General features: G+C 36.1%; 1 protein-coding gene and 2 long non-coding RNA genes across 8 annotated transcripts; all 3 read left to right on the plus strand.

Annotated features, from left to right (window-relative positions):
- The first annotated feature begins 4,680 nt into the window (after positions 1–4,680).
- On the plus strand, positions 4,681–9,586 carry LOC114296963 (uncharacterized). Of its 6 annotated transcripts, none has more exons than XR_014360432.1 (8): positions 4,681–4,835; positions 4,970–4,995; positions 5,190–5,253; positions 5,773–5,938; positions 6,041–6,061; positions 6,125–6,191; positions 6,628–6,706; positions 9,414–9,586. It is a non-coding gene; the product is annotated as an uncharacterized LOC114296963 (long non-coding RNA). The 6 variants fall into 6 exon arrangements; XR_014360431.1 differs by adding an exon at positions 8,813–8,902 and having other exon boundaries at positions 6,041–6,171; positions 9,414–9,570; XR_014360433.1 differs by adding an exon at positions 8,813–8,902 and having other exon boundaries at positions 6,041–6,191; positions 9,414–9,517.
- Positions 9,587–9,771: 185 nt separating this feature from the next.
- On the plus strand, positions 9,772–13,079 carry LOC145819660 (uncharacterized). Its single transcript, XR_014360437.1, has 3 exons — positions 9,772–10,514; positions 10,626–10,930; positions 12,754–13,079. It is a non-coding gene; the product is annotated as an uncharacterized LOC145819660 (long non-coding RNA).
- A 24,428-nt stretch (positions 13,080–37,507) lies between these two features.
- On the plus strand, positions 37,508–37,900 carry LOC145818685 (uncharacterized). Its single transcript, XM_082912916.1, has one exon. It carries the CDS (start codon positions 37,508–37,510, stop codon positions 37,898–37,900), a length of 393 nt encoding a protein of 130 aa, XP_082769042.1.
- Positions 37,901–72,089: the final 34,189 nt, after the last annotated feature.

Raw genomic sequence — 72,089 nt, forward strand, 5'->3', positions numbered from 1 at the left:
TCTGTTTTTGGGCCCTCTAAATAGTTTGTTTAGAGTGTTTTGTGGTTTGGAGGTGTTTGACCCCTCTTAAGCCTTGAGGGGCTCCATTTTGTGCCATTTTGAGTGAGCTCCGGGACTTTGGTGTTTGGGCCTCCTCACCACTAAAATCTTGAGGGATTTCAGTGGTAAGGATGGTGCTTTGAAGTCCCAAGAAGGAGAGGGTCCCCCTCTCCTTGTTGTCCTTGAAAAGGGCCATTTTTGCCTCTTTAATGAGCACCTAGCTAAGCCTCATGTTGACCATGCCTTGGCTGTTATTTATGCTTATTTTTCCATGAAATAGCATTGTTGTATGTTGGTTTTGGTACACCATGCTTGCTTAGCATACATGCCTTGTAATGCCACTTTGTTGCCTTAACATGCCTTAGGTTGTAAACCATTGTTCTAGCATGTTTTAGGCTTGGCTTTGTGAAGCTTTTGTGTTTATTTTGCCATGTTTGAGGTCTGTCCTTAGTCATTTTGGTCGGCCATGACATGTTTAGTATAACCCCTTTGCATTTTGGCTTGTTGGCCTTAAGTGTGTGAATGTGTAGCATGCATTACTTGCTTTATTTTAATGGTTTGGCACCATTTATAGCATCATTTCAGTCCCCTTAGCATGCTTGTATGCTTGCCTCGGATGCCTCTTTGATGCCTTATGAGCTTGTGTGGTATGCTCCTTGAAAGTGCATTTGTGCATGCTTTTGAATTCAAGCCATTTAGATGCCATCTAAGTGGTCTTTTGGGCTTTGTTTTATGTGCTAAAACTCTGTTTTTGGTCATTAAATTCATGCCATGTTTGGTCTTGCTAAGTGTGGTCAAATACCCCTTTAGCTTGCCTTGAATCTTGGACCATTGTTACATGCTTAGCCTATCTTGTTTGCTTGGTTTGGCACCATGTTCTTGCATGATTTTCAGAGCTTAATGCATGTCATTTGTCCATGTTCGCATCCTCTTTAGTGTGCTTGAGAACTGCTTTTAAATGCTTGAAGTGTTGGACACCCTTTGCATGCATGCGCGCGTGTGTGTTAGTCCTTCATTTTGGGCACATTGGCCACTGTTTTGGACCTAACTTAGAGCTGTCCAATTAGTGTAAGTCCATCCCTCGCATGCCATTCAAGTGTTGTTACATTATCCCATGTTTGCATGCTTTGGTTGCATGTGTTACATGCTTGAAATCACTCACATTTGGCATGCATTCCCTTGGTCAAGTTGCTAGCATGTCGCATGATTAGATTGCATCTTGCATGCTTTAGTAGTTTGCATAGTTATGGTATGCTTGTTTGCTTGTTTGCTTAGTTTGTGTACCTGGTGTACATCACTTGCTTGTATGCTCATGTTGCATGCTAGCTCACATGATTAGGATTACATTGCATTGGCATGCATGCTCTACCTCTTGACCAAGTCATGATAGAGGTTGAGTCCCATTGGTTTGTTCATGTGCATTGCATTCCATATCAAAAATGCACACTTGATTCTTTGGGCCATCACGCATTGAAATGCGCGATTGGTGGTCCGAGAACCAAGGACCATGTCCCTTTGAGTCATATACATGATGAGGGATAAGATTGGTGCATACATTGCTTGAATTGCATTGCCATGCTATGCCTTGCCCTTTGCTGCTGTCAATTGCAGGTTCTGCAGACATTATTTGCCGACCGGCAGTGTTTAGTGCTGACCGGCAATCCATTGGTGGCCGATAGCTTCACCAACAGCCGATGATCATATACCACTGCCGGTGGCTATTCTACTCAGCCGGTGGTGTCTCCCACTGTCCAGGGAAGCTATTCTGAGACTTTGGCAGTCTTCAAAGAGGCAGAGTAGGGAAAACAGAGGCGGCCTATGCATGGCAGTGCACTTCCGAGCAAGACCCGAGCACGCGCATATCGGATCCTCTTCCCGAACCCCCCTTTTATTGCTTTCCTTATGCTTAGTTAATTTGTTAATTAATTAGGTGATTTGTAATAATTAATTAGCTTGCGAGTTAGTTAATTTGTATTATTATTTCGGTCCCTCCGAGCGAGGGCGAATTTGTAATAAGTGTGGGTGAGTGTGTGCATGTCTTCCAACCCCCACTTCTTTCTCCCTTTTACTTACTTGCTTTGATGGTTAGTAATAGGTCATGTTTAAATTAGCATATCTTATGCTATGCATGCGTGCATCCATGCATTTGTCTCGCACGCACCGGGCTCGGTACATCATGCTAACTACATTTGTACTTCAATTCCAAATTGAATACGTGCATCAATTGATTGCATTTCACATGCCATGTTTAGGTTAGCCGAGCCTACTCTAATTGCATCCTGTATGCGTTGCATTAGACATTCAAACATGGATTTGGATCATGCATTGATTGCTAACTAGTTTATTGTTTTGGCACGGAGTACGATGTAAGTATTTTCATGCTTTAGCATATCGCATGCTTACCATGTGGCTAGATGCTTATGTGATATAAACTGCTTGAATGCCTGTGGGTGAAGGTTGGATTGCCTGAGTTGGAATAGCTCATTGAAATCCGTGTTTTAGCCTACTTGCGAGTAGAAAATTCCAAAACATTTTTCAAAACAAACGGATATGCAATGCTTATTCCCAAATTAGGCAATCTAGTCTATACTTGTTTGCTGTGCACATAACATAGTAATTCTAGGCTAATAACCAGAATAAGAACACATAACGTTTTCAAAAATGGATATCACGGTTAGTAGAGGCCGATCTTCGGATCGGGCGAGAGGGGGTGCTCATAGCTGACCTTCCCCAATCGTACCCAAGTTCCCGAGCCGAGGCAACTTTGGTGATGACGGACACGTGGCCTTTGGCACCGAGTCAGGGTTTCCTAAATTCTCCCATTTTAAAATATTTAGGTGGCAACTCTGTATCTGGCAAAGCAGTCCATGTTTGGCACTTCTTTTCAAAAATCTGTTTCTCAAAACGATTTGCCCGATTTGGACTCTTTGGTTCAGATTAAGAACCGTGACACAAATCGAGTCCGAACTGTAGCGAGGGCCCCACGCGGGCACGTCTACAGAAGGTATTGATTATAAAGGGACTTTCTCTACGGTTTTATTGAAAGACTCATTTAGGATTGTTATGGCACTTATGGCTCATTATGATCTAGAGCTTCGTTAAATGGATGTAAAGATTATTTTTCTTAACAACAACGTTGAAGAAACCATATATATGGTGCAAACACAAGGTTTTGAGAGTAAGGGATCAAAACATTTGGTTTGCAAACTAAAGAAATTCATCTATGGTTTAAAGAAGACATATCGTTAATGGTATTTAAAGTTTGACCAAGTGATTTCCTCTTTTGGATTTAAGAAAAACATTGTGGATCAATGTGTCTATCATAAGATCTGTGGAAGTAAATTTATTTTTCTAGTGCTAAATGTTGATTACATCTTACTGGCTAGTAGTGACACAAGCCTATTGCTTAAAACTAAGAGATTTCTTTTAAAATTTTTTGAGATGAAAGATCTTAGTGATGCATCTTTTGTGATAGGCATTCAAATTCATCGTGATAGATCACGTGGTATAATTGGCTTATCATCGAAGGCGTATGTCGAAAGGGTGCTCAGTAGATTTGGTATGCAAAATTTTGTGCACTAGGTGATAAATTGAGTTTGCTCCAATACCCAAATAACAATATAAATGAGAAATAAATGGAGGATATCCCTTATGCTTTAGCAGTAGGGAGCCTCATGTATTCTCAAGTTTGTATGCATCCCGATATCGTGTATGCAGTTGGAATACTTGGCAAATATTTATGCATTTTTGGACTTCAAGTTGTAAATTACATTGAGAAGTCGCTAAGGATTTATTGTAATAATAAAGTTACTAAACTTTATTCTAAAAATGAGAAGAGCTCGTCAAAATCAAAACATATTGACACAAACACTACAAGAAATTGCACTTTTGACGACTACTTTTGGCGACGACGTCAATTTTCCATCGCCAAAAGTATATTTTTGGCGACACAGTGATCAATTTCGTTGGTAAAAGTATACCTTTACCAACGCAATTTGCTACCGTCGCTAAAAAAACATAACATTCACTAAGCGCCAAAATTTTTAGTTAGCGCCAAAATTTCAAAACTTTTAGCTACGGGACTTATATTTTAGCAACACAATAAGCGTTGCTATTAGTGTGCTTACTTTTGGCGACGACAAATTGGCGTGGGCAAAGAGTTAACCATTTAGCGACGATAACACTATTCGTCGGTAAAAGTTTTGCTAGTGAAATAAAATAATTTAGTGATTGTGTTTTTATTATAACTTTTCAAAGAGTTTTAAATATTCTAATTACTGAATTATAAAATTAAAGTGATTATTGAATTAGATCACAAAATAAACCCATTAAGCCCAAACACATTTTTAAGTTGAGATGACTAATTGGAGATAATTTAAACTTTTTTCAAAGAATGTGGTTAGATTATTAATTTCAATATGTTGGATTTTATTTTCAGAATCTAGCTTCAATTTTCTTTTTCTAAAAAACAAAAAACAATTGGGTGAAAAAATAAAAAAAATACTTATTATTTTTGTATAATTTTATCTTTTAAGTCATAAATACTTTTTAAAATTTTAAAAATATAGTTTTAATTTTTATTGCTCTCAAATTAATTTTAATTTTTCCAAAAAAAATAAAAAAACCTAAAAATTGTGTTGAATCGTTTTTCATAGCCAACTCTACTGACTTTCTGCGTGAGATTCATCTCCTTCCTTAGTTCTCCCCACCTTCGCGCAACTCATCTCCTCTCTCCTTCCGTCACCACCGCCGGTGAGCATGGCTTCTTGTCGTCACCGGCCTCTCCATAATAACTGGTATGTATATCCTCCTATTTCTCTCTCTCGGTAAACCCTAACATTTATATTTTTTCCCCCTTTTCCTTATATTTGCCCTAGCCCCTTCATAAACACTAATCGGTCTCTTCGCTCTCCCTATCTCTCTCTCACAGTAATATGACTGACATGAATCTTGAAGGTACTCTCTTCAATTTCTTCTTTTGAATTTTAACCCCTGTTCTCTAATCAATTTCTAGCTTTATTTATTATTTTTTTGAATTTTTCTCTGTATCAGTTTTTATTAATTGATGCAATCTGTTCCTTCTTTATTTTTTCAGAATTCATGTTCAATTTGATGTGTTGTTAAATTATATATATATTTTTTATGTTTAGCTGTTTGTTTCGTTGGATTTTGCGGGGGTTCTAGTCCGGGATCTGTAGTGATTGAGCTCTGAGAGTAAGTTGATTAATCACTTTTTTATAGCTTTGATTTTCTGAAATAGCTTGACTTCGAAACTTAAATTAAAGCTCTATAAAATTCCCAACAAGAGACAGGCCTAGTTAGGTATTAGAGTTGTTCAATCTATTGTCTTGGAACTAAGAAATAGTTATATGTGACTGAATTGATTAGAGTTGTCATTGGAGAGCATCTAGTCTGTTGATCTTTGGAAATCTTAGAGGTTTTTTGTAAAAGCAGCAAGTTGAGAAGAATCTCAAGTGCTAGTAATCTTTTTCAGCGAAGTGTTGTTATTACATTAAGTTTTGTTTATATGTATTACCAGAGGCATTAAATATATGTTATTTGAGAACTAGATGTGCTTCTTTTTGGCTTTTTGAATTTGATGTTCCTGTCATGTATTGGATATTTGTCCTCTAATATATATGACTTAATCTAATTAATTACCCTTAATTACGTTACACAGGGAAACTGAAATGTGTCATCTAATTAATTTTTTCCTTAATTACATTCATGCAGGGAAAAGGAAAGTTGAGTAGATCCTCAATGATGTTCCCTCCTGCCCAAACAATGGATACCCTTAATGATTTACTTGCTGCAAGTGACCTTATTTCTCTTCACTGTGCTTTGACAAACGAAACAATTCAAATTATTAATGCAGATTGTTTGCAGCATATAAAGTCTGGTACTTTCCAGGGTTTCTTCCGTTTAGTACATTTATTTTATAAAGAAAAATACTGGGATTCCTATAACTTGCGCTTACAGGGGAGTGCCTTGATCTATGCAGGGGCATTTCTTGTGAATACAGGTAGCAACCAGCTATTGGATGATTGTGCAGTAAAGTAGTTTCTGATTGATGGTACCCTTGCAGGCTGTGCTCTGGATGGTGCTGAAGGACCATAATGGATGGAAGCATGGGTATGATGAGTAGCCTTAGGGTATGAATTACAAGATGATAAAATGTTTGTTAAGAGTATGTATGTTATCTTCTAGGCAGGACTTTCTGACATGATTTATATGGTTGTGTGTGATTGCTTGGCTGATGTTGGTAAAATTAAACCCTTTTTCATTGTGCATTGTTAGGGGTTAAAATAAGGCATATTTATGAAGACGGTCATGTTATTTGATGATGGCACAGTTTTGGTTGTGTTTTTTTACAATGCTTCACACATGTTTGCATAAATTCCCCACTCAAACTACATATTATTTTTCTACTTCCGTTTATTTTGGTTAACTTCACTCACTATCTTCTTCGACTATTTTAGTACCAATAAAATGGAAAAAGAGATGTGATTGTTTAGATTGTTATTTGTAATGTTTCCTATGGAGTTCCTTTTGAATTGACCATGTAATTTGGTTGTATTATTAATGCAGGAGCCCCTCAAAGTTTCTAGACTTTCCAAGGAAATTATTAAAGTTTCTTCTAGTTATCATCACTCCTATGCCATTACAGGTTCATATTTCTTGCTAGATACTTCATTTATCATGGTTTCATGGGGCCCAAGAATATTTACATGTTTTTCAATCTATATTCACAATTCATGCTACTTTATAGAATATTATAGTTGGGGGTTGTTTCGGGTGTCCTAAATAAGTGTACTTTTTGTCTTTTTGACTAAAAAGTTGGGGGAAAAAATATGAATGTTTGGGTTAACTTTTTGACTTTTTATGGAAAAATGTGTATTAAAAATTTGTATAAATTAGTGTATAGGGGAAAATTAGGATTGGGAATTGTGCAGTCATACTTTTTGACTTTTGGTGAATAGTGATAACTTTTTAACTTTTTGAGTAACTTTTTGACTTTTTAACTTTTTTTTAACTTGCCAAACTTGGCCTTAATATCTAATCAGTGTTTTAAGCTTTTGTCCTTTTAATATTATTTTGAACTCCCTTTCCTTCCTTACATTATGTGAAATGCTACATATGAAAATTAAATCCATTTTCTAGTTTCAGTTTTTGACTTCTCATTTATTCAAGTGTACTTTAACACTTAACAGCTATCCATCTTTGATTATTAAATTATTGTGCATATTTAATTAGTTAATGCTATTCATTTGTTGTTGTGTGTAAAGTTTTGATTTTAATAAAATCAAAAGCATCTATCCTTGTAAGTGTAGATTTACAAATTTGAACATACTAAATTCTAAATATAGAATTATTGTTTGACTACAATAATAGTGATTGCGTTGAAATTCAATTTTTGTTACCAAAAGAAAGAAAACATGGCTTCATCTTTACTGCTTCCACTCGGTAACACACTACAATAGTGATTACGTTGTTGCTTAGATGTTCTTCATCTTTAATTCTGCTGGCTGCTGCTACTGCAACGTTGCTGTGAGGCGTGCATGCTGCCAATCTATCTGATGAAAAACTTGCTGAATCAGCACTTGTGATACGTGAAAATTCTGCAACATCCACTAAAGATGCTGACCAAGGTTTTTCTGATTGACTATGCTGCAGGAGAGGTAATCTAGCTTAACATGGATACTAGTTACCAAAGCTACCTGCTGATTATAATCTATTTATGGAATTGATATGAATTTATTTGTTAATGACCTATATATATATGCTTGAAAAAGTATGAGTATCTAAAAGCTCCTGATAGTGTATCATGAGCAGAGCTTCAAGGCATCCACAATGTTACTCTCTACACATACAGGAGTTTCGGTTCCTCTATAACTCCCCACCCCATTATTGTCACATCTCTTAAATTTCAAACTAAACCCAAATCTTTAAGGCTTCATGCCTCCTCCTCACTCTTCAATTTCCCTATCGCAAGCAGGATCATGGTTAAAAGTATGTTTTCATCTTCCTTTTCTGCTTTATATATGTAATTTATGTTGATATATATCTATAACATATATAAAAAGTGTGTAAGAGTGGTATACCGATGCTGCCTCCAGTGATATAACGCTCCTGTTTGCTTGGTTTCTAACTCTTTGCTTGCAGATTTTGGGTACGTGGGCTTCAAATCATCCACATACATAATAGAAGAAGACAAATTTCATCACTTTTCCTAGAAATTTCCAAGACCGACCGGTGCTCCTGTTACTTGCCTATTTTCCAGAGCTTATCTATTACAACTCACCCATGCTAATCCTTTATTACAACTCATGAAGAGGTCTCTCATATTGAGAGCTTGGACTATGAGTAAAAACATCTTACTCTGTTCTTGCATTCTAATGTTCCTTTTTCTTGATTGGATATAAACTCCATGCTAGAGCTCAACCAATCATGGCATGGAGACAAAAAAAATCTTCCATTTTCTTTATTGGTTAGTGGTAACTACTAACAAAATGATGTACAAAAGAGATCTCACATTATTGCACACCAATGAGTGAGTGAGTGGTTGTGTGTGAGTGTGAAAGAGATAATATAAAAAGAAAAAGAAAAAGAAAAATAGAGAACAATATATAAGTTCAAAGGTTATCTGTTACTCCCATTTTATGTGACATGGAGTTTTACTTGGGAATACTTTATTGTGCATTGGGAATTTCTTTTGATGGAGGAAATCTAACCTTTATAAATGTCCTTTGAACTCGCTCCAATGGCGTTTCAGAGTGTAATTGGGTTCGTTGGCTTGGACCAACTGAGCTTGCAATTGGCCTCCTCACTCCTTCGCTCTGGCTATGCCGTACAAGCCTTTGAGGTCTGTCTTCATTTCCCATCTCTCTGTTTGTTCATTGAATTTGTTCACGATTGAATTCAGGGCATTTCGCGATTGAATTTTTTATTCCAAAAGCAATGAATTTTGCTATGTGTTTGAATGACTTTGAATTTTTTATTCCAAAAGCAATGACTTTGACTTTGATTCCAAAAGCACTCTGATTGTAATTAATAAACTTTGATTGGTATGAAGGGAGATAAGGGGTTAAATGACTTTGATTGGTAAAAGGAATATAAGGGTTCAAAATGACTTCGAATAGTATATTTAGCTACCTAAAGAAACACCTAAAAACTTAGAAGGCACCAAAAACTCAGTACATTTAGCTACCTAAAGAAACACCTAAAAACAATGATATATATATATATATATATACTTTTGGATCATAGTTGATTGAATATGTTCTTGTATTTTCTCTATAAATTGTGACCTTATTTTTTTGAAGAGCTAAAAATTGACTTTCTGATGCTTCCTTCTCTCATTTCTTTGCATGCAGATGTTGTAGCTTTGGTTGTATTGATATCTCATGCAGATCAAATAAATGACCTACTTTTTGGTCATGAGAGTGCTTTAAAAGGTTTTGTGGAGATCCTTAATGTTTTCTGAATTTATAATTAGTCTGCTTGGTTGATGTTCAGAATATACTATTTTCTGGTTTTGCAGGGTTACACAAAGATGCTATCATCATTCTCCATTCAACCATACTACCTGCTCATATACAGAAGGTCGAGAAGCGACTCACAGGCAATTTATTTTCTCTAGATAAAAAAAATATTTGTATAGAATTTTCTTTTATACTCTTGGTTAACTTTTCTGTTCTGTCTGGTTTGTTGGTGGATGTCGTTGTAGTTTTGTGCTATTTAGTTTTAGATTTATCGGCAGCTCAACAGTGTGTTATGATACTCTTTCTTTTCTTTTTTTTCTGTTTCATCATTTTTACTCAAGATTTATCATAGACGGCCATAGTTGTTCTTATCTTTATTTTTCCATTAATGAGATTATAGAGCTTTAGCAACTTTTTAACTCTGCCTAGTGGATCATGCCCTCCATTATTGATATGAAGGTTAATGAGGGCAGGGGAGGTGAGTTGAAATGAAAGGACAAGGGAGAAAGTTCATAGTTAAATCATTTTATTTTTTCTTTTTTTGTTTATCTTTTGGGGAAGGTTTAATGTCTATCTTTCTTTTTTTGTTTTGTTTTTTGTTCTTCTGTCTGCAAATCTCTAATGTACAGGGGTGATGACCCTTTGTGTTCTATGAATCTATACTTTATTTACTTATCAAAAAAAGCAAAAAAGAAAAAAAGAAAAGAAAAGAGAAGAGAGTAGAACATTCAATAATAATGTGTTCTTTACTGTTATACCAAATTTATGCCTTAGAAATCTACTGGTTACTGGTTACATCTAACTTAATGGAAAAGCAAAAGAAAGAATTTGGTGTTTGCTCAGCTTGTGCTAAAATTACATCTGCATTGAACATTTTCTAACTCCTCTAATCATTAATCTGTTTCTACTCTAGCAGAGGATTTGGAGAGAGTTTTTGTAGTTGATATATATGTCTCTAAGGGAATGTCAGAGGTTTTGAATGGCAAAATAATGGTAAGATTATATATCTCATATCCTATTTCTTCCTCACATAAGTAGAGGATCATTTTGCTTTTGTTTTGCTATTTTATAGCTAGCTGAAGCTGATATTTCTATAATACGCAGATTATTTCATCAGGACAGTAAATTTGTTTGTGCTAGGTGTTTAACCCAATTTAACAGGGATTGGCACAGGGGAATGGCCCTTCTTCTTTGTTTATTTATGTTAGGTGTTCTAATATCATATTAGATGATGTTATTGTTAATGTCTACTTTTCTTTTTTAAATTGCAGCAAAATTAAAATGGTAATAGAGCTGCTTGAGGGAATTCATTTTGTTTCTTTTGTGGAGGCCATTTCTCTTGGTGCCCAAGCTGGTATTCATCCATGGATAATTTATGACATTATTTCTAATGCTGCTGGAAATTCATGGTAAATTATTGTTCACAATTCTTTACTGAGGACTATGTTGTGTGTTTAAAATTTAAATATTTCTAGTCCTGAAGCATTCCTTATAAGCATTCTGATCTGAAATTGCCAATTCTAGATCAGGCACAACCTTGATAGATGAGACTGCTAATAATCTGATTTGCACCATGGGCACCAGTTGAGACCATGGCACTGATTGGCACGTTCTGTTTCTGACAATGAACTGATTTTGTAGAACCCATGCCTTTAAAGAAATTAGCTGCAAAATTTATTGAACACTGAAAGCCCTTCTTGTTATGTGCTTACATGTATACACATACATGGGAACATCTGTTTACTTTCAAAGATCTGTGCATTTTTATACTAACTCAATAGGTATTCAAGGTTTTTGTGGTTGGTGTTAGTATATGTGAATGCCGTTGTTAGTTTTTTTTTTCATGACATTCCTGGAATTTGCTAGCGTTTTCTTAAGCAGATACTGTGTTACCTTGCTACTAGACATCCTTCCGTTGGATTCAATTTTACAGGGTTTTCAAGAATCATGTTCCCCAGTTGCTAAGGGATAATCAAACCAAACATCTCCTGAATACTTTTGTTCAAAATTTGGGAAGTCTTCTCATGTTGTAAGTTTCTTAGTGTTGTTCAAGTGTATTATGAGTAATTTCTTTTCTTCTTGACTTTGAAGTTAAGTTCAATGGGGGTTTTGGGTGAATTAAATGCTAACTGCAGTTTTATAATTCCATTCAAATTATGCTTCCTTTCTTGTGGTGGATTTAGCATTTAGGACATTTACTTGAGGACCATCTGCTAAATGCATACTAAAATTTTAGACTTGAACACCACTCGGTAATCATTTCTTCATCAATGACTTTGGACACATTGAGACTTTCAATAATGATTTTTAAAAGCTCTACAACATAAGAAAACAGATTTAAGTTCTGAGGTCTAATTTTGTAGAAAAATCTTACGTAAATGTCTCAGGAGCTAAAACTGCCTTCCTATTATTTAACTCTCATGCCTCAAAACTGTTTCCAGTGTTGAGTTCGTCTTGCTTGACCACGTTGCTAGTAACAAATTTTTCCATCTTGTTCTCACAATTGATTTTCAGTGTAATATAGTTGAAATCTCAGTTCTTTCATTGAAAACATAAGCCCCAATTATTCACTTGAATGTGTGACATTGTGATGCAGAAGCAGTAAGTAGAAGAGGACAAATCCCAAGCAAATAATGTCAAGTTTGTCTAGTTAGTATGAAGTTTGTTTATTTATGAGTCTTCATTTTATTCTTGATTAGAATTTGTTAGTCCCCTATTAGGAGCTTCAGAATGTTCTGGATGTATTTTATTTTTAGGGATTTCTTTGCTATAGTTTGTGTGTTGGTTAGTAGACTTCTCTTGGGCTATAATCCAGCCAATTACTTGTTTAGAATTACTTATTTTGGTAGATTTTGAATATTTTACAGTCTCTAAATGGGGTAATTTTTAGAAAGTTTATTTCTCATTATGGTTTACTAGTGTCCACATAAAGAGGCCCCTGCTTGATTATGAATTTAGAGTTGGAATTAAAGAGCCAGTGTGGAAATTCCCTGTTGACTTGTGTGTGTATCTCAAGCCACCCTTGTGGAGTAGGCTACTCCTTTCATGCTTTTGTTTTCCTATTTGCTGAATTTATGTCTAATTCAAATCTGTCTAACAAGTAACCAGACCTTAATGCAAGAAGCACTAACACTTCTACTCATATGACACTTCTACTCATGTGACACTTTTACTCATTACACTGCCGAGTTGAAATGGTTTTCTGAACTGGTGATGATCTGTGTTGAATCAGTTTGCTGATCTGCTATTCTTCTGGTGCTGCTGTGATGTTGCTGCTGTTGCTGAGATGCTGTGGTGATGCTGCTGTGATGGTGTTTGTTACGATGAGGTGCTGCTATGTTGTTGTTGGATGTTTGCTGGTGTTGTTGATGTTTGGAAGGGTGCAGGACGTTTTGTCCAATCTGTAATAGATCAGGTTTTCATTAATGGGGGTTGTCATTAGGTGTAAGTTCGGGCAACTGCTGGTGTTTTGGCTGGAAGGGTATGGAGGGGGTATGGAGGGGGTATTTTGTGTGATTTCATATCCATGTTATTAGTTTGTTATAGTGGTGCCTGAGGGATGCCTCTTGTAAACCTGTAAATCTTTTAAAAAATTATAAATGAGTTTCAATTATTTTTCCCGTTGCAAATTTGTCGTTGTTAAAAAGTGAAGCTTTCTCGACAAATAACTTGTCGGTAAATGTGTAGCTAAAAGTTTATTTTTGCCTACTCATATTGTGTTGCTAAAAGTGTATTTTTTGCCAATGCCAATTTGTCGTTGCCAAAACTAAAGCTTTATCGACAACCAAATCGTTGGCAAATGGCAACATTTACCGACGTAAATGTGTCACTAAAAGTTACTTTTCCCCACTCATATTGTGTTGGTAGAAGTGTATTTTTTGCCAATGCCAATTTGTCGTTGCCAAAAGTAAAGCTTTAGCGACAAACAAATCGTTGGCAAATGGCAACATTTACCGACGTAAATGTGTTGCCAAAAGTTTACTTTTGCCGACGCATATGTTGTTGCTAAAAGTATATTTTTTGCCCATGCAAATTTGTGTCGCGAAAAGTGCCACACAATCATCATATTTGAATGACTTTTACCAACGCAAGGTAAATTGCCGACGATGGATGGAGGCTTTTAGCAACGACTATGTTCGTCGCTAAAGGCATTACTTTTACCAACGCAATCATAATTTCGTCGGCAATAACTTTTGCCAACTCACTTTTGCCTACGGGTTGCCAACGTAACTTTGTGTGTCGGCAAAACTCTTTGCCAACAAATTTTCCCTTTTAGCAACATATTTTGTTGCGTTGCGAAAAATGCAATTTCTTGTAGTGAAAGTTTCTTGTTGTAAAGAAAATAGTTTGGAATCATCATGGGTCAATTGAGTATATTAGGACAAACTTCATGATTATGGATCTGCTTACTAAGGGCTTACCATATAAAATGTTCAAGGAACATGTAGCTCATATGGGAGTGGTTAGTTCTAGTGATGTGCTTTGATAGCGGGAGTCTATATTACTCTTTGTTTAGTTAATTGACACATGTAGTGATCACTTTTGGGTTTTTAGATGATTCTAAAATAAAGATATATTTTTTCTATTGTGGTTACACATAAAGTTTGAAAAAATAATACAGGAACTCTATTGAGTCATAAAGTTGGACCAGTTAGAAATAGACATGATGAGGGATCGCTTGACATGAAATTTCCATGCTACACATCCATACTTGATTTATGTCACTGATAATATTGGTGTTTGTGACCATGGATGGGTCTTGTTGTGATAAATGTGACAAAGGCCGCTATGATCCTATATTGATCTTTTGTAGTGGACCAGATTGTTTCAGAGATGACACTCATAATTTTTAACAGTAAAAGTTTGAACTCATAAAGTTAACAATGTTTAATATCAAGTTGAACTATGTGGCTCAAGTGGGAGATTGTAAGAAATTTTCTGTAGGTGGTGTAGACACCCCATTTTTGACCATCCTCAAGACTTGGACGTCACCATTGGAACACTTGGTGATTACCCTTGTTTGTGTTCGTCTTGAGTTCCCGGAGGTCTCGGTTGCGCGCCTTGCCTCAGGATCTCTCAACTCGACCGTGTTATGTCTGGTTTTGCACCAAACACTTGTGTTTTGCCTTGGAGGGGCAGGGAATGCCTTGTGAGGCATCCCCACACATCACCGGCCATGGCTTGAGGCCACCGGCCAGTGGTTTTATGCCATCGGCAATGTATATTGCCGGTCGGCACTCTTTGTTGCCGGTCGGCCATTTGTTTTGCCAAAATGGCAATTTTGAATGGCCGATCACTGTTCATCTACTTTTGGTAGATATTTTGTGCCAGCTGTGATAGCTGGCACCCACTCTGTTCCCCTCCATACACGTGTATGGAGGGATTTTCCTCTTGGATGGCTTGTTTTGGAAGCCTTACAAGAGGGAGTTTCCTATAAGAAGAGGGCTCCTCTCTTGGCATTAGGGTTACAAAAAATTTCAGAGGAGGCTTTGGATTAGGGTTAGGGTTGATACATATTTCCCTCTCTCTCCTCCCTTGTGTGTGTTTTCTTGGCCTTAAAGTGCATTTTGACCTTACTTTTGCACTAATACACACACCATTACACCTTGCTCCGAGATTGAGAGGCATTGAGGGTTGTTTTTTGAGATTTTGGACTGATTTTGCTCAGTAGAGTGTGGCTGGAGGTAAGACTTTCACTTTATTATCCCCAATCTTGCATTGGCTTTTGACCTATCTTGCATACTGATTTGAGCTTTGTGTATAACTAAACAAAGTCTTATATTTTCATGCTTAAGAACTGTCATTAAGAGTGTTTTGGCATTGGGGGTCGAAATCCCCCTCTTAGGTCTCTTTTGGCCCCTTTTGGTGTCTTTTCCTTTAAGCCTTATTTGCTTTGTTGTATTAACCTTCTCACCACTGAAATCCAGTGGATTTTCAGTGGTGAAGAAGATGGTTTGAAGTCTTGTATAGGGGAGGGACACCTTTCACCCTTTGTGTCTCGTTTGTGCATGTTTTGGACTCATAAGGGTAGCATATATGCTTGGTTGTTTTTGGCTCCATATCAGATGTTTTTGGTGCTATTTAGGTCACATATTATCTCTGTTTTTGGTCGGATTGGTGGCCCTTTGCATGCTTAACATACTTGCTTTGTATTCCCTTGCTTGTGCCTAGAAATACATCATGACTTTTGACTACCATGCTCTCATGTTTTGGTTTCACTTTGTGAAGTTCTTGACCATATTTTTCCATGTATGAGGTCTGTTGGCCACTGATTTGGTCTTGTTTAGCATGCTTGATATAGTTGCTTCGCATTTTCGATCATGAGCCTTAAGGGTATGTGTCATGAACATGCATTGGTTAGGCTATTTCGGTGATTTGGAATCACTTAGCATATTATTTCAGTCCCTAAACCATGCTTGTATACTTGCATTCATCGCTCCTCTCATGCTTTGAAGTTGTACCCTCTTATGCCTTGAAACGTGCATTGTGTATGCCTAGGTGTTTGTTTCATTTGGGATGCCATATGTGTGGGTTTTGGAGCTCTTTTTGCATGCTAAAATTCTGTTTTGGTTGTATAGTTCATGCCATGTTGGTTTGGGTTAGTGGTGGTAGAATGCCCTTTGTTATGCCTTAGCTTTGGTCCCCCTTTTGGCTTGCATGTTTGTAGTGCATTTTGTCCATCACTTGATGCACTTTTAGCCACTGTTTTGGGGGGTGTTTGAGGCCTCCCATTTCAGTCTAAGTCCCTTTTTAGACATGGTTGTATGCGTGACTTGTTGCCTCTAATCGCATGCTTGCATTGTACCATATTAGCATTGCGTGATGAGTTGCATTGTAGCATTGCATGTTAGGAACATTGCATGCTTGCCATGATATGTTGCATTGCATTTGGCATGCTTTGCATTTTAGTGATATGTTGCATTTTCGGGCCATGTTTGCATAACATGCATTGCATTGCTTGGTTTGGGGTGTCAAACCAAGTGTGAGGGGGGGGGAAGTGTTCATACTACAAGTGATGTAACGCGTCTCGACCCTCGGTCACCGAGGCCCTTGACTTCGGCATGATAGGGTTTTGGTATTCATTTATTTGTTGCATGCATTTTCATTGAATTGTAACCTTAGCTCCTTAGGCCAACACGCATCAAAGTGCATGATTGATGGCCCGAGGGTCGAGGGTCATGCTCCCTTGAGTCCCTTGCATGATAGGGAGTGTGCCCGCGCATACATTTGCTTGAAATTCCATGCCATACACTGTCTGTCCTTGTTGCTGTCAAAAACCAATTTCTGCAGGAAGTTTTTGCCGACCGGCACTGTAGAGAGCCGACTGGCCATGGATTGGTGGTTGATAATATGAAACCCCAGTCGATGGATAAGGCCCATGGCCGGTGGGTATTCCCTTCAGCCGATGGTGTCCTACAGGGTTCAGGGAACCTGTCCCAGGATTTTGGTAGCTTTCAGAGAAGCAGGGCAGTGTAAACAGAGGCAGCAGTGGTATGGCACGGGCTTTCGGGGCAAGATAAATCTGAGCATGCATCATTCATGCATCCCGAGGCGAGGGCTGCGGCCATCCTCTCTTTGCATTTAATTTGTTAATTAAATTAGAAATTTAGTATTATTTATTCGGACTGTAATATTTATTTGGACCCTCCGAGTGAGGGCAATTGTGTAATAAGTGTGCGTGAGTGTGTGTATGTCTTCCAACCCCACGTCTTTCTTCCCTTTTATTTACCCGCTTATGATGGTAGACTAGGGCATATTTAAATTAGCATACCTTATGCTATGCATGCGTGCATTCATACATTTGTCCTGCATGCACCGAGCTCGGCGCATCATTCTAACTGCATTTGTATTTCGATTCCAAATTGAATACGTGTCAGTTGTAGCATTTCACATGTCATTGTAGATTAGCCGAGCCTATCTTAGTTGCATCTTGCATGTGTTGCATTAGCCATCTTAACATGAACTAGGATCATGCATGTGATTATTAACTAGTTTTTGTTTTCGCTCAGAGTACTCAGTAAGCATTTATGCTTTAGCATACCGCATGCGTGTGAGTGTTGCCATAACAGCATGATTACCATGAGACTAGCTGCTTATGTGATATAACTGCTTGAATGCCTGTGGATGGAGGTTGAATTACCTAAATTGGAAAAATGCATTAAAACTGTGAGTTTTAAGCCTACTAGATAGTGGCAAAATCATGTTTTTCTAAAAGCCCGCTCGAAGGTGGCAAAACCCGCATTTTAGCCTACTTGCGAGTAGCAAACCATTTTTCAAAACAAACATGAAATGTTTTGTTCCAATTTAGGCGATTTGATCTATACTTGTTTGTTGTGCGCATAACATATTAATTCTAGACTAATAACCGGATTAAGAACATATAACGTTTTCAAAATCGGATATCATGGTTAGTAGAGGCCGATTTTCGGATCGGGCGAGAGGGGGTGCTCATAGCTGACCTTCCCTAATCGTACCCAGGTTCCCGAGCCGAGGCAACTTTGGTGATGACGGACACGTGGCCTCTGGCACCGAGTCAGGGTTTCCTAAATTCCCCCAAAAAATAAAATATTTAGGTGGCGACTCTGTATCTGGCAAAGCAGTCCATGTTTGGCACTTCTTTTCAAAAATCTGTTTCTCAAAACGATTTGCCGGATTTGGACTCTTTGGTTCAAATTAAGAACCGTGACACAAATCGAGTCCGAACTGTAGTGAGGCCCACGGGCGCGTCTACAGGTGGGATAACATAGATCAAATAATTATACATTGTATACTATTAAATGAAGTATAAGTGGTGTCTGCTAATCCCATTAAATTATGTTCCATACAAAAATATGACCAAGTCATGGACACATCTCCAATAGTACATATTTTAAGTCATGCTATGTGCACTAAAGGAGTATGGCAAAACCATATGTGTAAAAACCAGTTTAGGCCCACTTGGAATTCCACTAGCCTCCATCTCATAGTTTCCCATTGGTGTGTGAGAGCAAACAACAGCAAGGTTTTGGAGTGGAAGACAACAACCACCAAGAAGTCTACCACTTAGATTACCTCTATCAATGGCGTTAGGTAAGCAACTATTATTGTTTTGTTTTATTGATTTGACTTGAGATTTTGGGATTTAGATTTCTTTTGAAATGCCAAACTCTATCGATGTATTTTCTATTTTACATGCTTCACTTGTTTAATCGATGAGTATGATGCACATATGTCATGTTTAGATGCTTATCAAAACTTGGGTTCATGTTTTGTATTTTTGAATTATAGAAATCATGTTTTAGGTTCATATACATTACATACTAATGTGTTTTCTTGGCGTGGTGTGAAGGAGTACTTGGCACGTCATCTTCTTTCCTATTGCATAGTGCTTGCTCAATGCATCATTTTTCAATACAACCCATGTTTTGATGCTTACATGCAATATCTATGTTTTGTTTTGGTTGTTTTAGTATTATTGCTTAAATTGGAAATATTTGACCTTTTTTATAAAAAAAATCTTGCTTTTGAAAACTTTTTACAATTTAGAAAGTTTCCTAAAATCAATTTTGGAAATAAAACCTCTTTTGAAAAGTTTCCTAAAACTTTTTTTTTTTTTTGGAAATAAATCTTAGCAAATATGGAAAGTTTCCAATTTAAGTGACATTTCCTTTTCTATTTCAATCACGTAGATGTTCATTTTGTTTAAAGGATTAGGACTAATAATTGAGTTCATGAAAGTCAAATAAAGTCATAAATCTCATAAAATGAAAATAGTAAAGGCCAATTATTTGATTGAGCAATGGGTGCTCACATTAATGACTTTCCACTCATGTACCTAAACTTCTGAACCAAGTCTTTTAGTTGTGATGGATTAGTGCCTAAATTAAATGGAGTTAAATTGTTTCCCAGTTTTTCATAAAAATTAGGTAGCGGTTCCTTGTGGGATGTTCCCCCAAGTTGTACCGGCGGGCTTGACAATTCACCCATGTCTTATTGACAAAATGTGCAATGTGAACCGAGTGAGGGTCTAGTTTTAAATCTATAGATTCAACAATAGTGCGGCAAGTCCACTGATTTTAACACAAATGATAATAAATCAAAATATCTAATTTAAATATAAATCACCACAAACCAATATTTTTAATGTACAAATCAAATTCCTAATTTTAGCATATATGACAACAAATCAAAATCTCTAATTTTAATATAAATCACCACCAATCAAGATTCCAAATTTTAACACATCAAATTTCTCATGTTAACATAAATAATCACAAATTTAAAAAAAAAAAAAAAAATCTAATTCTAACAAATCAAAATCTAACTGATCTGAGTTGAAATGTTACACTTTGAGGCTCCCTATCTTATGTTTTTAGTCTTTTAAGTTTATGATATTTGATATAATAAAGTGTTTTTCTTCCTCTTCAGGTTGGTATCACCCTGAAGACAAAATAATCGCAAAAAGAGTAAAAAATCTGTGACTGAGTGAATCCGCACGAGCGGATTTCCCTACCTAAATTTCGCTATTGAGTGAATCCGCACGAACAGATTTGCCTCGCTATTTGTGTGCGCGTTTTTGACTTAGAATTGACTGGAGGGTATAAAAAGAGGTTTTGGGCACCTCTTTTGGTATCTGAAATCCTAGAGAAGACGGCTAGAAGTTAGTGAAGAAGAGCAAATCATCAATCCATGACTTTCTCTTCAAGATTTGAAGCGTTTAACCTCTCCATGAGCGGCTAAGCTTTCTTGTTAGGATTGAGATTAAACTCTAATCAAGTATCATGTAATTTTTTTTTTCAATTCTAGTTTTCTTTGGAATTGGATAATCGTTGTATGATTGTTTTTAAATCTTTTATTCAAATCATCTTTTCATTCAATTTATGTATTCTATTTCTGTGATTGAAAATGCATGATCATACAACTGTTTTACTTTCTCGTATATGCAAATCATGAGACGAGTCATGCTTAGGGAAGACGAATCGTGCTGCAACCTTAGTTTAGTATAGACGATTAGTGCCGACCGAAGACGATTCGTGCCTACATTTTGAATATACTAATCTTCTTAATGATGACATTGGGGCTTGTAGCCACGATACATCATTATTATCTGGGCCATTGATTCACTAGAATTGTATATTTTAATTACATGATATGTGATTAGTAGTGGATTCAAAATCCTAACCCTCTCTCCATATTTAGATTACTCTATTTATTTGTGCAATTATTTTAGTTTTAATCTATCTTTAGTAATCTTCTCTTCTTCGTATTAAATTAGAAATTACCACTCGAATTGATACAATCCAACCCAAAGTTTTATGGCACGATACCTAGACAATCCACTATTTTACTGAATTAATGTTTTATTTAGTTCTTTATTTTTGATTGAAAAACGGCCGATTACTAACAAATAACTATAAATCAAGAGTCATAATTTTTATTTAAGAATGAAAGACAAGAGAAGAGGTTACCTGTGAGAGAAGAGGCCAAGGGTTGTGCTGTGGTCCCTAATCTGTGTGGTGTGGTAGTGTGTAGTCTTGATCTACAAGTCGATGATGAATCTACGAATAACAGGCAGTAATGTGAGATTACAAAGAAAATATAGAGAAAGCACTCTGGCCAAGTGATGTGAATATAAAAATAAAGGCCATCATATATTTGAAGTTTAGGAGATTTTTTATGGAGGCCTACTGGATGTGCTTTGGGGGTCATCTGCTGTAAGTATTCAACATATAAGCTAACACCCAAAAAACAAAAAAACAAAAAATAAAATAAAATAAAGTAATTGAAAAAGTAAGGGGAAAACGTGACCTCCGTAGACCCTCTCCATTCCCGATCACATATAATACGAGTTTCTCATATTTTCAAAAGGGTTGGCCAACCCTAAATTCACATTACAAGGTTCTTAGGGCAACACAATATGTTGTCTATCAATGTCCTTCTAGACCTCACCATTGGTCGGATGCTTTTATATTCCATTGTTCACGCATTTCTCTTTTATGTCATCTCACATATGTACTTGTTTTTCTCGACTAGTATAATCTTTGCAACATTGGTGTCAATTGGAAGCATCACATGAGGAATCATTTAGAGAGTCGTATGTTATATCCCATGGAAGTCTGCATTCTCTGAGTTTACATATACAATCCAATGACCCTTGAACAGGTTGTAGATGCCACACCTTTCGCCGTATCTAGACATTCGATTTGACCCTTTCAAGTATGTTTTCGAGTTGTGAATCATCAATGTCTAAATTTGGCACAATATTGTAAGTTTTCCATAAACTAATCAGCCCACAAATTGCCAAATAAAAACTTATTCAGGCAAGAGAGTCGCCACCTAATTTTATAGGGAAACTAGGTAACATTTGACTTAATTTAATTTAGGTCATTGATCAGTCACAACTAAAATTCTTGATTTGGGAGTTTAGGTGCAAAAGAAGAATGTCATTAATTGAGCACCCATTTCACCCAAACTAAAGATTGACCTCTACTAATTCCTTTTTATGAGATTTATTTTCATTTTAATTCCACTTACTCATTATTTCACCAAAACATGTTAAACTAAACCGACATTCTATGTGATCCATACAATATATCACTCTAACTTGGATACTTTCATATTAGAAAAGATTTGACTAAATCTAATTTAGGGAGATTTTCCTACAAAGAGATAAATTTTCCCAAAATCAAAGTTTTTGAAACCAAATGAAGAAAATATTGTAATTAGGGTGACATATGATCTCCAAACAAGAAAATATATCAAATATACTACATATGGTAAATAAATCATGAAAATATGCTAAAGATGGAGAATATGGGTAGACACTCAACAGTGCCAAATAAGGGAGGATGAATTACATCAACTCCTTTGCACTAAAGCCGTGGAAACGAGATTAATATTATGTACGTAGACTCTAAACACAAACTAATGCAAGAATTCACAATATGCATCTAAAGGCTTGATAAACATCTAAATATGACATATGCATCAAAAGATGAATTTAACCAAATAAATCAATTGATCGTAATCATGCGCAACAACTAAAATAGATGAAGCTAATGGATAACCAGGCCTATACACATGATATGCATATTACGAAACCTAAAACAATTATACTCCCTCCATCCCAAAATATTAGTCCCTCTTCAAAAATCAAGTACAAAAAATATAAATTTCTTATTTTGCCCTTCTTTTAAATTAATAAATAATATAAAAAGTACAATTATGACATTGATATTCCCAAAAAATATACTATCAAATGGATAATTTTGAAAAATTAATTTTTTTCAAATGCAATAATTGTACTACCAAAAAAAGTTGGATTCCCAAAAGGGACTATTATTTTGGGACGGAGGGAGTATAACACATAAAAAGGTGTGAAAAATACTCCCTCCGTTCCAAAATAATGGTCCCTTTTGGGGAATCCAACTTTTTTTAGTAGTATAATTATTGTATTTGAAAAAAGTTAATTTTTCAAAATTATCCTTTTGATAGTACATTTTTTAGAAATATCAATGTCATAATTGTACTTTTTATATTGTTTATTAATTTAAAAGAATGGCAAAATAGAAAAATTATATTATTTTTGTACTTGATTTTTGAATAGGAACTAATATTTTGAGACAATGAAAAATGGAATAAGGGACTACTATTTTGGGACGAAGGGAGTAATAAAAAGAGGATAGATAACTACTCTAGTATTATGAAACATTCATGGCTTATGTTTAACCATTGTCAAAAATGGAAAACATCGCTGAAGTATATGAAAATAACAGGGGAGCAGATGCTTACTTATGGTTTGTTAATCAAACTGAAGAAAAATGGCGAAAGCTTAGTAAAGATAGAGGCCATGATGTTTCCATAAGGTTTTTAGAGTTGAATGCCTCTTTTCCTTTGCTTTTGGTAGGCTAAGAGCTCTATTTAGGTTGTTGGAATAGAGAAAATTTTCGAAGGTTTTGTGTATGTATGTGTGAGAGAGTGGTTTTCTTGAAAAATCTGTGTTCACCTTTCAAAAGGAGAGGGATGGGGGGTATATATATATAGGTATAAGAGGCTTGGAAGACAAGTATATAGACATTAGGTTGAAACCCTAATAGGTATATACACAGTCGTTCGGCTAGCCACCTTACCATAGGCGAAATAGGAGATAAAGGGTACGTTGGTTTCGATTTGCAGAGTGATTTTGAAAAAAAAAAAAATTTAAAAATTTATTTGATTTGTAAATTTTTTAAAATAATTTTTAAAATCACTTTCTCTCTCTCTTCTCTCTTTCTCAATTACTTTTTCTCTCACACACATCTATTCAATTATAACAAAATATTAAATTATTCAAAACTTCCAAACTCCAAAATTACTTTCAAAATACACAACTAATCAAATTAAAAAAATTTCTACTCTCTCTAAAATAATTTTTAAAAATTACTCTCCCAAAACCAAACCAAACATGCCCACAATCTCCCGAAAAATCAAATCTCTACGCACTACTAAGGACATGCGTCTACACATAGAGCCAGTGCGACCGTAGGTTCCTTTGCGAGTCACATTCTCGTAATCGCAAGTGTTGACTTACAGCTTGACTAAGCATGTGTAGCCGCAAGTAGGTGACCAGTGGGCCTCATGATGCTCGGTTAATAAATTTGACTTTTGAACAATTTTGTTACCTTTATGTTTTTAATTAACTACAAATTGATATTTTTGCATTTTGATTTGGAAAATCGATAATTCAGATTTAATTCGATACATAAATTGTCTCCTTTTAGAAAGATTTTGAAAGTATAATTTTTGCTAAGTTTGAAATATTTTTGAAAATGGGCCTGGTGAGGATGAATAGTAGCCTAACAATAATCCAAGGATACCAAAGCATTGGAAATGTAACAATGTCATCATTGGGGGCATCCAAAATGCCTAAGTCTTATGCTTAAGATGATTGAGCAAATATGAAAGGGAGAGATCTTGTTGCAATAATTATTGGTGATGATGGGGATTATAATTTTCACATTTTTGGTGTTTCAAGCTTCATTATTAGTAATTTTCTTGTGTAGCAAAGGACAAAGTTTTATTTTATCTTTTGTTGATTATTATTATTATTATTTTTTTAAAATTTAAGAATAGTGACAAAACTTCATATTTTAAAAAATACATATTTAAATATTATTAAAACTCACTACAATTTAGATGACTTTTAGGAACCGATTTGTTTTTGTCCCTAAAAGTCAAAATTTTGTTGCAAAAAATATTTGGCGATTAACGCCTGTCGCTAAAAGGTCTTTTTAAAAAGTCAACAAACAAAAATTATTAGCGACAAAATTTTAAAAATGTCGCTAATAAATGAATTTTCAAGGGATAATGATTATTTTTTGAGACACAAGTTTTGGTCCAAAGGATAATAATTTTATCACTAATTGTTTAATTTCGTCGCTAAAAATATAATGACATTTTCGACAATCAAAATATTTTTTTCCCTAAAAAATGATTTTGTTTCAAAATTTTATTTTTAAAACTATAATTTCTTGTAATAATCAATTTTTTTCAACATACAATCCCAACATAGTGTCAAGTAGGGGTGCAATTCGAGCGGGTTCGGTCGAGTTAGGAGGTTGTCCAAGCCCAACCCAAGTTGTGCTGAGATCTGCCCAGGCCCACCCAAGCCCGAATTATAACCCGAGGCTGCCTGTCCAAGCCCTACTTAAGTTAAACCTGAATTACCCGAGTTGCCTAAATTGTCCGAATTGTATTTTTTTTTTTTTTTTTTTTTGCAGTTACATTATTAAATTATTAAAATTTGACTCTATTTACATTTTTTATATATATACAGAGAAATCATTAATACCATTAAAACAAATAATTTATATAATATAAAAGATATGCCGCTATAGTAATTTTTACAATTTATGAGTGAAAATAAAAATAAAAATAAAAGTAAGATTTTATTTTATTTGTATATATAATATATATTCAATATGATTTAATAATCTAAATTATTTTAATATCGTGTATTGGCAAATAATTTATACATATATTTAATATTTTTATATATCTATATACGTATAATTTGGGCTTCGGATTGCTCGGATTGTTTGATATCTTTGCCCAAGTCCGTTCAAATTTAATTCAGACTATTGAAATTTTTACCCAAACCCGTACTGAATTTGAAAATATAAGCCCTAAAAAAATTCAAACTAAGTTCGGATTACTCGGGTTGAGCCCACCCAAAATACACCCCTAGTGTAAAGATGGGTTATAAAAACCTTTAATAACACTTCTACTTCTCATGGCCCATTTCTAATGACTTTAGGAAAAGGAGCACTTAAGGGTACATTATAAAAGCCCTAACCGATAACATTACTACAAGTTATGGGCCATTTCCGATGACTTTTAACGGTCAAATGTTAATTCTTTATTTGCTTGGTAATAAATAAATTCAAACTTTAATCAAAGGCTCTCTTCTCCAATGACCAACTTCTATTTATTTTTTATTTTCAAAACATAAAAGAAATACTAAAAAACATCACAATCGCTAAATAATATTAATTTGAGTTTATTTAATACCAAAGACCAAGAAGAAAGAGTAGGAGGACGAATACCAAGAGGACAACCACAAGGTACTAATTTCAATTGTATTTATTATATTTATAACGGTTAAATGTTAATTCTTTGTTTGTTTAGGAATAAATAAATTTTAATGAAAAGACTCTCTCCCCTTCCTCTAGTCCAATGACCAACCTCTATTTATTTTTTATTTTCCAAACATAAAAGTAATATTAAAAAAGGTAAATTATGTAAATGGTCCCTATAATTTACACGATGTATCAATTTGATCCGTGTTATTTTAATTTGTTCGATTTGCCCATTAATTTAATAGATTGTGTCATTTTAGTCCAATAAATAATGGTTGTTAAGTTTGGTGGACGGAAAGTATACACAATATGTCAATTTGGTCCCTGCAATTTACACAATGTGTCAATTTAGTCCCTAGTATTTTAATTTGTTCGATTTTGACAGGGAACAAATTGACATATTATGTAAACTACAATAACCAAATTGACACATAGTCTGACTTTCTGTCTACCAAGCTTAACAACCGCTATTTATTGGACTAAAATGACACAATTTGTCAAATTAATGGGTAAAATTAAGCAAATTGAAACAATATGGACTAAATTGACACGTCGTCTAAACTGTATGAACTATTTGTATAATTTACCCTATTAAAAAACATCACAATCACTAAACAATATTAATTTGAGTTTTGATAATTACGATGGCCAAGAAGAAAGAGTAGGAGGACGAAGACAAAGAGGAGGACACAAGGTACCAATTTCAGTTGTGTTTATTATATTTATATTAGTTATAGAGTGGGGCATTTTAAATGGAAGACTTGGGGTGGACGGTCATGTGTTGGTTGATAATTTATTTAAAAATTAATTAATTAAGATATTATTTTTTATCATCACTATAAAGAAACTTAAAAGTAATATTTTAAAATTTTTTATTTTTCATGTCTCAAATTTTTAGAAATTAATTAGATAACAATTAAGTAACTTAAACGTGTTCCATTAGTAGAAAACTTTCCTTTTATACCTAACCATTCTCACAACCATCATGTTCAGCCTTTTTTTTTTTTTGGGGTCAAAATTTCAGTTTATTTCGTAATATGTGCTCAAAAGCGATTATGTTATGGAACTCGAAAATATGTCTCATTTTCCTTTACTAACAGTGTCGTGCATTATTTTTTCTCTAGAATTGTTTCGAAGAAGAAAAGGAGATGGCAGTGGTTCCTCCATTTGTCCAATCTCCTTCTTTTCGATCCTCCTCTAGATCTGACCCGATGGTTGCCTTGCCAGTGTAACGCCTTGACTTTTATTACCCGAATTCATTTCCAAATCCTTATATTATTACCATTTTAAAAGATTGCATCCATTCACGAACATATACAAAATAAATAGTAACATTCTCTCACGACAACGGTGATAATATATAAATAAGATATGGTACATTACCCTTAGGCTTACATTGAATAACAATAAACAAAAACAAAAGGGGTTTACCCTTGTACAATACAAGGCTCTCAGCCAACAAATAAACGGCCCCATGGCCAACAAAGTAAAAGACATTAGGTCCCGAACAATTTTCCAATGTTATACCTGAAAAATTTATCAACACGTGGGATGAGCACTAAACCCAGTAGAGATCTCAAAGATCCTAACCAATTACAACATATAGATAAAAATGATCATGCATACACCATGATATACCATATAAGTAGTATGACAGTTAATATCCGAAAGTATACTCATATAAATACGTTTCTTCCCAAAACTTTCCTCTTGACACAACACAGTATGAAAACCATTTATTTCCTTTTACATTCTTATTATTACTTCCAAAAGATAACATTTCAAAACCCCATTCTTTCTTTGATAAAACTTTCCATGTTAACATAAGGAAATCTCAAGTTAACATAAGGGAATCTCACTTAAACATCTGTTTTGAAAATATAACCCCACATGCAAGTCATTAACTCAACCCCACATCTCACTACACCACACGCATCTACACACCAATACATCTGCTGTCTTCCCTAGTCATAGGCCCAAGGGCTAAAAGACAACCATAACACAAAAACCAATAACGCATATATTTAAAAATAAATAACTGAGTATAATGCATACGCCCAATTTCATCTCCACCGACATACAACACGAATGGTAGATTCCACAACACATATAACGCATAACACTTTACTGGCCTCACCAGGAAGGGGGTGCCCCCCAGGTCATACTTTACCGAGCGCAAATTAGAAGGGACGAAAAACCTATCACAAGGCACCACGCTTTGTCGGCTCAAATACGGCGGGAAACGGACCCCCTTTCACACTTTACTGAGCGCAAACCAGAAGGGACGAGGAAACCTCTGTCAAGGCACCACACTTTGCCAACTCAATACGGTGGAAAACAGACCCCCAAACAACATCACATTACAAACATAACAAGCTAACCAACATCAATAATACACGTGTGTAATACATACACCCAATCCAATTATCACAATCTCGACTATTAATAGTTAAATACATTAACCCACTTCCTTCAAAATGTGTGAAATCCCGTATTTTTGAGGTATTAATATTTTAATGAGAGATATTAGTGGTAGTTTGGTGGTAAGATATTTAGATGAGAATCTAATTTATTTTCTCTATTTATTTTATCTCTTTTTATCTTCACCTCATTATTATTCATCTCCTTTGTTTTCTAATTTTTTTTTTTTCATTATTCTTGGGCACCAAGTAAATTTCCTTTCTTGGACCCCAAGTTAGTACCATTGTATATATATATATATATATTTGTACCTCTTATTCATCAAATCTTTTTGTACACAATATCTATGGAATTTGTACACATAATAAATAGGAAAATCTTCCCAAAATCTTGAGCACATGGATAGCCATCATACCTCGTAGGCCATAATCATTGTACTTTAGTACAAACAAATCCCTTGAAATCTTGGAGCAATGATGACCTTGGTACCAATTCTATATATATACATTAGGAATATGTCCATAGTACACATATATTGAATAAAATATTCTCTATTTCCCTTTCCCATAGCTGGCCAACCTAGGAGAGCGTGAGGGATCAATTCTCAAGGCTTGTAATTATGGCATTCTAGAGGCACGAGCACCAAGTGCACCCCTTTCTTGCCCACCAAGTAAACTTTATTTTATTATTTTTCTTTTTCTTTTGTCCCAAGTATCCTTGCCTATAAATTGAGCTCACCTCTCAACCATTTTTATCATTCTTCTTCTTGGTCCATCCATATCTCTATTTCTCTCATTTTGTTCTCTCTTAGATTATAGAAATTTTGAGTTTAGATTAAGAGTGTATAGAGTGAGTGTAAGCATTTTCGTAAAGGAAGAGAGTTGTAGATTTTGTGAAACCTTACATACCTTATGCCACTTTAGAGATTCATGGAGAAATATCAAGATTCGAGTGTTGGAGATGGAGGCGATTGATTTGAGGTAATTTGGTGGTATACAATATGCTTCCCTAAATTCTCTTTGCAAAGAGTTTATTTTTAATTCCCATAAATTTGTACTCCTCTTAATTATTCTGATCGCTTGATAAATTTTGTGAAATTATTCATTGTTGATTCATTTAATTACTCTAGTCATTTGATAAACTCTGTGTAGTTATTCTGTGTTGGAAATGTTGATTTGTCTGGCTAAATGACGTAGAAATACTCCGTACATGGATCAAGTGGACTTTGCCAATATGCTCTGTACCAATAGCCCGGATAAGGCCTCCATGTCCGCCGCCATCTTCCTTATTAATTCATCTTGCTCCTTCACGCGATCTTCCAGAGCTTGAGGATCAATCCTCCGTCTTTGTCTGTCAGGACTTTGCGAACGAGATTGACGGGGGCTGTGAGTCCGTCTTCCCCTAGTATCTCTCCTGGGGTTATGTCGTTGGGGCTCCAAATCTGCCATGGGAGGGATAGAAGGTAATCTTTCACGCCTTGCTCCCCCATCTGGAGTTTGCCCGTCGATGGCGGAATGTGGCAATTCTTCAATGTGCGCCATTGTTTGTAAAGAGGAGAAGCTTTAGTCAAGAGGTTTTGTTCTGTCTGCAATTCCCACAGACGGCGCCAATTGTACGGGAAAGAAATAAACTTTCTCGTATAATCCTGTTGATCAAGTATGCGCTCCTCTGTACGTCGTCGCTTTATCACCTGAAACACAAACGTGAGCTAGCCGGCGGGTGTGTGCCGGAAACCTCTCTGATGCCTAAGTCAGTAAGCTTGACAAATAGACAAAAGCTCCGTGTATTCAGAAAGCAAAGTTGTGTGTTACCTCTCCAAAAGTGATGTTTGTGAACTTTTATAGGTTTCGTGTGGCACAATCCTAGTAGGACTTCTACTCCTTCATGCAGAGTCCTCCTAGGATTCATACTCCTGAAAAATAATGCTTATCCTTCAACACCCCCCTCACTGCTTAAACCAAGTGAGATGGTTTTTACCATGGCCGAACTCCAACATGACCGAAGTAATCATGGCTATGTTGAGCCGCAGAGTAGGCCGAACTATCCTTAGTTCGGTTCTTCCTTTCGCTACGTCTTATCTCGGTTCTCTTATGTACAAACCATGGTGTTCAGACCGAGCTATCGACTAGCAAGGTTCTGACTGTTCTAACCACAATACGCCATGACCGGACTAACTCTGCGACCGACCTAACTCCAAGCCGCTGCTGGACCGAAGTAACATTACATTTATCTCGGGCCGGAGTAATTCTGTACCTCTCTTGGGCCGGAGTAATTTTACGGCCTTTTTACTCAGCCCTTCGTATTGTGGGCCATAATGACCATCTCCCAGCTCGGCCCAATTTTTACAAAAATTACCCTCTCAGTTATCAACCAATTATTTTCTTAACACATCTCTAGGTCTAGAAAATATATCAAAAAATGAACTTATAAATCATTATCCTAAATAAATATAACATACCACAAATATTAAAATTTCATATAATGTTTAATATTCATATAAATAAGGCTAAAGCAAACAATTCAGTATGGTATGAACAAATGAATTCGACAAACACCTTAACTCAAGATAGTCTTTACTATTTATATAATTAAATCTGGACCAAGCAATTAATTTATGTCTAATAGTCAGCATTCAAATTAAATTCCAAATTATGCTTTAACACTAAACTGAACAACGATTAATCTGTGAATTGTATAAAATTAAATATTCATCATTTAATTTTGAAATTTTTATCCAATATACAAGACTCATATGGTCATAACATATAAAAATTTTAAAATTTCTGACATCAAGAGGTATTTTTAAAAAAAATACAAAATCAAAAGCACTACTCAATTCAAGAATTTTAGAAAATTAGTCCAAAAGATTTTTGCCTTGAAAATTTTACCAAGCATAACATCTTCATTTATGAAACTTACATAAAACTTTCATAAAATCTCATCTTGTGAAACTATTTTTTTTAAAAAAAAAAAAATTCGCCATACAGATCTCTAAATTAAAAGTTCAAATTTTTTTCAATCGTTACATCAACTGTAAAAATAGATCACTTTCACCACCTCCAGAAGAAATGTATTTGTTAAATTTCATAATTAAATGGGTCAATATGTATAAGTTCATAGATAAAAAAAAATATAAAATATATAAAAAAAAATGAAATTTACTAATAATTGAAGGATCTTGATATAATTAATTTTTTTCTTTAATTATTGTTGCAAATAACCAATAATTTTCTGAGATAATCACACCCTAGTGGGTGTCACATAAAAAAAAATACGAAATCATTAAAAAGTTTACAATTTTAATTACTAATATGTGTAAAGTTTCTCACTAAAAAGTTTTTCTAAAAACTATTACTCAATGAATAATGTTAAAAGAAATGTTAGGAACCCACCCTTATAGAACAAGAATTTACCTCGAATGTATTTGTATGGTAGAGATTGAATTAATGAAGTGTGGGGTTCAAATATAAAATGAATCTAAGCCATTAATTTTTTTTTCTGAATAAATTCCGATTCATAAGGGTGGATTTGTAATGTTACTTGATAGGCACGGCCCAAGGTCCAGGGGCCCAGCCCATGGCCCAGGGACCAGCCAGCCAATGCTAAGCTAGGACCAATAGTACTCAAACACCTATCAAACAGGGAATTAGCCACATAAGCAGACAAACATCTTGCAAAGTTATTGCACCTACACATCAGCCATTTAATGAGGCCATCGTAACATTAAATACAGTAAGCCCTTCACACCGGAGTATACAAAATCACCATGAACGATGTCAACTAGACTATAGACTTTCCGCCGACAAGACAGCTGGGAATGGACAAGAAAATGATGAGCAAAGGATATAAGGAAGCCTTGGAGATATGTTGGAGGTTAGGTTTTCATTCCCTTCTTCTCTTTCTCTCTAACCAATTACTATCTACCCTAACCTAACTTAATCGTTAGAGTGTCCGTCGAGAGACTACTTCCCCCTTTGGACCTTTTTGAAGGCACATGTCGAGGATTCAATAACCAGCAGACTCACTGAAGACTTGGGCCAGTCCTATCCATTCACCATTGATTACGTAGCACTATCAGTTGGCGCCATCTGTGCGAACTCATCTCTGTTAGACAGTTGTGTTCATTGTCACCAGAGGGAACTCCGTTACCACCCATCTCTTACGTTAGGGTGGATGGTCACAACAAGGTCCATGGCTTCACAACACAATGCTGGTAACCTTGAAGCTGAGTCCTCCAACCCAAATAATCCACCTCTATATTTCGCAGAACTCACCAACAGCATCAATCGGTTGACCGAACAAAATCAAGCCCTGGTCAACGATACAAACCCACAATCATCACCAATTCCCACCATATATGTCCCAAGGAATATTTCCACCTTTCGGCCTCTAGCCTCAACCGTCGAATCTTGACGATCTGCGTGCCTCTCCTCTAGGCTCGCAGCTCCGTCAAGAGGGACCATCATTTTTCCATAACCACCCTCTACCTCATCATGCTGCTGTCCATGAAGGTGAGACTAGCAGTGTTCAACTCCCGATTCATGGTTATGAGGACAATGCCCCCGTTTGGAATGAAAAACTATGGGCTATGAAGGTTCAGCTGCAAGGGGTCATGCAGAACATGCAGCAAAAACCTTCTTCCACCGTCAACTCGCCTTTTACCGCTTTCATCAGAGATATAACTCTACCTCCTAAGTTCAAAATGCCATCGGTTGACACCTTCGATGGTACCACCGATCCGATCGACCACGTAGAAGCGTATCGAACGTTTATGACCCTCTATGCCTTTCTAGACAAAATCATGTGTCGCGCTTTCCCATCACGTTAAAAGGGTCGGCGCGACTCTCGTTCAGCCAGCTTCTCCTAGACTCTGTCACTTTCTTTCACCAGCTCAACGAATCCTTCTTGAGCAATTTCATCAGTGTTCAGCGGCAACGACGTCTGGCGACTCAACTGCTAAATATCTTAGAAACTGAGGGAGAGTCGCTACGCAACTTTGTCACCCGTTTCAATACAGAGGCCTTACAAGTGAAGGAAAACGATGACAAGGTCATTCACATAGCCTACATGGCCGAATTACACCTGTTGGATTTTCTCGTTTCCTTTTCTAAAAACCCCCTAACCGCAATGGCCACCCTTCTTGCCAAAGCCCAAAAATACATAAATGTTGAGGACTCCCTGGCAACTCGTCAAGACTCCACATCTAAAGCCTTGCAAACTAGGGAAAAGAGAAAAGAACCTGAGCCCAAGCACTCACAATATACTCATCGACCTCTTCAATATACATACTTACCCCTACGCTTGGACCAACTAGCTTCTACCCGACCACCTGTTCGGTTCGAATGGTACACACCTCTCAACTCACCTATGGAGCAAGTCTTGTATCAAATTCAACGTGACTATAACCTTAAATGGCCCTAACCCTCAAAATCTCCCTCTACCCGGCAAGACCAATCTAAGTATTGCCATTTTCATCATGACCACAGCCATACCACTGAAGAATGTGTCAACCTTAAAGACCAAGTTGAGGATTTGATCCGCCAGGGGTGCCTCAACTGGTTCACAGCAACAGGTCCCCACCAAAGGCCTAGGATTGACCCCCCAAGGCACAATGACCAGCACACCCTTCCTAGATAGCTTGAACCACCTAGGCGACAGGATGACCGGGCTCCACAACAACCCCGAGCATAAGACGGTCCTGCCTCCCTAGTAGGCAAGATTAGAATCATCGCTAGAGGGCTCGCGTGCGGCAAACCATCTCGGTCAACACAGCGAGCTGAGCTTAGAAAAATTAGGCAAGGCTCCAATAAGAAAGTGACAACCCATGCAATGGTCTGAGCCGATCACTTTTACGGAGGCGGATTGCACGGGCCTTTGCTATCCCCACGATGACCCTCTAGTCATTTCTGCTCTCTTATCAAACTACAAAGTCAAACGAGTACTTGTCGATAATGGCACCTCCTCAGACATTATCTTCCTCAACACCTACCGACAACTCAAGATCGAGGAAGAAAAGATGTCGCCTTAACAGACCCCTCTGCTTGGCTTCACCGGGGATCGGGTGACCTTCCTAGGCTCCATCGACCTTCCAATCACCATCAGAGAGTATCCACAGCACTTTACAAAACTCCTCACTTTCCTCATCATTGACTATTCTTCCGCTTATAACATCATACTTGGACGCACAACTCTCAACGCCTTCCAAGCTGTGACCTCCACATACCATTTGGCCTTAAAATTTTTGACTGATCAAGGGGTCGACACAGTGAGGAGTGAACAGACGGTGGCCAGAGAATGCTATGTCGTCTCGTTAAAGGAGGTCAAGATGAGAGAGGCTATGATCATAGAAGGCCTTGACGTCAGAGACGAGGAAGAGCTAATCTGAGGGAAACCAGTGGAAGAACTAGATAACGTACCCAATGATTCCACCGACCTGACGAAGACGGCTAAGATTGGCAACTAGCTACCCCCTCAAGCCAAGGCTGCCCTTACAGCTCTCTTAGCCGAGCATAATGATGTCTTTGCTTGGACTTACTCAGACATGTCGGGTATTAACCTTTCTTTTATTACTCATCGCCTCGGTATTGAGCCCCAGTTTCAACTGTTCCGCCGAAAGCAATGCATCTTTTATCCAGAGCGTAACAATCTCATCACTGCTAAGGTGGGCAAGCTGTTGAAGGCCCAATTCAATAGAAACATGGACTATCCTAAATGGTTATCCAATGTGGTCTTGGTCCGCAAAAGTAATGGCAAATGAAGACTTTGCATCGACTATTCCGACCTCAACCGAGTTTGCCCTAAAGATAGCTACCCACTACCTAGGATAGATCTATTGGTCGACCCAACGGCGAGGCACCAGATGCTTAGCTTCATGGATGCTTTCTCAGGTTACAATCAAATCTTAATGCACGCAGCTGACTAGGAGCACACCTCTTTCATCACCGACAGAGGGATTTATCACTACCATGTAATGTCATCGGTTTGAAGAATGCGGGGGCCACTTACCAATGCTTGGTTAATGCCATTTTCAAAAGCTAGATAGGTCGGAACATGGAGGTCTATGTCGATGCCATGCTCGTCAAAAGCAAACTTCCATCCGATCAATTAGAAAACCTACGAGAAACCTTCCAAGCCTTGTAAAAGTATAAGATGAAGCTAAATCCCGAGAAGTGCGCCTTCAGTGTTGGGTCTAGAAAGTTTTGAGGTTCATGGTCAGCCATAGAGACATTGAGGCCAACTCAAAAAAGATCAAGGCCTTAATAGAGATACAATCTACCAGAATGGTCAAAGAGGTTCAGCGGCGCACAGGCAGAGTAGCCGCCCTCAATTGCTTTATATCAAGGGCAACCGACAAGTACCTTCCGTTCTTCAAGGTGCTTAGACAGACTTTCGATTGGAATACCGAGTCCGAGGACGCATTCCAACAACTAAAATAGTGCATGGTGAACCCTCCCCTCCTCTCTCAAGCAATCCCAGGGGAGGCCATCCTTCTTCACTTAGCCATCTCCCACACTGCAATTTGCGCTGTCCTAGTTGGAGAAAAAGACTCAGTCTAGTCTCTAGTTTATTACATTAGTCGCACACTTCGAGGGGGCAGAACAAAATTATCCCTTATTGGAGAAGGTGGCTCTCACTGTAATCATCACCTCCAGACGCCTCCGACCCTACTTTCAAGCACATTCTATAGTGATTCTCACTGACCAGCCTTTGAAAAAAGTTATGCAACAACCTGAGTCATCAGGCAGACTCATGCAGTGGTCTGTTGAATTAAGTCAATACAAGATCTCCTACCAACCCCACACAGCTATAAAAGGCTAGGCTGTCACAGATTTCATCCTGGAGTTCACCAACCTTGCTCTAGACATACCCTCTCCACCAGTACACGCCATCACTGATATAGAGGACCTCTACTCCTAGATTCTCAGTGGTAACGGTTCATCCAGCAAAGAAGGTAGTGGAGCTGGCTTAATCCTCACCACCCTAGAGAGTGAATACTTTAAATGTGCTCTCTAATTCCTGTTTGTCGCGAGCAACTACAAAGTCGAATATGAGGCCCTAATAGCAGGTCTTCAGTTGTCCAGAGACATTGGGGTCGCTCATCTTCGAGTGTCCAGTGACTCTCGATTGGTCGTCGGATAGATAACCGGCGAGTTCGACACAAAAGAGGGAACAATGCGATCCTATAGGGACATCACTCTTCCCCTCACCCACCTCTTTAATAGTTTTCACATCAAGCATGTCCCCAGGTCAGAGAATTCCCAAGCAGACGAAATGGCCTAGTTAGCGAACCAATCAGACCTCAGCAACGGTATCCGAATTGAATACCTGACCCACCCAGCCGTTTCACCAGATCAACAAGAGGTTCACTTTAGGACGAGCCCATCCCGTGGGTCCAAGACATTATCCCATTCTTAGAACATGGAGTTCTACCAAAGAATCAACAAGAGGCAAGCAAGATCAGGGCTCGGTCATCTAATTATGTCATTATCAATGGCATCTTGTACAAGTAGGGATTCTCACGACCATACCTCAGATGTCTAAATGCTGACCAAGTTACCTATGTGATGAGAGAAATCCATGAAGGGGTTTGTGGTAACCATTATAGGGGATGGTCTTTAGCCCATAAAATCCTTTGCATAGGTTACTTTTGGCCCACGCTTAACCAAGACACCATCGACTTTGTACTCAAATGTCACAAGTGCCAAAGGTTCGCCAACATCCATCACGCCCCTCCAACAGAGCTAATTATGCTCAACAATCCTTATCCCTTCGCCAAGTAGGGAATCGATCTCGTAGGCCCCTTGCCAACCGACTGAGGCCAAGTAAAGTTTGCCACGGTTGCCATCGATTACTTCACAAAGTGGGTGGAAGCAGAGCCCCTAGCCAAGATTACCAAGTGAAATACCACCAGGTTCATTTGGCAGTCTATTATGTGCCACTGCGGGGTTCCTCAAGCCATCGTCTCCGACAATGGCAAGCAGTTCAACAACGCCAAATTCAGAGAATTCTGCAAAGAACTCAACATCAAGACTTGTTTTTCTTCCCCTGGCCACCCCCAAGCTTACGGGCCAGGTGAAAGTCACCAACCGATCTCTGTTGAAAATAGTCAAAACCAAGTTGGAGGCTGCCAAGGGACTCTGGGTAGAGGAGTTACCAAACGTGCTATCGGCCTATCGAATGATAGCCAAAACCCCCACTACAAAGACCCTTTTTCGTTTAACATACGACACCAAGGTAGTTTTCCCCGTGGAAGTTGGCCTACTGACTGCCATGATCCTCTATTCCGATCCACAACTGAACGAAGAATTTCAAAAGGTCGATTTGTACCTCATCGAAGAACTGCGAGAAACAGCTACTATTTGACTGGCTTCATACCAGTAGAAAGTAAGGCAGCACTATAATCGCAGAGTCCAACCCAAGGAATTTGCAGTGGGAGACTTAGTCCTACGAGAAGCAACTCTTGCCACCAAAGACCCGACCGAAGGGAAGCTCGTAGCTAAGTGAGAAAGCCTTTACATTGTCAAATCCAGACCGCGTCCAGGCACTTACCATCTGCAAGATATGGAAGGCAGAGACCTCCCTCACCTATGGAATGTTGAACGCTTGAAGCGGTATTTCCAATAAAACAGAGTCTTCCCCTGTTGTTTTGTTCATTACACTAATCAATCCACCTGTTTATTTTTTGTCATTTCAATAAAATGTACACGCTTTCAATGGCACTACTGCATATTAATGACAAAGTTATTCCCCCTCCATTATTAGTGTTGAACAATTTGCACAAGATTGAGCCCAAAGAGCTCGTCCACACTGCGTCTTCCAAGCCTCAACCAGACTGAACCCAAAGCGCTTGGCTAGACTGAGCCTAGCAAGCCTCAATGAAACTGAGCCTGAAGAGCTCAGCCAGACTGAGACTTAGCCCTCCCAACCTTATCCAGACTGAGCCCAAAGAGCTCAGCCAAACTGAGCCTAGCAAGCCTCAGCCAGACTGAGCCCAAAGAGCTCAACCAGACTGAGCCAAGCAAGTCTTAGCTAGACTGAGCACCACAAGCCTCAGCCAAACTAAGTCCAGCAAACCTCAATCAAACTAAGTCTACTACGCCTTCCAGTTAACGCATGGTGTATATACAACAATAATCACGTGTTTACTTAGGCAGTTTTTAAATTCACAAATCTAGTTTTTATATAATCACATCTTTTACAAAGTTTGTTTTTACAATCCTCAAAAATCTATCTTTATTCCTTTTTTCAAATAAACCAACAAAGCCAAAACAATTCATCTCTACAAAAGCCAAACAGCAATAGAAACAGATTATTACACCACCAACTCGAAAAACAGTCTTTATAGTTCAACATAAAAATTCTTCCAAAATCCAAAATTCTTTACACAAGTGCAATTTAAATCCTTACAAATACAAGTCACAGCAAAACAAAGAGTGTAAGACTATTGGCAACAAAGCTAAGTCTTCAATCCTCTCCACCTCCATCTCTTTCCTCCGCACTAGATGCTAGATCTTCTTCCTTAATATCCTCATCTAGGGGAGTCTGAGCAATATCTTTTTTTCTTAGCTTTAAGAGGGTGACGTTGATGTTTGGAAAGAGCTCTACTGGACTCTGCTGGAAACTCACCCATCCACTATCCCAATACATGCTCATCTCATGCTTGTAATAATCGGATAGTTCAAAGTTCTGGATTATGTCTGCCTTGGTTTGTCCCTCCACCATTTCGGCAGCAGTCATTATTAACGGCCCAGCACCACATTCCCCCTCTCTGGCCAAGCTCCTCGCCACAGCTGTGTCGACCACTATTTGAAACTCATGTGATAGCTTAAACTATTCCACTGCAGCGGTGTACAAATCTGGGTAAGCAGCCCTCTCCGACGCCATCATCTTGGCTAACTCTGCTGACTTGACCCTTTCTTCCTCCAAGGCCTTCGCCAACTCTGCCGCCCGTGCGTCCGCCTCTTCCTTCTCCTTCAGAGATGCCTCACATAGCTTTTCATTGTTGACTAGCGCTTCTTCCAATCTCTCCTTTGCGGTCTCATAAGCCGTTTAGCTTTCTTGGGCTCGTCTCTACTCTGCAGCCAACTCCATTGCCTTCTCGCCCAGCTGCGCCCTGGCCTCTACCAGTTGCGCCTTGGCTTCCTCCTCTCCTCCCTTAGCACGTTTTGCTACGAAGCCCTGAACCACTACCAACACCTCCATGTTCTTGGCCTTTTGCGCGTGCTTCAGCCCTTGGTAGCAAGCACTTTAAGCCGCTTTTCGCCAGCGCACACGTTCGCCGTCCCCAACTCTACATAGGTTTTCCCCAACTGCGCTTTGAGTGGGTACACCTCCATCTTTGCTCCCACGCCCTTGCCTACAAACGCCGCTGCCAATGTCAGCGATTCCATTTGGGCAGAACAGAATGCTCTTATCAAGTCAACCTCCCCAAACCTAGAGACGTCTCTGCCTACTGCATCTTCTATCGTTCCCAGTAATCGTTCTACTGCCACTCGTGTATTACTCAACACATTGGCAGGCTCTTCTCCCCTATTGGCGACAGCCCAACTACTTCTCCTAAATATGGAGCAGCCGTTCTCCTAACTCCAACCATCATGCTCGCTTGGGCAGGGCTCTCCTCTCCTACCTTCCTCTCTACCACACTCTCTTTCTCTCTAGCGCCAAAACATTGCAAGTATGTTCCTCCCCCTGCTATTCCTTTGTTCCTTCCATCTCCACCATCCATACAATTGGGGGCTCAGACTCTTTCTCAACAACCACCCCTGGTCTAGGCCCCACTTCCGCCTCGCCTCTCGCCACCGCCTCCGTTTCTTTACTTTTCTTCCGAGCGGCCCATCTCTCTCCACCCTCTATCCCTATCTTCCTTTTCTTCCTCAATACCTTCTCTATTTCTACCCTACTCCTCTCCTTCAGCGGGTCCACTAGTGCTTTCAGCGGCTCAAAAGTACTCAGGTCCTTGCCTGCCAATGGCTTAGGCCTTGGGTGTGCCACCCTTTCTACCACCGCCTTCGGTGCCGGTCCCAACTCTTTTTCCTTGTATTTCTCTAACACCGCCAGGATCCTCCTATCCTTTTCTTTCTAGCCCTTCCTTATTGCCTCCATCTCTTTAGGCATCAGATCTCCCTCTGCATGCTCTGGCCCCAAGCCCATAGCAAATAGGGCAGAGGGCTTCACCAATTCATCCCACTTCAACTCATCTTTCTCCCTCCACTACTTTACCTACTTTACCCTGCCCTCCACCGCAGCGTCTAACTTCAGTTCCAGCGATTTGGTGGGGACTTTCCACATTGTTCATAACCCCCTCTCCCTATTCTTTGATACAAAAAACCACTTCGCCCGCCACCTTTTGACCGATGAAGGTAACCCCGTGACCAACCCTCTGCCCGCCACTGTTTGCAGGGTTACCTACGTCTCCTGCTGACAGGAAGCCTTGTAATAGGAGAACAACTTCTCCACCGATATCACTCTCTTATCGGTCGCTCGCAGCTAGACGATTACGCACGCCATCAGAATCTTCCATGTGTCGGGTGTCAGCTGGCCTAGCACCACCTCTAGCCAATTTAGCACATCAATGACAACTTAGGAAATTGGTAACCTCAAACCCCCACGAATTGCCTCTTCATACAACGTAAACTACTAGGGACTCATGTCTGACGCCCTCTCGGTCGCCAGCAGCACTCTCTACTCCATATTTGTGGGGATCTAATACTTAATCCGCAGTCCCTCCAAATCCCCCGCTGTTAGCGTTGACGTATCTGCCTCGATGTGCCAATGGTTAGGGGCCATTCGGCTCAATGGTTAGACGGCCGATATCATTGTGGCTGGAACAAGCCGTGGTGGCTTGTCCTTCCTTCTTTCCCCTAACCTCTCTTTCCTATACTTCTTTACTAAAGCAATCCCGTCATCTTCACCCAAAGCGTCCGACATCAAGGCAGAGGCTCTCTCTTGTGCCATCTCCCTCATGTTCTTGTAAATCGCCTCAAACGAGGAGAGCAAGAAAATAAGGGAGAATCACACGAGATGAATGAAGAAAAGTCTAGGATCTGTCAGTTTCTCGTAATTAGATACGTAAATCGCACAAGCCCAAATGCCCAAGGTTTGCCTGTATCCCACGGATCTTGGTAAAACTTTGACAGTTTAAAACCCAACAGCCAAGACAAAACCTCCACCTTTTTGAAATCCCCCACTATAAAAAACCCTTTCACTCTCCATCAACGGTACAATATCTTAATCAACGGTGCAAATCACTCTACGCGCATAAACGCGCTACGCCGCCACCATTAATTATCTTTCTTTTCCCTGTCTTTTCCACTTCACATCATCATGTGTGTTTTTATCCCTCAAGGCCCGCGCCCATTCATGCCCCATTAACACTATCTTAACGGTTGACCATCTTGTCGGTTGGTCGATCGTCTACCACGCTCAGCCACCTTCGCAGTTATCCATCCTGACGATTGCCCACCCTTGTCGGTCTGTCATTCACCATGCTCGGCCACCTTCGCGGTCAGCTATCCTGATAGTCGACCATCTTGTCGGTTGGTTGGTTGTCCACCACGATAGACCACCTTCTCGGTCGGCCGGCCTGACAGTCACCACACCTTGTCGATCGATCGTACCTCACGCTCGGCCACCCTCGCACGCAACACTCACCCACCCACCCACCCTCTATTTCCTTCCTTGCCTTGGGGGACTACTTTCATTTTTCATATTCCCTTCGTTGGACTAAAGTTGCACTCGGGAATGGAGAACTACTGATGGGCACCGCCCAAGAGGGCCCAGCCCATGGCCTAGGGACCAGCTAGGCAATGTTGGGCTAGGACCAATAACCCAAGAGGGCCTAGCCTATGGCCCAAGGTTCAGGGGCCCAACCCATGGCCCAGGGACCAGCCAGCCAATGCTGAGCCAGGACCAATAGTATTCAAACACCTATCAGACAGGAAATTAGCTACATAAGCAGACAAAGATCCTACAACGTTATTGTACCCACATAGCAGCCATTTAATAAGGCCATCGTAGCATCAAATGCAGCAAGCCCTTCACGCCGGAGTATGCAGAATCACCATGAACAATGTCAACTAGACTATAGACTTTCGGCCAACAAGACAGCTGGGAATGGACAAGGAAATGATGAGTAAAGGATATAAGGAAGCCTTGGAGATACGTTGGAGGTTAGGTTTTTCATCCCCTTCTTCTCTTTCTCTCGAACCAATTACTATCTTCCCTAACCTAACTTGATCGTCGGAGTGTCCGTCGGGGGACTACTTCCACCTTTGGACCTTTTTGCAGGCACGCGTCGAGGATTCAATAACCAGCAAACTCACTGAAGACTCAGGCCAGTCCTACCCATCCGCCATTGATTACGTTGCGCTATCATTATTGATGTTAGAATAATTTAGATCATTATATTATGTTCAATACCTATTAATTACAAAAGTAATACAACATAAAATTTTACTCTTTTTTCTTACTTAGAAATTGCAAAAGCCACCACAACGCATCAATTCTTCTATTCATACCTTTTTCTTCTCCATCTCTCTTACATTATATAATTTATTTGTTTTTGCTATTATTAATAATTTTATCAACAAAAAAATATTGTTAACAGAGTCAAATTTTAACAAATTAATTAACCCGATTGCAATTTATATAAGTAATTCAAGCAACTCAAACAATTCAAACTTAACTCGGGTTAGTCTTAAGTAGACAATTAACCTCAGATTACAATTTGTGTTTCAATAAACTTGGACAATTCTGAAAACAATTCAAACTAAACTTAAACAAACTTTTAAGCTATGTTTGATTCATAAATTTGGGAAGAGATTTAAAAAAAGAAAAAAAGAAAAAGGTGTGTGAAATGCATTTCAACTACTTTTTTTTTCCTTTTTCTTTCCAAATCTCTCCTCAAATTTATGAATCAAACACAGTTTTAATATTTTCAAACCCACCTAAATTACACCCTACGTACATGAAGTGAAATTCTCTTCCACAAAACAATGGCTTTCTTGATAATGGCATTTGTTGAAGCACCAACAATCTTTGGGAGTATGTTAGTAAAATTTTTGTTAGAGTTAGATCGACAAAATCCCATCAAACAACACAAAGATCAAGCAATTGTGTTAAGGTTCTATGCCTTAAAAGTTTCAAAGACTTCCTTAGAATAAAAATAATGGCAATACAAACAAGAAAAAGAAAAAGAGAGAAGAAGAAGAATATGATGATGTAAATGATTGAATGAACAATCAAATTACAAGTAAGGTATATTATGACTACTTCTATCTAAATTTGAACTGCTCCTATATAGATTAGATCTTCTCCTAGGATAGAAAAGAAATAGAAATCAAGTCATGTACTAATTTCTTGGTCATCTTTACAATAGAGCCATGCCATCAATGGTAATTTATACAAAGAAATGTAGGAAAAAAACTCCTATTAATCATCATCTAATCACCCATATAACTTCCACCTTCTTATATTGCCACTTGTCCTCCATCCCTTGAATCTTCAAAACTTGACTTAATTTCTCTTACCTTTCAAGATTTTTCTACATAATCATAATAATAATAACAATAACAATAACAATAATAAGTAATAGAAAACTTAAACCTAGTCATAATCGACATAAATTTTATATATGGTGCAAACAATGCCCCCCAACTCTTTAAGAATGAGAGTACTAGAATTCTTGAAGAGTTGTATAGACATAAATATATAACAGAAACTTTGACAATTATAATCGATTGGCCATATATATACATATATAGCTTTTTGTTGTTGTAGCTACATCGAAATACTCCCTCATTACTATTATATAAAAAAATAGAATTAAAATTCAAAATTTCTTTTTGTAAACCACTTCAAAATTAATTTTTGATGTGAACCACAAAGCCATTGTGGTTGTTGGATGACAGAAATCAATGTCAATTGACTTTAGAAAATTATTTTTTTTGACAAAATTAACAATGTTAAAAAATTAAAATTCATCAAATGTGGATTATTCATAATTTTTAGTCATGTTTGGCTTAAGGCCATGCCCTCCAATTGGATTTTCACCATCATTTTGTGATGGTTGTTCATCAAATTTAGCCATGTTTGGCTTAAATTCATCCCCTCTAATTGGATTTTCATTATCATTTTGTGATGGTTGTTCAACATTCTTAGTCATATTTGACTTAAAACTATACCCTTCAGTTGGATTGTTAACATTAAAATAATCAATATCCTTTGACAAAAAAAAAGTCTGTCTTCTTTTCGATTAATGGCTTAAAAAATTGCCCCCAAGGCATGCCATTTTCAGAACTTAATTTTTTTTTGGCCATGACTTTTGTGGGTAGAAAGTTTTGTTTAGAAATGCCTTGTAACAACACATAAGCTTTTTAATAAGATTCTCTAATTTTGTACCCCAATGTTGAATTTCTCCATCAATTTGATAAACTTAACAACTAAGTTGATGAATTTTTCCATTAAAGTAATTTATATCTTTTTGCATCAAATAATATGGTGGTGATGACATTATTTAAAAATTTTGCCAATCAAGAGAATTAATTTCTTTTTGTAGGGCTAAAATTTCACTCTTGTACCAATAAATTTCATCTTCACAATGTCGAATCATTCTTTCCATTTCATTTGTCATGCCATTATGTTGGTAATAAGTGGCAAAATCATTGCCATAATATTGACAATCATTATACATGGAAGATATGGCATTTCAATAATAATTCATACCCGTTAGAACATTGCCACTCCATTGGTTTGCATCCATGGGTCTACAAGATGTAAACATGTCAATTGATGGCATAATTTCTTGATATTTTGTTTGTATCATTTTTTTTCCATCCAAGTTGGGACGATGTCCCACTGGGCGTGCCAAAAATTGTTAGTAAAATTTTTGTTAGGCTTAGAGCCTTAACCAAAATCTTACCAAACAACACAATGATCAAGCAATTGTGTTGATATTCTATGCCTTGAAGGTTTCAAGGACTTCCTTGGAATAAAAATAATGATAATACAGACAAGAAAAAAAAAAAAAAAAAAAAAAAAAAAAAAAAAAAAGAAAAAAGAGAAAAGAATAAGATGATGATGTGAATGATTGAATGAACAATCAAATTATAAGTAAAGTATATTAAGACTACTCATATCTACGTTTGAACTACTCCTATGTAAATTAGATCTACTCCTAGGATATAAAAGAAATAGAAATCAAGTCATGTATTAATTTGTTGGTCATATTTACAATACAGCCATCAATGGCAATTTATACAAAGAAATGTAGAAAAAAAATTCTATTAATCACTATCTAACCACCCATATAATTTCACTTTCTTACATTGCCACTTGTCCTCCATCCCTTAAATCTTCAAAACTTGACTTAATTTCTCTTAACCTTCAAGATTTTTCCGAATAATAATAATAATAACAATAATAATAATAAGTAATAGAAAGCTTAAACCTAGTTATAATCGACAAAAATTATATGGGGAATTTTTTTTAAGTCCTTGGTATTAAGCTTTTATAGGATAAATAACATGTAATATTTTCATAGTTGTTGGAGTCCCTCAATCTTTTTTCAGAGAAATTTCGATCCAAAGAAATTTCAAAATATTCTGATTTTCTCTGTGTTTTAAAATTTCTTTGGATTGAAATTTTGCTCACAAATTTCTCTGTATTTTGACCAATTGGGTTAAAATTTTGCTCACAGATTTCTCTATGTTTTGACCAATTTGCTCTAGTTTACTCACAATTTTCTCTATCTCTGTGTTTTGACCAAATCAGATAAAATTGAACATATTAAAAGAAAAAAGGTATGGAACGTATTATAGGCCCCAAATTTTCTACAAAACAAATGACCAAAAAATATCTCACATGGGTGTGGGGGTCCACTATTTTTTTAGTCATTTATTTGGTAAAAAATTTGGATATCCTTAACATTACCCAAAAAGTATAGAAGAGAGGGGGGTAATTTTGCTGGGTTAGGGTTTCAGGTCATCTTGTGGTTGTTGAGGTAAAGTTTCCTTAATCCTAGAAGCTCCTTCTACCTACTAGAACAAAGAAATGCTATTGCCAATACATCAACATAAATTCTTCAAATTGCTATACATTTTAAAATCTTAAATCAACAAACACACCATTAAAACAATGAACAAAGCTCATATTTTATCTTGAAGAAACTGAAATCAATCGGAGTGAGTGGTGGTGGTGGTGCTTTTGGTTCGCTCTTTGCTATTCGCCGCCGTTCACCGACGCATCTCTCGCCTCAACAACCTTCCCTCTAACTTTAACTAATTATTTCTCTTCTATGGCCCTCTACCTACACAAAAGACGATGGAGAGAAAATGAAGGGCGAAGTGGAAGCAACGACAAGGACATCCACTATGCGCCACTGCCCCTACGGAGCTGCTGAGTTGACGGCTCCAAATTTGGAGAGAAGATAAAGAGAGAGAGAGAGAGAGAGAGGAGCGAGAATGAGAGAGTGGGTGTGATATATGGGTATGGATGAGAGACCTTAAGTTACAAAAAATATAAATATATTATAGATCCCTCCTATTACTAAAAGTACAAAATATTTCAAATTTTATTTATGGTGCAAACAGAGTAAAAAAACAAAATAAAACAAAACAAAATACCTCCAGTTTCATTGCTATGCTTCGTTTGTCGGTTTGTTTGTTTGTTTTTTTTTTTTTTTTTTTTAATGCGTTATATATATATATATATTAAAATATACAGTGGCGGAATTACTTGGGGATGAGGGATGCCATGGCCTTCCACGTTTTTGAAAATTGCATTAGTACCTCTGTATTTTATGATATTTATAAAAATATATATTAAGATTATCTCCTAATTTTTTGGAAATCAATTTATTAACTATCGATTTTATTAATTTTTCACAATGTATAATAATGTAATTTTCAACTATTTCTCACGCTATTTAATAGCATCAATATAGTCTAGTCATTTTATTGTATGCCACCAATTTTTTGATTTTTTGTTTTAAAAAATCAAATAAACATATATACTTTTTATTTACTAGATATTGTCAACCAACAAAATAGTTTTATTAATAATTCAAAATTTTAGAAAATAAATTTATTAGATTTATTTTTGTCCTCATAAATTATTTTTTTTCACAACTCTTACATAAGAAGTTAACTTCTATTAGTAATGTGCCAAAATCAAATATTTTTTTATGCATACACCTTAGCCCCCCTCAGCATAAATTTTGGTTCCGCCCCTAAATATAGTGTTTCTTTTTTTAAAATATAAAGATAAAACCTGTGATTCGTGCAGCAATGCAAATTCCATTTTCTCCATCATTCAGATTTTGTGGAATTTTATTTTATTTTTTTTTAATAACTGGTTGCTCAAGCTAGCTTGCACATAACTCAATTAATTTCAAGATTTTAAAATTAATAATTAGGCAAACCTCTCATGAATTTCTAACTTGATTCGAATTCAAAACCTTTAATCTTATTTTTAAATTTTTACCGCATGCCAACCCATTAGAATTTATAGTAAGAATAAATTTAGTGAAAGTCATTGGTGCAATAAAGTTAAAAAGTTGGATTAGTGGAAATCTTAATTTTATTTGTGCCATTTTATTGATTATTGAGATCAGATAAATAATGTTAAATCACTGTTGCACAATATTTATTTTCCAAATGTAACCACTATAGCATTACTCAAAGGAAATTAAGATATAAATATTTTTAGGTTAATTATATTTTTAATTCCAAAATATGAGTTTGTGTTACTAATATTTGAATTGTGTTAATTTAGTTTCTAATATATAAAATTATTTTAATTTTTTTTAATTGTATAAAAAAATGTTTCAATTTAGTCCCTCAATCTAGTTCTATTATACAATTTAGAGAGAGAAGCTCTCAATGATTTCAACATCAGAAGATATTGTTGGAACAATCTTCTGTGTATATAAAAAATAACTTGAAAATAAATTCAAACAAAATAAATAAATAACATACCGGATTTATTTATCGAACCGAATTAAAATTAAGACCAAGTCGAGTGTGTGACACTCTGTCCTTAAGACAAATTCGCCCCGCTACGGTGCTTACGGTTAAGTGGCGTCTATCTCCCAGAATACAATAATCTTCACAAATTGTAGTAGCACTCCAAACAATTTGTTCGGCGAACTAGAACCTGTGTTCTATACTCTCTTTGTTATTTTTCCTAAAACTATAATGAAGGAAAATGCATTAAATAAAAGTTGGACAGCAATATAAAGAACGCAGACTGAATTTCGGGATCAAACAAAATTGGAATGGGGCTGTCTTTATATAGGCTTTGTTGGCACCTATTCAATTTGAATAGAAAAGGTATGAAGAAGGGACATAACCCTTCCTTTAAAATAAAGAGACACCATGAAAGGTTTGCACCCTTTCATTCAAATGGAGGTTTGACCCTTCCTTTAAAACAAAAAGGCACCATGAAAGGTTACACCCTTTCATTCAAAATGGAGTCTATTTCAATTCACAACTACCTCTTTATAAATTTTCCAACAATCCCCCACATGAATGAAATTGACAGAGAGAAAATGCAACAACATGATGTAATTACAGAGAGTACAAAAATTGGAAATATTCTGCAAAGGATAGGTAGCTTTTGGCTTTGAACCTTCCCTTGTGAGACACTATCGGATTTACTAGCTAACCAGTGAACATGATGTCTTGAACTGTTCAGCCGTTTGTGTAAACCAAGACAATAGAACTCACACAGTATATTCCCAGACACAGTTTAGTTCTCACTATTGTGTTCATTTTGGCCCTGAACAACCTGGTCTTTCATGAGTGCTCTAAAGACTTGTAGCCCTTCACAAATCTTATAGAACCGGCCCAGTTCACACTCACATAGGTGATTCTTATGAAAAGTATCCTGCCATACTCCACTAGATTTACCTAGATATAAGAATCATTAAGAGTATTACTTAACCTAAATCGCTGCAGACATCACTTATTTCATCATAGAAATGGGTAGGAGTTGGACTCTACAGTGATCCTTTTGAGTCAATCACAACTCGGTTGTTTCTTTGAACCTAGATCTTGGGATCTCCAATCAACTAGGTTGGGTTGCCGTTGTGGTAACTCTTATTTCATAGGCTTAAGTCCCATTCCCCTCGATGAATTCTCAACTAACTCTCTTGCTAACCCTTTGGTCAGTGGATCCGCTATGTTGTCTTTAGACTTAACATATTCTATAGAAATAATTCCATTAGAGAGTAGTTGTCTCACGGTGTTATGTCGACGACGAATATGTCGTGACTTACCGTTATACATATGACTCTGTGCTCTACCTATAGCTGATTGACTATCATAATGTATGCATATAGCAGGCACCGGTTTTGGCCATATTGAAATATCTTCAAGGAAGTGGCGAAGCCATTCTGCCTCTTCCCCAGCTTTGTCTAAAGCTATGAATTCTGATTCCATAGTAGACCTAGTAATACAAATCTGTTTGGAAGATTTCCAAGATACAGCCGCCCCACCAAGAGTAAAGACATACCCACTGGTGGACTTCGAGTCTCTAGTATCCGATATCCAATTTTCATCACAGTATCCTTCAAGTACTGCTGGATATCTCATATAATGAAGCCCAATGTTATGAGTAAATCGGAGATATCTTATAACTCTTATAATTGCTTTCCAGTGTTCTACTCCCGGATTACTCGTATATCTACTTAATTTACTTACTGCATAAGCTATATCTGGGCGAGTGCAGTTCATCAAGTACATTAAGCTTCCAATAATTTGGGCATATTCTAATTGAGAAATACTTTCCTGTATATTCTTAGAAAGATACAAATTAACATCTACAGGAGTTCTAGCAAGATGATCATCATCTTTGCTGAATTTGTCAAGTATTTTCTCAATGTAATGAGATTGTGACAAAACATACCATTCTGATGTTTTGGTAATTTTCATACCAAGTATTACATCAGCAATACCCATGTCCTTCATGTCAAAATGTTTATTCAACATTTTCTTGGTAGTTTTAATCATGTCATTATTACTATCAATGATGAGTATATCATCTACATAAAGACATACAATGACATAACCTTTATCTTTGTTTTTAATATAAACACATTTGTCACACTCATTAATTTTAAATCCATTTGACATCATTGCCTTGTCAAATTTCTCATGCCATTGCTTTGGCGCTTGTTTTAAACCATATAATGATTTAACCAATTTACACACTTTCTTTTCTTTCCCTAGAACAGAAAACCCTTCTGGTTGTTCCATGTAAATTTCTTCATTTAACTCACTATTTAAGAAATCGGTCTTAACATCCATTTGATGAATTTCTAGATTGTATAGAGATGCAATGGCAATTAGCATTCTTATGGATGTTATTCTAGTAACCGGTGAATATGTGTCAAAGTAATCTAGACCTTCTTTTTATCTAAAACCTTTGACTACAAGTCTTGCCTTGTATTTGTCTATTAATCCATCCGCGTTCAATTTTCTTTTGAAAATCCACTTGTACCCAAGAGGTTTACAACCTGGTGGCAAGTCCACTAATTCCCAAGTGTGATTTTGCAAGATGGATTCAACTTCACTGTTGACAGCTTCTTTCCATAAAGGAGCTTCAGGACTGGACATAGCCTCTTTAAAAGTTAAAGGCTCATTTTCTACCATATATGTTAGAAAATCTGGACCAAAAGATTTTGAGGTTCTAGCACGTTTACTATGCCTAGGTTCCTCTTCTTCATTTTGATCTAACTCTTGTTCTTGATCATGTTCTTGATCCTGACTAGTAATAGCATCAAAAGATCTTTTATTAGTACTAGTCTCTTGTCCAGTCTTCTTTGGAAATACATGTTCAAAGAAAGATGCATTCCGAGATTCAATAATAGTATATACATGCATTTCGGAATGTTCTGATTTATGAATCAAAAACCGATATGCACTACTATTCTTGACATAACCAATGAAAATGCAATCAATGGTCTTAGGACCTATCTTAGTCTTTTTAGGATTAGGAATAGCCACTTTAGCCAAACACCCCCACACTTTTAAGTATTTGTAGGATGGTACTCTTCCATGCCACAATTCATAAGGTGTTTGATTTATTTTCTTTCGGGGTACTTTATTTAAAATATAATTAGCAGAAAGTATTGCTTCCCCCCACAAGTTCTGAGGTAATCCAGAACTAATTAACATGGCATTCATCATTTCTTTTAAAGTCATATTTTTCCTTTCAGCAATTCCATTTTGCTAAGGTGAGTAAGGAGCAGTGGTTTGATGAATTATTCCATATTCTTTACAAAACTCACCAAAAGGTGATTCATATTTACACTACACAGAAAATTAAACCAAATTCACAGAATTAAATTCTGTAAAAATAAAAGAAACAAGAATGTAACTTTTATTTTCCAATTAATTTGAAAATAAAATAAAATTTTATTTAAACAAATTAATTCCACACAGAAAATTAAATTCTGTAAAATAAAAGAAATAAAAACTATAACTTTTATTTTTCCAATTAATTTGGAAATAAAATAAAATGTTATTTAACCAAATTAATTCCACACAAGAAATTAAATTCTGTAAAATAAAAGAAATAAAAACTATAACTTTTATTTTTCAATTAATTTGGAAATAAAATAAAATTTTATTTAACCAAATTAATTCCACACAAGAAATTAATTCTGTAAAATAAAAGAAATAAAAACTATAACTTTTATTTTTCAATTAATTTGAAAATAAAATAAAATTTTATTTAACCAAATTAATTCCACACAAGAAAATTTCAGTAACACTTCAATAATTAAAATACTGAAACAGAATTTTAATTAATGAAAACTCAGAAAATAATTTCTAAAACCCAAAATTAATTTTTGAAAAAATTCCACAAAAATATATTCTGAATTGTTAATGACACCAGTATCGTACTACTAGTTGTTGTCAAAGAAAAGAGACAGTGTATTACTACTATCTATCAAATAGCATATAACCACTATTTGTTTTTCTAACCAGAATATTATTTTGTAAATCCACATAAACTAATTTTCTTCTGAAATTATTTACGAAGAATGAAAAAGGAAAACAAACAAAAAATTCTGTAAACAGAATAATTCGAATCTGTCTTAAGATTGTTGGAACAATCTTCTGTGTATATAAAAAATAACTTGAAAATAAATTCAAACAAAATAAATAAATAACATACCGGATTTATTTATCGAACCGAATTAAAATTAAGACCAAGTCGAGTGTGTGACACTCTGTCCTTAAGACAGATTCGCCCCGCTACGGTGCTTACGGTTGAGTGGCGTCTATCTCCCAGGATACAATAAACTTCACAAATTGTAGTAGCACTCCAAACAATTTGTTCGGCGAACTAGAACCTGTGTTCTATACTCTCTTTGTTATTTTTCCTAAAACTAGAATGAAGGAAAATGCACTAAATAAAAGTTGGACAGCAATATAAAGAACGTAGACTGAATTTAGGGATCAAACAAAATTGGAATGGGGCTGTCTTTATATAGGCTTTGTTGGCACCTATTCAATTTGAATAGAAAAGGTATGAAGAAGGGACATAACCCTTCCTTTAAAATAAAGAGACACCATGAAAGGTTTGCACCCTTTCATTCGAATGGAGGTTTGACCCTTCCTTTAAAACAAAAAGACACCATGAAAGGTTACACCCTTTCATTCAAAATGGAGTCTATTTCAATTCACAACTACTTCTTTATAAATTTTCCAACAGATCTGTTTATAACAAAGTTAGATGAAAGAACTAAATTGGAACACTTTTTATAAAATATAACTGGAATATCACATTGACACAATTCAAATATTGGGAAACAAATTGAAACACTTTTTATATATTAGGGATTAAATTGACACAATTTAAAGATTAAGAATTAAAATGACACAAGACTCGTACTGAGCAAATAGTCTCTTGATTTACGGTACAATTTTCTAATCGGTTATCTTCCTAAACTGAAGAAATTATTCATGGGATTTAATCATTTTTCGGGGTCTATACCCCAACTATCTTCAACATCTCATCACTTGAATTGATCGATTTCTCATCTAATATGCTGTATGGAATTCTTCTGAAGGATTTGTGTATTTTTGTTCCGAAATTGAAATTTATCAATCTTTCTTGAAATGAGATTGATGGCCAAATCCCATCAACTCTGGGTGAATGCAGAGAGCTCTAACTCATATCATTATTTGTTAATAAATTCAGTGGTTTCATTCCAAAGGCAATTGGTAATTTGACTTTGCTTCAAGGATTATAACTGGGTGGTAACAACTTTATGATTCCCTACTCCTCTTTGTTGTTCAGTTTGGTTCGCGATTGATATATATTCAAACTAAGAAGATTTGAGAAATTTCATAATACACACCCTTTTTTGGGTGTATATCATATATACAATTATAACTTTTGAGTTATTTAGTGCTTAGCATATCGCCCGTGCTATGCATAGGATTAAACAATGATTGATAAATTTATTTTTAAATTAATTAAAAATAATTTTAAAAAACAAAAAATAAAACCTTTTTTTTTATAACAAAAAGAGTGTTTCAAACTAGCTTTTTTAAGTGGTTTTCAGGATTTTTAAGAGATAAAAAAAAATTAATATATTTATGAATGAATTTTTAAATTGTATGGGAAAATGAAAATATTTTTGTTTGTTACTTAAATTTTCCATTTTACCTTTCCAAATGTGTAAATACCTATGCTCTTACTCACAAGAATTGTTTTTGGTCTTTTCAAACTGGTACAAAGATTTTTAAACTTTTATTTGGGTTAATTACAAAAAAGAAAAAAGAAAAAAACAAAACCCAAGGTTTCACGCGTTTTTCACTTCAAACCCCAATCTTTCAATTTCGACAAATTAAACTCTAGAGTTTCATCTATGTTTCAATTTGCCCATTCCGTCCATCTCCGTCTGCATAAGGTAACGGAGGATGTTTAAAGTGAAAAAACTAGAGTTTAAAGTAAAAAACGAATGAAACCTTTGGTTTTTTTTGTGTAATTAACCATTTTTTAAAAATTAAAATCACAAAAAATAAAAAGGATTAATTACAAAATAAATCCCAAGATTTCACATGTTTTTCACTTTAAACTCCCTCCGTTACCTTACACAGACGGAGATGAACAGAGAAGGCAAATAGAAATATAGATGGAACTTCAGGGTTTAATTTATCGAAATTGAAATATTATGATTTAAAGTGAAAAACGCTTGAAACCTTGGGATTATTTTTGTAATTAACCTTTTTTTTTTTTTTGAATACATGCCAAACACATTTTAGCACTCTTTAGTTTTTTGAATTTTTAATAAAAAAGATAACAATCCAAACATGGCATGAATTACACAATTTTTATTTTATTTTATTTTTTGTTGCTATTAAAGCTTTGTCCTAAGTATTAAATAACAAATAGATATATAATAATTCAATTAGTAAAATTAAAACAAATAAATTTTCTAAAATTACAAAAATTATACTTTCGATCAAATATAATTACATTAACAACGAAATTGGTAATCAAGTGATACAACAATCTTCCCCTCTCTCTCTCTCTCTCCCTCTCTCTCTCTCTCTCTTCCACTAATCTTCCCATCTCTTTTGATATTTAAGGCGATGTTGTAAAAAAATTGTAATGAAATATTTAAATTTTTATATTTATTCAGTAAGTACATTAGAAAAAATATTCTCGTATTAGTAAAATTTGGTTTATCAATTGATAGAATATGATAAATTTAAGTTGATCGTAAAATGTAAGGGTATTTTTAACATTTTATGAGATGATCAAGGTATCTAAGTCATGTTAGATTTATGTTAATCAACACAAATTGAAAAGTCACTTGACCAATTTGTTTGTGTAAATATTTTTTAAATTGGTAAACATACATCATTATTATATTTTTTTTTCATAATAAAATGTACATATTTATGCATATTTAATTGATTTGAAAAAATAGATTAAATGTAATATTTTTTTATAGTGTTGTAATTGTTAATGTATATGTGATATTCTTAGATATATTAGATATTGACTTCCTACATATATTTAGGAATAGCCATAGTTAGGTTTATTGTAGGATACTATTTCTCATAGTTAGGTTTCTAGTAGGATACTATTTCTCACCCTATATATACAGGCCTTCTATTATGCAAGATTAATTCATTAAATACAATACATATTATTTCCTCTCTCTTTCTCTCTATTATTCTAACATGGAATCGGAGCTATAGGTTAAACTCTTGGTGTTCTTCACTGTAACACTTGGATGTTATAAAATATTGGAAGGTGTATTTAATCACTTTATTTTCTTTTTGGGAGTCTTTGAAGTTGTTGTATATTGGTTTTGGACGAATATAATTCAATTTAGACTTGTTAGGTTTGTTCGGTCACGCCTGTTCGGGTCGAAAAGTTCGTTGGGAGGTTAGAAATTTTGTTTTGGGATCGAAACCAACACCCTCAAGGATCGACCCTTACCAGTTGTTGTGTTTTGAAAGTGTTACTGGAATTTAGTGTCGACACTAGTCTTGGTGGTGTCGACATTTGTCTTTTGTTGTTGGCCTCAAGGGTCGACACCAGTATGAGAAGAGTTGACCCTTGTATACTACAGAATAGGAGTATTAGTTGTTGGAATTTAGAGTCGACCCTTCTGGTTCAAGGGTCGACACCTTGCCTGCTGACAACATTGTTATTTCTTCCTGAAGAATTGACACCACCACAGCTGGGGTTGACCCTTACGTGTTTTTTTTTTCAAAATTTTGAGTCTAAATGGGCCCAACTTATGGAGGGGTTTGGACTTATCCTTTTCATTGACCTTAGGGCTATTTTTTATTACTATAAATAGACCCAAACCACTTCTCTCTCATTATTTTTCCTCTCATTTTTCCTCTCAAACCTTGAGTCTCTCTTCTTCCTCTCTAAACTCAACTTTTCTCCCTTAGATCCTTAGATCTACTCCTCTAGATTCATCTTTTCACCTAAGTCCTTAGAGGAAGATTGTAGATCTTGTCAAGGGCTTTCTATTGATCTGAGTAGTTTGTGGCTTTGTCGACTTTGGGTTTTCCGAGTTTTCTTCTTCACAACTTGAGGTAGGGATACTTTTACCCTAGTATTTCTTTGTTTTGAAGAGATTTCATGGTGTGGTTGTAACTTATGAGCTAATTTGATGATATTGTTGGATTAATCCCATGTTTTACATAAATAAACTATTTTACTTGACTCTTGCTTAAAATTTCTTTACTCTCTCTTTTCAAAACATGTATATAAATGTTGTTAAAACCCATATCTATGATGAAGGAGACAAAACTCCAAATTTGGAAAAACCCTAAATTATCAATTTGAATAGAAAACACCAAATTGAATGGAGTTCCCTTTTACTTCATGAAATGTTGTAAATAATAAAGGGATGAAAGATATGGATGTTGATATGGCAAAGAAAGTGTGGTTTGGATGTTATTTTCTTTGAATGTTGTGTTGTATTCCATTCTTTGGTAATGTTGGATGCTAGTGGATGTAACAAAATGTGATTGAATTGTTAATTGTACATGAATCCAGGTAAGAGTCGATTTTGGGGAAATGTGTTGTTGTGTTGATAGCCCGCGGGAGTTTAAAAGGTACCCAAATGCCCTGTCTAGGCTTATCGCTGGACGAATATGGAAAAAATGTTTTTGGGTGTCCACACAGTCCTGCCGTATAATAGTCGGTAAAAGTGAAAAAACGGATGGTTTTCTTTGAGTGCCCACTCCCAGCGGTATAATAGCCGACAAATGTGGGGGCGGTTTTTAAACAAAAGCAAAGGGTGTCATGAATTGGACTCTTACAAAAGGACTCATGACTTGTTTTCTATGGTTGTGAATGTTTAATTGTTGTGCTTGATGACATGAATAGTAGTTGTCACTGTTTGGTTATTGTGAATCTATATGATAGTTAAAGATTACATGTGAAGATAAATTTCTTTGTAAAGTTTTGCCACAAGGATACGATAATCTTATTAAAAAGATTAAATACTTGGTTAAATGTGTTCCTACTGGGCATATAGCTCAACCCTATCTTATTTTTCAGGAATTGACGAAATACCACCTCAGTGATGGATTAGAACAAGCAATAGCTTCTTTGGAAGAAAGTTGATTCATGGGTGTTTTGTTATTTTGAATATGGGATTTTTGTAACGATACTATCAACTTTATTTTGTTGTTATTGTGTGCCCTAGGGGCTTACATTTTGTAAGGCCATTTAGTTCATTGAACTAGAATGTGAATCTCGAATGTTATGGAAATGTAAAGGATGATTTGTAATCTCTTAACTCTTAGTTCAATGAGATAGATGACTTTTTGGATATATTATTGTGTTGGCTTTGGCATGTTTTTACGAGAAATTCAGGGCGTTACATTCACCTTACCGGCGGGCGGCCACCTTGCCTTAGCTGCCCGCCGAACCTCAACCTATTATGTTGTCATATTTTTTGTGGTGATTCCTTCATTTGTCCACTAATTTATTCATATCTCAAATATCTCTATCATAAATCTTTTTTTTTTTTTTTACTCACAATCCACTTTTTTGTGTGTTTCTGCTTCACTTTGTATTTCCCTCTATTTCAACCTCAAATAGGTTTCTATCTTCAAACCTATTTGAGTTTGAGGGGGAGTATTATACCTATATTATGGTGAGCATGGTTATACATCATGCGAACCACCCAAGCCGCCCCCTTTGGCGCACCACCCAAGATGTCCCCTATGGCACACAATCCAAGCTGTCTTCTGGTGCACTCAGTTATCTGTTGTCATCATCGTTTAGCACCACGTCATAAGTTATGTGTGTGCTACACTTGCTGGTTCAACATCCAGTTCTCTACATCGGTTTGGCATGACCCCCTTAAACTGTCCCGACATTAATTCCAATTAAGTCCTACATCGGTTAAGCATGACCCCATTAAACTGTTCCGACATTGATTCCGGTTAGCTCCTACAATGATCTGGCATGACCTTAAACTGTCCCGCCATTGATTCTGCTTAGCTCCTACATTGGACCAACATGACCCCTTTAAACTGTCCCGATATTGATTCTGGTTAGCTCATACAACAGTCCAGCATGACCTTAAATTATCCCGACATTGATTCCGGTCAGTTTCCACAAACGGTCCGACATGACCTTAAACTGTCCCGGCATTATTTTCGGTTAGTTTCTACAACGGTCCAGCATGACCTTAAATTGTCCCAGCATTAGTTTCTGCCAGTTCCTACAATGGTCCAACATGACCATAAACTGTCTCCCGGCATTAGCTCCGGCCTCCGATATATCTCAAACGCCCTTACACTCCCGTTTGGACTTTACAATCTATTTGCCTTTTATTTTATTTAGTTTTATTTCATATTTTAGTTTTTCTCTCCAAGCTCAAGATGTTTATCCTCCTTGAGTTTGAAGAGGGATGTTAATGTATATGTGGTATTCCTAGATATATTAGGTATTGATTTTCTAGATATATTTAGGAATAGTCATAGTTAGGTTTCTTGTAGGATACTCTTTCTCATAGTTAAGTTTCTAATAGAATACTCTTTTTCAGCCTATATATATAGGCCTTCTATTGTATAGGATTAATTCATTGAATACAATACATATTATTTCATCTCTCTCTCTCTCTACTATTCTAACAGCAATTATGGTCGTACTTCACTTTAATCTAGACAATTGTAGATATTTTTACACAAAATTAAATAAAAATCAATTCAAACAAAATATCACTTCAATTCAAACATTGAATTGATATTTTTAAACAAAATCAACTGCAGATAAAAATATTAAAGTAAAGTCATGAAAATATTGAGGAACAAATTATCAGGTATTTTTGAAGTAATGCTCTATACCAATTGTCAATTAACACATATCATGACGTCACAAAATATTAAAAATAAAAAATAAAAAAAGAATAGTGATATACAAACATAAAAGCAATACAAAAAAATTATTAATAATGATTTGGTTGGATTCTGATTTATCACTTTACTATAAAGAGTCCATTGGCATGTTTTTTTAATGACACTATAACATCGTTTTAGGATAAAATTTTGCATAAATATTCTAGTGAAAATAATATTTTCCAACAAAAAAATGGTTATAAGTAAAAAAATAAATAATTGTTAGTAGAGAGTAGGGTAGGGGGACAAATGATACGTAAAATATGAAATTTAAAAATGAAAAATGGTTAGAAGTAAAAAAAGAAAAGAAAAAAAAAGTGTACGTAAAGGATGAAAGAGTTTGTTTAAAGAATGCAAGAGACTAAATTATAACTAACCTCCAATTATTTCATAAAAATAGAGAAAAAATAATGATTGCATGAATGTAATATTTATAGGATGAAAATGACAAGAATGACTTGGAGAACATGTAATGTGTAACGACTAGGGCTTAAGGGTAGAAGAAAGAATTAGTTAGAGAAAGAATACACAAGAATAATCTTCTTTATTTTTCTTTTTCTAAATCATAAATCACGAAATTTTTTTATTTTTAAATTATTTTTTAAACTTAAAAATTTGCAAATTTAGTATGGAAACTGCCAAATTAGATTATTTGATTTATTTATAGCAAAACCAAATCAGTTTTCCAAATTAATTATTAGGAAACAAAATCAATCAAACAAAACAATTTAAACATATTTGAATTGATTTTTGTTTAATTTATTTTAAGGCATGAAGGATTTTAGGTAGAGATTTTAGAAGATGGACAAATAAACTGGAAGGTCAACAAACCGTGTTTCTATATTTATTTTTAGGAAATGATCATCTTTTAGGCAATGATCTTAAGAGATGGACTTGAAGATTATTTTTATTTTATTTTTTTTAATTCAAAATTTTTTGTGAGACATATGAATAGTTTATTATTTTTTTAAATTAGAAAAATAAGAAATTGAGAGTGGGCATGTGGAGATCTTAGAAGCTTTCTCACTAAAAATCGTCTTTTATTTATATAATATATGGATAGATAGATAGATGTCTTATTATGATATTGATTATATCTAAATTAAATTTATTGTAATGTTAGTTATGACCTTTTATAGTTTTTATTTAGATTAAAGAGTAGTGCTATTTACCCCTACCTTCTTTTTTTTCTTTTCTTTTTTTTTTTCCCGAAGACCCTTCTCAAGGAAATTCTATTTCTACACACCTATGTATATATATTTAATGAAATTTTATTTTAATGACAATTATACTCTAAAGTAAAATGACTATAAGGAACATCAATACACTTTAATATTATGTTTCAATTTTCTCTATACATATCTTTAAAAAAAAAAAAAAAAAAAAAAAAAAAAAAAAAAAAAAAGAAGAAGAAGAAGAAGAAGAAGAAGATTAAAATGTATAAAAACCCTAATTTAAAATGTAAAATATGACTAGTCTTGTTGTTGCGTCAAGAATCAAAAATTATACTGTAGCTAAAACCCAGATTATTGTACACCAAAAATCTCTTTCAAATTTCCTTCTTGTTTTTCTCAACCTACACTGTGTAGTGGTTACAACTGTTAGATAATGTCTCAATGGGACCACATAATTAAATGTGGTGTTATCATTTATAAAAAGCCTACAATTTAAGTGATTCAATTTAGTTAATAGGTTTAAGGGTATATGTGTTATGGACCTAATGTGTAGATACTAGTTGTATAATTTCTATTTCTATGAGGGGCAGAAATAGAAATTAAAACATATTGGTTAAAGTTGGTTTTCATTACCTTTCAGTTTTAAAACCAATAATGGTTAATTTATTGGTTTTCATTACCTTTCAGTTTTAAAACCAATAATGGTTAATTTATTGATTTTCATTATCTTTCAGTTATGAAAACCAATTACAACCTTTAAAAGGTTATGGTCCCTATTCCTTCCTAAGGTGGAAAAATAAGAACACTGTTTGTTTTTCTAAATCCTCTCAAGGAGAAACATAAGGCACCAAAGGGAAAGGATTAGAAGGCTTTAACAAAGTCAATATCAAAGGTTTTATTGACAATCAGACGCTTCCGTTTAACCGTTCATCGATGGATTCGGGTAAGTTTTAGTCTTGTTTTCTTGATGATATACATGGTAGATGATCCGAAACATGAAGTTTCATGTTCTGAAATTTATGTTAACAAGTGGTATTAGAGCGGTTATATCATGTGTATTATCAGAATAGATATGCTTTTATTCATCCTATTTAGTTTCTTGGAATCAGATTCTGTTTTTTGTATTTCTGTTTTTCCCTCTGCTGCAAATTCTGTTTTGTTTTCTGGAAATGGAACATAATTCGGATGGGCGGTTCATTTTTCAAATGGTGAACATCATGTATTTATATATATATGTATATAATTGGGATGGATTCAGATTATATAACATATACGGGGTAACAAATTTAGAAATCTTTAAATTTAATGTAATTTCATACAACGTCTACGGAAATTTAATTTTCTAATGTTCTAAATATAAGTCAATTCAAACAAGATGTCACAAAAGTGATCTCTCTTGTCTAGATTGTTTTATATGGAATGTTTTGAAATTCATGTCTGTGTATCTCATGCGGGTATTTATCGGTCCAAAGACATGATTAAGACTTGGCAGAATTACACACACATTTTGTGGTGATAAACATGTGCCAATTGTCAAGGAAACCTAATGTGAATAACAAATCCATCAAAAGATAGATTTGTTATTTGACATAACTTATTGTCAATGTTTGATCATTACAACAAGAATACCACTTACAGTTAATATCACTACCCAAAGGTTTGGTATTAATGTTGTGCTAGGTATCTTGAGATGTTGTCATTAAATTAATATATTTAGAGATTATCTGTTTGGTAACTTAATGTGAGTATAATTGTTTATTCCTTTTATTTTCTTTTCGATTCAGCTTTAATGTCGACTACTTCAATCTCTGCCAACATGAACAATGTTCCAATGTTAAATGGAACAAACTTTAAGGACTGGAAAGAGAACATATTGATTGTTCTCGGCTGCATGGACATAGACTTGGCATTAAGGATGCCAAAACCGAATGCTCTCACTACACAAAGTACTCCTAAGGAAACTGTGTACTTTGAAAAGTGGGATCGTTCTAACAGGCTAAGTCTTATGATCATGAAGCGTGGGATTCCAGAAGTTTTTCGGGGTGCAATAACAGAGAATGTTACCGTTGTCGGTGAATTTCTTTTAGAAATTCAAAAGCGTTTTGGTAAAAACGATAAGGCTGAAACAAGCACGCTTTTAGCAAGCTTGATTTCAATAAAGTATAAAGGCAAGGGTAATGTTCGCGAGTACATCATGGAAATGTCTCATCTTGCTTCAAAACTTAAGGCACTAAAGCTCGACCTATCTGATGATTTGCTCGTGCATTTAGTTCTCATCTCTCTTCCTGCACAATTTAACCAATTTAAGGTCAGTTATAACTGCCAGAAGGAGAAATGGACTCTCAATGAGCTCATTTCATTTTGTGTGCAAAAGGAAGAGAGATTAAAGCAAGAAAGGACTGAAAGTGCTCATCTAGCAAGCACCTCCAAGCATATGGGCAAAAGAACGCATAAGGGAAAGGAAGTTGCTATTCCTCAGGGTCCGGAACCAAAGAAACAGAAAACGCAGGATGGTTGTTTCTTTTGTGGCAAGCCCGGACACAGAAAGAAGGATTGTGCCAAATACGTCGCCTGGCGTATAAAGAAAGGTCCATTTCATGTTTTGGTCTGTTCTGAAATAAATTTAGCTTCAGTACCAAGAAACACTTGGTGGGTAGATTCTGGTGCTACTACTTACATATGTGTTTCTATGCAGGGTTGCCTGAACTACCGAAAGCCAACTGATGCTGAAAGATACATCTTTGTGGGTGATGGCAAGTCAATAGAAGTGCAGGCAATAGCGCACTTTAGATTATTACTGAAAACTGGTTATTATTTGGATTTATTAGACACTTTTGTTGTACCGTCCTTTAGACGGAATTTAATTTCTGTTTCTGTATTGGACAAATTGGGATATTATTGTTCTTTTGGAAATATGAAGTTTAGTATGTCTATTAATTCCAATGTTATTGGTACTGGTTTACTTAATGTGTTTGATAATCTATATTTGCTCGAAACTATTGCATCTTATAATGCAACCTTGCACGTGGAATCACGAGGTACAAAGCGTAAATTAACTAAGGAAAATTCAGCCTCATTATGGCACAAACGCCGAGGTCACATCTCTAAATCTAGAGTTGAGCGCCTTGTGTCTGATGGAATTTTGGACTCTCTTGATTTTTCAGATTTTGATGTCTGTGTTGAGTGTATCAAGGGAAAACAGACCAAAATAAAGAAATATGGTGCCCATAGGACTACAGATGTCTTAGAACTAATTCATACGGACATTTGTGGCCCATTCCCTATGGCGTCTTGGAATGGTCAACAATATTTTATCACATTCATAAACGATTATTCCAGATATGGGTATATATTTCTTATCCATGAGAAATCACAGTCTTTGGACGTCTTCAAACGATTGAAGGTCGAAGTTGAGTTACAACTCAACAAACAGATTAAAAGTGTCAGGTCTGACCGTGGTGGTGAATACTATGGCAGATATGATGGATCAGGTGAACAACGTCCAGGACCGTTTGCAAAATACCTGGAGGACTGTGGAATCGTCCCACAATACACCATGCCAGGATCACCTAGCATGAATGGTGTATTTGAGAGACGAAACCGGACTCTTAAGGATATGGTAAGAAGTATGATCAGTCATTCTACTTTACCAGAGTCCCTCTGGGGTGAGGCTCTAAAGACAGCAACTTATATCTTAAATCGGGTGCCAACTAAAGCAGCTGCAAAAAACACAATATTGCATGACACCAAGAGATTTCTATCTAAGAATTTTGAAATGAAAGATCTTGGTGATGCTTCCTTTGTATTAGGAATCGAAATACTCCGAGATCGTTCTCAGGGTATTCTGGGATTATCACAAAGGAGCTATATCGAAAAAATACTCATTAGATTTGGCATGCAAAATTGTAAATCAGGTGAAACCCCGGTTGCTAAGGGAGACAAGTTTAGTCTCAGCCAATGCCCGAAGAACATTCTTGAAATTCAAGAAATGCAGAAGATTCCTTGTGCCTCAGCTATAGGGAGTCTAATGTATGCTCAAGTATGTACGCGTCCGGATATTGCGTTTATAGTTGGCATGTTAGGCAGATATTTAAGTAATCCTGGCATGGATCATTGGAAAGCAGTCAAGCGTGTTATGCGATATTTACAGAGAACAAAGGAATATATGCTCACATATAGGAGATCGGATAAGTTAGAGGTCATTGGCTATTCCGACTCCGATTTTGCTGGATGCCAAGACAATAGGAAATCCACATCAGGCTATATTTATCTGTTAGCTGGCGGAGCAATTTCTTGGAGGTCTGCAAAGCAGACGCTCATAGCTTCATCCACCATGGCTGCAGAGTTTGTAGCATGTTATGAGGCATCAAACCAAGGGATATGGCTGCGGAATTTTGTCACTGGGTTGCGTATTTTGGAAGGAACTGAAAGACCACTTAAGATATATTGTGACAATAAGTCTGCAGTTTTATATTCCAATAACAACAGGAGCTCGACAAAATCAAAGCATATTGATATCAAGTTCCTAGTTGTAAAAGAAAGAGTGCAGAGTGGACAGATTTCCATAGAGCACATTGGGACAAACTCCATGATAGCGGATCCACTTACGAAGAAACTACCACCCAAGGTCTTTCATGAGCACATTGCTCATATGGGTGTTGTTCTATTTGAGAACATTCTGGTTTAGTGGGAGTTTGTATTTATATTACTGCTTTATGTCAGCCTTGAGTTTTATTTATGTAATTAGATTAATTTCTGCAGAAATGAAGTATTCAGTTTATTACGCTCTGTTACGTATTTTGAAGTATTGATCTCAATAAAGTTAAGTAGGACCGGTTGGACATAGGCATGTATGGATCACATCACATGTAATTTCCATGCTACGCATCCATGATTGATCTATGTCATTTAGCTATATTTGTATACGTGACCATTGGTGGGTCGAGTTACGATTGATGTAACGAAGACCGCTTTGATCCTATATTAATATAGTTAATGGACGAGATTGTTTGGATACCCTCAAGTTATGATAACAAATTTCTGAGCTCACTAAAGTTAAGCACATTTTTCAAGATACATATGTGGTCCAGTGGGAGATTGTTAGATAATGTCTCAATGGGACCACATAATTAAATGTGGTGTTATCATTTATAAAAAGCCTACAATTTAAGTGATTCAATTTAGTTAATAGGTTTAAGGGTATATGTGTTATAAACCTAATGTGTAGATACTAGTTGTATAATTTCTATTTCTATGAGGGGCAGAAATAGAAATTAAAACATATTGGTTAAAGTTGGTTTTCATTACCTTTCAGTTTTAAAACCAATAATGGTTAATTTATTGGTTTTCATTACCTTTCAGTTTTAAAACCAATAATGGTTAATTTATTGGTTTTCATTATCTTTCAGTTATGAAAACCAATTACAACCTTTAAAAGGTTATGGTCCCTATTCCTTCCTAAGGTGGAAAAATAAGAACACTGTTTGTTTTTCTAAATCCTCTCAAGGAGAAACATAAGGCACCAAAGGGAAAGGATTAGAAGGCTTTAACAAAGTCAATATCAAAGGTTTTATTGACAATCAGACGCTTCCGTTTAACCGTTCATCGATGGATTCGGGTAAGTTTTAGTCTTGTTTTCTTGATGATATACATGGTAGATGATCCGAAACATGAAGTTTCATGTTCTGAAATTTATGTTAACAACAACTACTTCTATTTTTTTCTTTTCACTTTTTATTTTGGTAAACCAAGTTATCATACTTGAATAAAGGTCCATCAAGACATTGCAGTGATGATTGACACCAAAAACATATATAGTATTTATATTGCTTACAAATATCACGCAACGATCATTCACATGATCTAGAATTCTTCTAATAGGTCTCGTTTTAATTTTTTAAATTTAAAAGTTAAAAAATCATTAAAAAAATATTAAAAAGCCAATTTATTATATCAGAAAGTCAAAAATTTTATTTTCTCTTTACTTTTTGCACATCTTTTCGTAAAAAATTAAAAAATCATCCCAAACATACTAATTTTTTTTACCTCATGTTTTAATCAAAAAATCAAAAAAATACTAAAATAGCACGTTCCCAAACAAGGCCTAAGAGTGATTTTAAACTATATGGATTTCATAAGAATGGAGGGATTTCATTGTTTCTTCCATGGATCGTTTTCATACATCAGGCATGTGGAAAAGGGCTTTCAACCGAATGGGTAAAGGTGTGTGGAATAAGTGTTTAAATGGTGTGTGTACAAGGATATAGTTAGGATATAACTGAAACATAAAATGTGTGGGATGAGAAGAATAATCAATAACCAAATTAATAAATGTGTGCACTAAGAAATGATGTGTACTGAGATAAATAGGTGTGTAGAAATATAATTTCATCCATCACATCTTTTATTTTATTTAATTCCAATTTTATCCAAATATAAAATTCTGTTTTTATCTCCATCTCTAACTTTCTAACCCTAACCATAATCCTACTAACAATCCCCATCACCCCAACACCGGTTGCCACCCCCCTTTCCGGCCGGCAAGCTCCATTGCCATCACCAACATCACCTCTGGCCACTAACATGTACATCTCCACCCTTACTCACAAACCACCAACAAGACATGTCCTACAATCGTAGTTATTTCTTGTCACAATCCCAAATAATCGTGCAAAGGAAGCTAAGCTGCACTCAAACAGAACGCACTCGAGATGCTAAGAGACAAAGTAGGTCAATATACAAGTATACTGGTACGAGTACAAGATGTGACACCCACGTGCCCACTAGACATAAACAAAAGTACATGTGATATCCATGTTCCGTAGTATGCTAATTGGTCCTTAATATGAAGATGATTATGTGTTTGAAATGATTTTGTGTGCCATTCATGTGAAAATATGTGATTTTGAATTTCTATCTGTTCACCGTAGGAATATCTGTTTGATTATCTGCTTTGGAATTTAAATTGAAGGCCCTATCGGCCACAAAAACTGAAATTGATTGTGCCATTGTGATTAGCGTAATTTTTAGAGCCTACAGTAAAATTTAATTGAAAATTGATTCGGATCAAATTAATTAAATTAAATTAATGGATTAGTGCTCAATTATTTACATATTGATTATTGTGATTAATGGGGCTTATATAAAAAAGAACCACTTGCACTCAACTTCTCTCTTTATTTCATTTTGGCTGAAATCACCCTAAGAAGAGAGGGAGAGGCCGAATTTGAGAGAGGGAGTGTGGGAAATTGAGGTTTTGCTCTTGATTATGAATTCATGAGTTTAATTTTGTAATTTTGTGAATTCAAAGTTGAATGGTGATCAAGAGCAAGAATTGTGTTGTATTTGATGAATTTGAAGTCAATAGATGCATGGATGTGAGAAATTACTTTGAATTTGCATGTTTGGGCACAATATGTATAATCCATGTGGGATTTTAATTAAAGTTCATATTTTTTACCATCTCTTCATCATCTAAGTTGACAATGAGGGCTATGTATCACACGCATGTAAAATTCATGAGAATATGAGTTTGAATGCATGAATTTGTTATGTTGGAAATGAGTTTGATGTAAGTTAGGACATGCATGTGATTAATTTGTGAAATTGAGCTTCATTGTGTTGTAATTTGGTGCTTGTACCATGTTAGTACATGTTTTTGTGAAGTTTGAGCCATAATATGCAAGGAATGTTGGTTTGAATGTTGAATTTGAGCTCAAGAACCATTCTGGAAAATCTAGAAATTTTGATGTCCGCTCGAGCGAGAGAACCGCCGCTCAAGCGTAAAATACGAGCCCCTAGTATTTTCTGCAGACATGATGTCCGCTCTAGCGGGGAAGTTCACGCTCGAGCGGGGAGCCATGTAATGAGGCCTTCAGCTCGAGCGCCCGACTTCACGCTCAAGCGTAAATTTGACATAGCCAATACTTTTGCAGGCCTCATGGGTCCACTCGAGCGGGGAAGTCCACGCTCGAGCAGGGACCCCTGTTTCTGAAATTTTGTAATGGCGTTCTGTGTCTCGTTTTCCATTCTCTTTCACTTCTAAGTATTCTTAGGCATTCATTGAGCATTGTGAATGAATTAAAAGAGTAAGAAAGAAGCCTAAAGAGGAATATGTGAATTAAGGAACGGATTAAATCGTTTGTGACCCATATGTGTTATGTGATGTGTAGGGTCAAGCTCCAGGGCAAATCAACCAACCGATCACTGTGAGTAATATCTTAATAAAGATATATGTTGTTTGTCCGATTGCTTACTTCCATGTAAGTCTTATAAGTTTGTTAATTTGAATGGTGGACAAATGTTTGACATGAAAGAATGATTGGGCCAAAGGCCAATCTGACATGAATGATAGAATGAATGGGCCAGAGGCCAGTATGACTTTGAAATGAATGAATGAATGGGCCAGAGGCCAGTATGATCTGAATGATAGAATGAATGGGCCAGAGGCCAGTATGAGTTTGACATGAATGACTGAATGTGCCAGAGGCCAGTATGATCTGAATGATAGAATGAATGGGCCAGAGGCCAGTTTGACATGAAAGTATGAATGGGCCAAAGGCCAGTTTGACATGAAAGTATGAATGGGCCAAAGGCCAGTTTGACATGAAAAGTATGAATAGGCCGAAGGCCAGTTTGACATGAACGAAAGATAAATGGGCCAAAGACCAGTTTGACATGAATAGATTGGGCCCGAGGCCGTCCGATGTGTTTGGAACCGCAGTTATTTGACCTACGTATGAATATATGTATGTATTAGATAGAAATATGAATTGAGCCTAAGGTCGTTCGATGTATATTGTTCTAATGTATCTCCTTTATTTGATATTATTCACTGGGCTTTCGCTCACGCTCATTCATGTGTCTGTAGGTCAGCCAAGGGAGGTCCAAACCCAGCCTCAGTGAAGTTTGTATGGAACAACCAAGGTTTTGAAGAGTCAGCCTTACGTCTCACGCATGAGACTCGTCTTCGCCCTATTGCCATCTTATTTTATTTTGTCATGTTGGCGAGGACTTTGGTTTATGTTGCATATATATAGTTTTGATTGGCTAACCTAGACTTGATAGATCCTGTATGTACAGAGCTTTGTATCAGTACATATTCTGATGTGAGTTATTAATACATGTATGTATGGTTTGTTATAATGTGCCATGTAAGCACAGCTCTATGGACAAAGTTTTAAATTATGCTTCTGTTTGGCCCCTTTACACTGATGAGTTATGTCTGGTTTGATTTGACGTCGTAGGTAATCTTAGGATTACTGGCCAGTTATGTCCTTAACCCATGGGAGCGGGTTCAGGTCGTGACAAAGTGGTATTAGAGCACGAGTTAATAACTCACACACTTGTCCAAAAGAGCAATAAGCGTCTAGAAAAGATCTAGGATGCATTCATGTGATAAGTATGAATTTGAAAGCATCTAGAATACGCTTACATGTCTTGATTTGAATGATTATGTACTATAAGTTTGTGATTTGCTTGCATTGCAAATTATTTGAATATGTATGCTCTTTAGAATATGCATACTTGTGAATCTTTTGTATAAAGTATAATGTAAGTTTAATCAGATGGTGAGAACAAGAGGTGATGAGATAGAAGAGTCCTCTCCTGCCAGAATAAATAGAATGGAGAGGTTGATTTAGGAAATGGCAGAAACATTGAGGCAACAACAAGAGTGGCAACTACAGTGGCAACAATCACATCCTTTATCTCCACCTTCGGCACCTCTTGTGCCAGATAATCAGAATGATGACCGAATAATAGCTCTCGCCAAAGAGTTTAAGAAAATGAAACCACCACAGTTCCACGGGGGATTAGATCCGTTGAAAGTCGAAGCATGGGTTCTCGGCATCGAAAAGCTATTTGAAGTGTTCCCTTGTTCGGAGACACATAAAGTACTTCTAGCCACCTTTATGCTAGAAGACGAGGCAAGAAGATGGTGGATGTTAATGCGTGAGAATCATAAAGATGTTGACTAGAACAAATTTTTGGAGATTTTCTATGATAAGTACTTCCCGCAATGTGTACGGGACAGGAAAGTGTCAAAGTTCATGGAACTTAGGCAAGGCAGTATGGCTGTAGCGGAGTATGAGGCCAAATTCACCAAATTGGCCAAGTTTGCACCACATGTGATTGATACTGATTATAAAAAAGCAAGACATCTTGAAGATGGGTTTCGAAGCGACATTTTAGAGAGGGTGAATCTCTTGAAGTTGGAAACCTATATTGGGATGCTAGACCGGGCCATAATATCAGAAGCTAATATAGCTAGACAAACTAAACCAATAACTGACTGGAAAGGCAACAAAAGGCAAGGCTTCTTTTCAAAGAAGAAATTTTTGAAAAAGCAAAACACGGGCTTCTCAAATACTTCGAATTCTTCCCGAGACACATCTTCTATGTGCAACATTTGTAGCAAAAGGCACCATGGAGTTTGCTACTGTGTGTCGGGAGCCTGTTTTAAATGTGGGAAACTAGGACATATGGCCGGAGATTGTAATCAGAACAGTGGGAAGATAACTGCTAGTTCCACTTCATCGATTCTAAAACCGGGAAATAATGTGAGATCTACTACCACTGGAGATACCATAAGGTAAGGGAGAATTTTTGCGCTTGTTCCGAGCAATACACGGAATGCCAACGCAGTTGTCTCAGGTACTATTTCTATATGTAATCAGGATGCCCTTGTGTTAATTGACTCCGGATCAACACACTCTTTTGTGACATGTCCATTTGCATCTAGACTAAGTAGACCTCTAGAATTATTGCCATATCTGCTATGTGTATCTACTCCATCCTGGGAATCTGTGTTATGTGAATCTGTATATCATTTTTGTGACATGCATGTTGGGAATGCCCTCCTATATGTGGATTTGTTGCCCTTGAATTTTAGGCACTTTAATGTAATTTTGGGCATGGATTGGCTAACTAAATATTGTGCCACCATTGATTGCGCGACAAAACGGGTTGTGTTTAGACCACCAGAACACGAAGAAATTGTGTTTATGGGTAACGAGGTAGTACCTCCACCTTATTTGATATCTGCCATGAAAGCATGTAAACTGATCAGGAAAGGGTGTCAGGGTTATTTGTGTTATGTGTTGTCTGAACAGTCTATAAATATTGAATTGAATAGTATCTCTATTGTTAGAGAATTTCCAGATGTGTTTCCAAATGAACTACCAGGGGAATTGGTGGACAGGGAGATAGAGTTTACAATTAAGACTATGCCAGGCACCCAACCTATTTCTAAAACTCCTTACAGAATGGCTGTTACTGAAATGAAAGAATTGAAAGAACAGTTGCAAGACCTGCTTAACAAAGGATTTATCCGACCTAGCACTTCGCCATGGGGTGCACTTGTATTGTTTGTGAAAAAGAAGATGGAACCCTACGTTTGTGTATTGACTATCGAGAACTGAACAAGGTAACAATAAAGAATAAATATCTCTTACCCCGTATTGCTGACCTGTTTGA

This window comes from Camellia sinensis, chromosome 2 (genome assembly GCF_055761805.1).
Source record: "Camellia sinensis isolate YWXY chromosome 2, ASM5576180v1, whole genome shotgun sequence".
Taxonomy (NCBI): Eukaryota; Viridiplantae; Streptophyta; class Magnoliopsida; order Ericales; family Theaceae; genus Camellia; species Camellia sinensis.

Coding starts and splice junctions, on each gene's coding strand:
- LOC145818685 (XM_082912916.1), top strand. CDS start 37,508: ATGGCAAGCAGTTCAACAACGCCAAATTCAGAGAATTCTGCAAAGAAC.